Source organism: Triticum urartu, chromosome 5A (assembly GCF_056163025.1).
Source record: "Triticum urartu cultivar PI428250 chromosome 5A, HENAU_Tu73, whole genome shotgun sequence".
NCBI lineage: Eukaryota > Viridiplantae > Streptophyta > Magnoliopsida > Poales > Poaceae > Triticum > Triticum urartu.
Window position 1 is genome coordinate 643,619,586 of NC_141877.1, and position 71,874 is coordinate 643,691,459.

Here is a 71,874-nt window from a genome sequence, read left to right on the forward strand (position 1 = left end):
CTTGTTTTTTTAATTGCTGGTGCAAATAGTTTCTCCCGGACTGCTCATCGGACCTAGTAAGAAACTTAGCTTGTCCTACATAAGACAAAAGTGGTGTTTCCTATCTTTCGGAGTCTTCAATTTATCCATCTACAACATCCATATATGAAAGTTTTGATCGATCCAATATTTTTTACTAAGCAGCCATCAATCAATACCACTACAAAATTGATACTAAGCAATCAATCATACAAAATTTTCACTACATGCCATCGACATTAATTAGTACAGGTTTTGACCATCCAAATCAGCATACAATTCAGCAAACAAGTAAGCATATAGTTTTTTATAGTTCTAAATAGAGAAGAAAAGAGAAACAAAGATATGAGAGGGAGAGAGGATGAGACAAAGAGGTCATAGAGGAGGAGACATACAGGCAGGGGGCGAGAGAAGCACACCAGCAATGGCGAGGCTGGCTTGGGCGAAGACGTCGTCTCCTGCAGGACGGATGGGACGAGGCGGTGGGCATGGAGGTGACGGGGATGGTAGCGGAGGAGACGGGGTGGACAAGCACGGCGGTTACGTGAATAGCGATGGACAGGATGGGGTGGCAGCATTGGGAACCTGCCGCCGGGGGATCTGATGGCGCTGGGTCGGGGCAGACGACTGGTGGCGTGAACCCTAACTTTGTTTGACTACTTGTGGGTGGGGACAAATGAGAGTGGGGAACGAACGTGAGCCTTCTCGCGGCATTCGTTCATTTTGTTCCTTGCTCACTTGGCCCAAGTAGCATTTCAGTCGTAAATACAATGACCAATAGGGGTAGTCATTGAAAACGAGTTATTCTGTTTTGAGGGGCCGACGAGAATCGCCAGAAACGTCAACATTCAATGATTCTAAAATGTACTATGATTCTGGAATTATTCTTGGAGATTTCTGGCGTAGATACGAGTTCTTTTGCTGTTTTGATTCCCTAGACCGTGATATACTAGAATTGCGTTAGAAGAAGTCACCCCTAGTATCTTGAGTAGGCGAGCGACCGTCCAAATTTGGATATTCTGCTAGCTCCGATCAGGATATACAAGTGGAGTCGCGAGTCATCGATGAACTCTGCAGCTATGCTCTTGGTGATGATCTCCAAGTGCTTCTAGCACACGCTCAGATGCATGTTTGGCTACACACAGATGCATGCTCGCCGATTTCCTCCCATCGCATGTCAATCAATATCATGTAATTGTCGAGCGACAAGGTATACGATATTGTCAATTAATATCACGGGGATGGCAGTAGAGGAGACAGGGCGGACAAGCGCGGCGGTTACATGGATGGCGGTGGACAGGATGGGGTGGCGGCATTGGGAACCTACCGCCGGCGGATCTGATGGCACTGGGTCGGGGCAGCCAACTAGTGGCGCGAACCGTAACTTTGTTTGACTGCTTGTGGGTGGGTACAAATGAGAGTGGGGACGAACGCGAACCCTTACTTTGTTTGGCTTCTTGTGGATGGGGACAAATGAGAGTGGGGATGAACGCGAGCCTTCTCGCGGAATTCATTCATTTTGTGCCTTGCTCGCTTGGCCCAAGTAGCATTTCGGTCGTAAAATGATGACCAATAGGGGTAGTCATTGAAAATTAATCATTCTCATTGAGGGGCTGACGAGAATCGCCAGAAACGTCAACTTTCAATGATTCTAAAATGTACTGCGATTCTAGAATGATTCTTGGAGATTTCTGGCGCAGATACGAGTTTTTTTGCAGTTTTTATTCCCTAGACCATGATATACTACAATTTCGTCAGAAGAAGTTGCCCCTAGTTTTTGGGAATCATTGCATGGAAAACATGGAGATGCGTAGCAACAAGGGGGGGAGTGTGTCTACATACCATTGTAGACCGTAAGCAGAAGCGTTTCACAACGCAGTTTATGTAGTCGAAGTTCTTCTCACATGAACCGATCAAGTACTGAACGCACGGCACCTTCGCGTTCTGCACTCGTTCAGCTCGGTGACGTCCCTCGCCTTCTTGATCTAGGAAGTTGTTGAGGCAGTAGATAAGTTTCGTCAGCACGACGGCATGGTGACGGTGATGGTGAAGTGATCGTCGCAGGGCTTCGCCTAAGCACTATGAAAACATGACCGAGGGTGTAAACGGTCGAGGGGGGCACCGCACATGGCTAACAATTGATTTGGTGTGTGCTAGGCGCCCCCCACATATATATAGGTGGGAGGGGGAGGGGAGAGGCCAGGAGACGTCCCAAGTAGGACCAAGTCCTACTTGGGCTCCTCCCAACTCGCGCCCCCTGCCATTTATATTGGAGGGGGAAGGAAAGAGGGGGAGGGGAAGGAAGGGGGAATTCTATTCCCTTTCTTTCCTTTCATCCTTCCCCTTTCCTTCTCCACCTTGGCCGGCCCATATGGGGGGCGCACCAGCCCCTTGTGGCTGGTGTGTTTCCCCTCTGGCCCATAAGGCCCATATCTTTAGCCGGGGGTGCCCGAAACCCCTTCCCGTGATCTGATATGTACCCGGTACCCTTCGGAACATTTCTGTGTCCGAATACCATCGTCCTATATATCAATCTTTACCTCTCGACCATTTCGAGACTCCTCGTCATGTCCGTAGTCTCATCCGGGACTCCGAACAACATTCGATCACCAAATCACATAACTCATATAATACTATATTGTCATCGAATGTTAAGCGTGCGGACCCTACGGGTTCGAGAACTATGTAGACATGACCGAGACACCACTCCGGTCAATAACCAATAGCATAACCTGGATGCCCATATTGGCTCCTACATATTCTACGCAGATCTTTATCGGTCGAACTGATATGACAACATACATAATTCCCTTTTAGGGATGGCAATGGGTAGGGTATGGGCGGGTACAACCTCCTTCTACCCAAACCCATACCCACAGAAATTTTCTATACCCACCCATTTCAATACCCATGGGCATAAATTGGCACCCATGCCCATATCCATCTGGTATCCTATACCCAATGGGTATCCAATGGATATAATATATAGCATTTAAAATTTTAAAATGTATAGAAATGGGTTTAAACTTCTAGTGATCATGGACGAGTAGTATATCACTAACACAGCCTACTATGGTGGGTGGCCTCTTGGAGGCATCAAGGGAGTATGAGCGGCGGTTAGTAGAAACCCGGTATAGTGGGTGGTCGTGCTAGGAATGGGGAATCACTGGATCAAGCGTTGGATAGGAGTCTGGTAACGAAGAGTCAAGATTTCAACTTTTCAACGAGTCACATAGAACGCATGAGGAGTGGCGAGCAGGTGATTACGGGCCTATGAGCTATGGCCAATTTAAGGAATCGAGACTTAGGGTGGGCCATAGGAGCGGATGATGACCCCACATGTCATAGGAGTTATTTTCATTTATTAATTGTTTCTGGGTATCCATTGGGTAACCCATGGGCGCAATGTCATACCCATATCCTACCCATATATTTTGCGGGTATGGATACCCATTACCCATGGGTACAAAATCTCTTCAAGTCTTGCCCATACCCGTTGTTTTCGGGTAGGGTACCCGCGGGTACCCATACCCATGGGCAAAACTGCCATCCCTATTCCCTTTGTCCATCGGTATGTTACTTGCCCGAGATTCGATCGTCGGTATATTTATACCTAGTTCAATCTTGTTACCGGAAAGTCTCTTTACTTGTTCCGTAATACATCACCTCGTGAATAACTCCTTAGTAATTTGCTTGCAAGCTTATGATGTGTATTACCGAGAGGGCCCAGAGATACCTCTCCGATACTCGGAGTGAGAAATCCTAATCTCGATCTATGCCAACTCAACAAACACCTTCGGAGACACCTGTAGAGCATCTTTATGATCACCCAGTTACGTTGTGAAGTCTGATAGCACACAAGGCATTCCTCCGATATCCGGAAGTTGCATAATCTCATAGTCAAAGGAATGTGTATTTGACATGAAGAAAGTGTTGGAAATATGCCCTAGAGGCAATAATAAAATGGTTATTATTATATTTCCTTGTTCATGATAATTGTCTATTGTTCATGCTAAAATTGTGTTATCCGGAAATCATAATACATGTGTGAATACATAGACCACAACACGTCCCTAGTCAGCCTCTAGTTGACTAGCTCGTTGATCAAAAGATAGTCATGGTTTCCTGACTATGGACATTGGATGTCATTGATAACGGGATCACATCATTAGGACAATGATGTGATGGACAAGACCCAATCCTAAGCATAGCTCAAAGATCGTGTAGTTCGATTGCTATAGCTTTTCCGAATGTCAAGTATCATTTCCTTAGACCATGAGATTGTGCAACTCTCGGATACCGTAGGAGTGCTTTGGGTGTGCCAAACGTCACAACGTAACTGGGTGACTATAAAGGTACACTACGGGTACCTCCGAAAGTGTCTGTTGGGTTGGCATGAATCGAGACTGGGATTTGTCACTCCGTATGACAGAGAGGTATCTCTGGGCCCACTCGGTAATGCATCATCATAATGAGCTCAATGTGACCAAGTGGTTGATCACGGGATCATGCATTACGGTACGAGTAAAGTGACTTGCCGGTAACGAGAATGAACGAGGTATTGGGATATCGACGATCGAGTCTCGGGCAAGTAACGTACCGATTGACAAAGGGAATTGTATACGGGATTGATTGAATCCTCGACATCGTGGTTCATCCGATGAGATCATCGAGGAGCATGTGGGAGCCAACATGGGTATCCAGATCCTGCTGTTGGTTATTGACCGGAGAGTCGTCTCGGTCATGTCTGCGTGTCTCCCGAACCCATAGGGTCTACACACTTAAGGTTCGGTGACGCTAGGGTTGTTGAGATATTAGTATACTGTAACCCGAAAGTTGTTCGGAGTCCCTGATGAGATACCGGATGTCATGAGGAGTTCCGGAATGGTCCGGAGGTGAAGATTTATATATAGGAAGTCAAGTTTCGGCCATCGGGAAAGTTTCGGGGGTAATCAGTATTGTACCGGGACCACCGGAAGGGTCCCGGGGGTCCACCGGGTGGGGCCACCTATCCCAGAGGGCCCCATGGGCTGAAGTGGGAGGGGAACCAGCCCCTAGTGGGCTGGTGCGCCCCCCATGGGCCTCCCCCTGCGCCTAGGGTTGGAAACCCTAGGGGTGGGGGCGCCCCACTTGGCTTGGGGGGCACTCCACCCCCCTTGGCCGCCGCCCCCTTGGAGATTGCATCTCCTAGGGCCGGCGCCCCCCTAGGGGTCCTATATATAGTGGGGGGAGGGAGGGAAGCCGCACCCTAGCCCCTGGCGCCTCCCTCTCCCTCCCGTGACACCTCTCCCTGTCCATGAGCTTGGCGAAGCCCTGCCGAGATCACCGTTGCTTCCACCACCACGCCGTCGTGCTGCTGGATCTCCATCAACCTCTCCTTACCCCTTGCTAGATCAAGTTGTAGGAGACGTCTTCCCAACCGTACGTGTGTTGAACGCGGAGGTGTCGTCCGTTCGGCGCTAGGTCATCGGTGATTTGGATCACGTCGAGTACGACTTCATCAACCCCGTTCTCTTGAATGCTTCCGCTCGCGATCTACAAGGGTATGTAGATGCACTCCCCTCTCCCTCGTTTCTAGATGACTCCATAGATTGATCTTGGTGATGCGTAGAAAATTTTAAAATTCTGCTACGTTCCCCAACAGAAAGCCATAGCAATAAAACTTAACGATCGTTATGCTAAGCCAACAGATGGGTCTTTTCCATCACATCATTCTTCTAATGATGTGATCCCGTTATCAAATGACAACTCATGTCCATGGTTAGGAAACCATAATCATCTTTGATTAACGAGCTAGTCTAGTAGAGGCTCACTAGGGACACGTTGTTTATTTATGTATTCACACATGTATTAAGGTTTCCGATCAATACAATTCTAGCATGAATAATAAACCTTTATGATGAATAAGGAAATATAAAATAACAACTTTATTATTGCCTCTAGGGCATATTTCCTTCACTAGTATCTTGAGTTGGTGAGCTACGTCCAAATTTGGCTATTCCTCTGATCGACTAGCTCCGATCATGATATACAAGTGGAGTCGTGAGTCGCCGATGAACTCTGGAGCTATGCTCTTGGTGATGATCTCCAAGTGCTTCTAGCACACGCTTAGATGCATGTTTGGCTACACACAGACGCACGCTCGCCGATTTCCTCCCATCGCATAGCAATCAATATCATGTCATTGTCGAGCGACAAGGTATATGATATTGTCAATTAAGTAATTTATCATCGCATACGATGCATAGCTTGTACTTTTCAACCTTTGCTTTAAGGGAAAGTAGTGGTTGCACCCACTCTCGGTGCACCCACGGTGCACCCACGCAAAAAAACATATCAAAACATTTCGAAAAAATCTGAAACTTCATGGAAATGATCATAAACAAATGTCATGAGGGCTTGCAAAGTTTGGTGGTCAAATAAGATTCGAGAAGCGCTCTACAAAAAAGACAAAATTGCAAAATCTACTCAAACAGTGCACGTACATTTTGACTAATTTTCAGTGATTTTGTCTTTTTGTAGAGGGCTCCTCGAATGTTATTTGACCACCAAATTTTGCAAGCCCCCATAACATTTGTTGATGATCATTTCCACAAAGTTTCAGATTTTTTCGAAATGTTTTGATATGTTTTCTTGCGTGGGTGCACCGAGAGTGGGTGTAGAAGAACCACTCTCTCGCTTTAACTAGATAGGAAATGTGGCTTGCCGCACCCCGGCAGCTTGCTGCCGGGTATATCTATATACAACCACCGAAGCATCCCAAGTATGAAAATCTCACAAACAAAAAAAATTCACATAGAGTGGTACTCCTTCATGAGAAACTTGTAAATAGATGGTCAAAACCAGCATCTAATGCACTCATATAAAAGCTTAAATAAAGGACTGTATGAATAGCCCATAGCTCAGTAATCACACATACTTATGTAGTCAAAATTATGAAAACCTAATAGTAAAGCCAGGCTGCTGATATAAACCTGGAAGCATAAGAATGCAATCAGACGCATGATTTTAACAGACATAGTACGAAGTTCCAGTAGTAGATCCAACATAACCGAGAGTGACATGGTTCGATAGGACATATTACATCATTAGGTTCGTATATACAGACCATTAAGGCCCAGTAGATAGATTCGGAAGAACCGACAGTGTCATGGTTGGATAGGACACATACTACATAGGGCTATAGATAGCTGGGAGAAACGACTGGCTCTAACGATGATAGCGGTGATCTGATGGTCCTTGCAGGGCCATTAGAAGTGATCTTCAGGCAGAACACGGTAGTCATCAGAGCAGTATCCTTCACTGTCAAAGATCTGTTCATCATCAAGGAAGGTCCTCATCTCTGGGTCGTATGGTGGATTTTCATCGCTTTGGGTTGGTAGGTCCTCATCTTCATCAGGTGATTGTTCCTAGCCATAGGGATAGACACCAGTCTCTTGAAGGTTGACCATGGCCTCATTAGTGTACTGTTGAAGGTATTCGCAACTGGCATCTACATTGAGAAGAGCGTTGTTGAGCTCCAGGTCATCTGGAGTAGATCCTGGAGTCAGCCTGCTGTTAACCAGATGCTTAAGGTTGTTGACGATCCTCTGCTCTGTGTCCCGGGATCCATCCCATCCTTTGCTCAGGAGCTTGTTTGTGGTAATGCTCTCTTTCAGCTTCTGTTTCAGAGATGCAACGTTCTTTTCCATCACCTTAAGCTGCTGACCCAACAGTACATTTGCCTTTTCCATAGTCATCAGTTGATCATAATGGTAATCTTTAGGAACCACACCCTCGTAAGCATACATGTACTTAATCGCTGCAGCAGCCACGTAATCCTGAGCTATCTCTAGATCTTGGTGCTCTGAGGTAGACAGGGAAACTTTGTCAGGTGACTTTCCCAGCCTGATCTTGATTGGGTAAAAGGTAACGGTGACCTGCAGATGCGTGTCATCTTTTGGGGATGCTAAGTAGGTGGCCGCTGGAAGGCCAACCTTTTCTAACATAGCGTCAAGCAGGACCTTAGACGAAACTGCAACAGACGCCATTGCTGGGACCTGCTACAGGTGAGAAAAAAATGTCAGTACCAAAAATATTTGACCGCAAGTGTAGTATCATCTGCAGGTCTGTATGGATAAGAAGAAGAAGAAAAAACGTTGGATGACAAATTGGTTCTACAGTTTGGATTTCGCCACGAGAAGAGTGGTTTTAAGTAGATAAGAATATTTAAGACCAACTTTCTATAATGCATAATCTACAGAGGTGAAGGGACGTTGAAATGAAAGGATAGTATTAGGTAGATCTATCACAGCATTGTCTTACAAGAGAGAAGGGAGCTGAAGGCAGGAAAGTAAGTTCAACACGTTTTGGAAAGAAATGTGGTAGGCGAAGCCCCTACAACGGTTTTGTTTTTGAAAGAATTACCAAGAACCAGAATTTGGGTCCATGAGGACTTGAACCCCGGTGGCTGAGTTGTACTTCCACTTCCCTAACCAAGTCAGCTAGACTCACTTCTTTATAGTTGATTTTGTAGATATAATAATTTCTTAAATATACCTGGTTAAAGTTTGTTAAGATTGACTTCACGAAAACTAATAGGAGCAGAGTAAGTACATGTTAAAGCAAGTTTGTTCAGCTCAGAAAGAGAGCATAACTTCCTAAGGAATATGGTTTAAGATCAAATGCTTTCCTGCTTAACTGGAAAATGAAGTCATACAAACTGAATTATTTTGTAAGGCCCCATGAACTTCACAGTTTATGATTTACTTAGACCACCAACCATTGAAATAGCGTGGAATGAATAAAATATCATGTCCTAGGTATACTCCAAAGAGTTGCTGGGCTTTGAAAGAAATGACAATGATTGCTACACACAAATAATACTTGCTTTTATTTTTATGACGCTAAAACGAGCGCGAGCGTAAAACGTTAATCATGCTGTCCGGCCAGGCTAAACGTGCAGGTCGGCTGAACTAACTAATCACGACAATGAATTTCAGGGCAAAGACTTACTTCTCGACCTACTACCGTATTGCAGGCAATGTTTGATCAAGCCAATAGAAATCTGCCTTACAGCAAAAGGATTACAATGTTCCAGAGCAGCTTAAGACAATAATACAGGGGCCAAATGCTTTTGTTTTTGACGGGGTATGAACTGTTGCTGAGAAAAAAAAGGTGCAAGCTAATGTGCAAAATATACTCCTATTTTAAGGCAAGAATCATATTGTGCCACACAGCATGAAAGACAATATCCAGTAGGTAAGTGAATTAATAATGAAGGAAAAAAGCACCACCATAAATCATTGTATCTGAAATTCGGAACCATACATTATGGTAATACAGATTATGTAAAGATAAAGCATACGAAATCGAAAGCATAGGCTCGAGTGCCTCTAGGCGTGTTATGAACTGGTAGCTCAAAGGTAGTCACACGTTGAAGCAAAGTTGAAAGGAACAGGAATTTACCAGGCGAGGAAGACTATGCTGACCGATGGGAGGAGGGGCGCTGGACAGATCTGTAGGAAAAGCGTGGATCTAAAATAAGGATGAGGAAAATGATATGAGAATGGCTCAAGACGGAGTAGAAGAGAATGGTGCGGAAGAAATACCGTGGGGAAGAGTCAATCGACATCGGTCTTCGTGGTTTCCATGGTGAGCTTCTCGTCGGTGCCGCCGCTGGCTGGATCTGAGCGGGCGATGAGAAGGAGTGCGGGGGAGGGACGGGTAAGACGAGAAGAAGAGAGGAGAAGGAGAGGATAAGGGCGCCTGGCCTGGTAGGGTACTCCGCGGTGAGAGTTACCGCATGAACGCGTTACCACCTGTTGATGCGATCGGGCCGTAGCTAGGCCGAGTCTGGGCCGCACAGGGTCATGTGCTCACTAGGCCTGCAAAAAATATAATCTGCGAGATGCTTGGTCATTGAAAATAGTTTCATATTGCAAGGACTATCCGTTAAACGAGGCTACTTTGAAAACATGTTTATTACGATGTGAAATATTAGGTTGGGAAAATAATTATTTGTAAGATGGACATGTTTAGTTTGAATTGAGCAAGCTTGTAGGGGAAAAATACGAGTATCTAAAATCAAATGAATTTTATCAAAATATATTCTATTATGCATTAAAATATACTAACTTCATATTGAACACATAATAACCCCCCATGTAAAATATAGTGAATTGAGTAAGCTCTTTGTTGAAAAAGGAAATTATAGATAATTGAATAAGGCAATCAAGGATATTAGTCTTTGGTAGCCAATAGAGAGATTCAAGGTACAATCTGCCATGAAAAGCATTTTTTCTTGACCACTCCAGGTTGAACAGAACAATTTATCAGCTAATAAAGTTATAAATATTTGTAAGCAAGCTGCAGTTCTGAAAATTGCTTTGTAGGTGAATGTTGGAGGATGTGGTTGTCCATTTAAAACCATTTGGTGTGTCAATGCTCTAACAGAATCCGTGAATGACTCACTGGTAATCAAATTTCATTTGTACATACACAATGAAAGTCCACCAAAGAAAATATGATCATAGAGAACACATAATATGATCCGTCCAGTAGTTAATATCCCAGGCATAAAGTACATTAGAACGCAAGGTGGCTTACAGGTGACGACCCACAGGTTTGCAAAGGGAACTACCATAGTCTGATAGGAAACACACGACCATACATTAGTTCTTACGACAAAGAAACAGGAATTAAGATCTGAAGTCCATGCACGCCTTGGTTCATTTCCCGTTCAGAAGAACATCAAAAGGGTAAAAACGCTGGCTTCGGCGACACAAAACAAAAGGTCGATGCTTCAGTAACTACGTGGACATGCATTGTGCGACGTGCTGACTGGAACTCACCAAATACTATCTGTGGTCTCCAGGCGCTGCTCCGACTTCATGCCAATGTAGCGCAGCCTCTTTGCCAATTTTCCTATGCTTGCAAGTGCTTTTTTCATAACCCCTCTGGTGTTGTCCTACCCTCTGAAACGGCGAGCAGCTGCTGTATTCTGTATCTGAGCAGAATATGAATCCATGTACCTAACAGCGTAGTACCATCCCCTGCGTATCTTCTTTATTGTTGTGTTCTGCAACCAGTAACCTTAGCAGGTGTGTGACTTGATTCTGTAATTTTTTGGCGTGGTTGTAGTTATAGTCCGTTATCTCTTTGCCATATGCATTCTCCATATATCTAATGGCTTCTATAGAAACACTGTCTTCTGCATCTTCATAGTTATTTGAAATCATACCAGATATTGAGGTTGGAACAAGCAGACCGTCAAACAACTCTAACGATGAATTGAAAGTAACCGTCACACAATGCATGTTGCCTGGACATATTTTGTGACGGTAAATTGCAGGGGGCAACTTCAGAGCCTGCAGCACAAGGGCAAAGATGCTGGCTTGGGGAATCAATATTAGATAATCATCTTCCTGCATAGTAAAGTCAAGGATAAATTGGAATTATGAGATAAGTCAGCAACATAAAAACTGTTATTACACTTAATGGATTGGTTCTGTGTTAAACTAAATGAACTCGCGAGCTGGTGATTTGGTGCTGGTGTACTATCTGAGTTTCCAGTGCATGATGCTTTTGTTTTCAATGACTCTTATAGTAGAAAAAAAACAAGGCACAAGAGCAGAGCAAGCACCCCATATATTGGTGATTAAAGTTCTTGACCCTAACATTGACTGTATTTATCTCAAATCAAATACAGGAGGAAAAGTCATAGGAACAAGCAGGAAATTATTCAGAAAAATAAATAAATCACGTTGTGTGGAAAACATACTAAGACCTGCCTTTTGTATCCTATTATCTACCTACTTGAACCATACAGAGAAATTTCTTGTGGCAAATCAGTTGTGAGAGGGGTTTAGGTTGCTACCCTTGGTTCAAAGGTTCCTGTCCTCGATGATACTAAGCTTGGAGATCCCTTGTCACCAACAGCTTCAATATCCATGGCTTCCATGGTTTGCCTGTTAGATCCGGGCTAGAAAAGTGAGATTGGAGTGGGGGAAAGTAGGGAATGAAAGACGGAGGAACAAGTAGTTGAATCACCTTTGTTGCGACAGCTGTCGAGGATCGATCATCGATGCTGAAGGCGCAGCCATTGCCTAGCAGAGAGAGAAGCTAGGTATCGGTTTAATTGGGGATCTAGGTCAAAAGCCAGCCCCCTAGTGTTTATATACTGTGCAGAGCCAGGGTAGGACGTGTGTGGGCTATAATCTTATGGGCCTCTAATATTACCTATCATGGGCCTGTCTCTTGTTTGGTTCTGTGGAAGCAAAAAGCTCACTGATGCCATTGCCTAACTTATATGTGGCTATTCATTTAGATTGTTTTGTAATTACTCTAAAAAAGAAGATCAAATTTCTATGTTTAATTAGTAAAATATATTTATGCCAAGTTACTTTCTGGTGGAACTAAGTGCCAACGCAAACAATCAGTCATCATTCATTTTTTAATAAAGAGCTCCATTCGTTCACAGGAACAAGAAAGTTGATTTCAGCTCTGGGTCAGCCTCATTATATTAATTCAGACTGACAATTTTTATTTACAGGAAGAAACATCGAATTGGAAGTATGAAGTAAATTGAAAAAATGGTTAGACACTGCTTAGACTATTCGAATTTTTTGGAACTGTAGTTGTTTTCTTTGACTTGTAAAAAAAGGTCGTTGGCAGTTGTCTCTTTACAGGTACCTTAAGTTTGCAGATGGAAGAAGGACATAGTATATCTAATATCAAAATACTGACTATTCATGGAGGTGTGGACAGATGACCATAAGTAGATATATCACATATATTGTCGGAAAGGTGTGAAAATATAAATCACAGATTTTAGTTTTACATAAGACATGTGCAAAGCACATGCAACATGCCATTTACATGACCAGTGCAGTGGTCCATGTAGATATGATGCAAAATAACAAACGGTCGTCACACACAGTAACTTCAGAGTGTCTGATACAAACCACACCTAGGAACGCTACATAGCCAACTATAGTCTTACACGCGGCATCAAGCGGCCACTGCATTGTACTGCTTGATCCAATTGAACTTAGCCCCTATAAGTGGCAAAGACAAGTGTTTGATTAGGTCATAGCAAAATACTAAATATACACTATGTTTTTTTAAATACCTTTCTATTCTTCACAACAGCGTTTGCGTTTTCCAAATAGATTCTTGCGAACAGTGGACATGGCATGTTTCCCAGCTTGTTTGCTGTCCAACATTTAAAAGCATGGTTAACTGTCTTGGTATGCGAGACAATTACATAGTAATCTATGTAGAGTTAGTGTAGTGTACCTTGACCCAGGTAGCTTCTGATTAGGTATCATCTGTTGTTCATATGTACTTGGAGGAGGTGTCGCCTACTGCTTGGTTGTACCCTATGCAATATAAAGAGGATAATAACATGAGCAAGAAAGTATCAACGACCGTTGCTTAAGAAAGCGATAAGACGCAAGTCCATGAGTAATAGTCAGGTCACCAACACACGCTATGATATTGAGTCATGTGCAAGGCAGTGACCAGTCAATGCATATGAACTTGTGAGAAGAAGCAAAGATATTACCAAAGGCAGCGGGCATGTACTGTTAGTGTCATCACAGTCACTGGGTACATCGATCTTGTTACTGCCATTCCCAGTTCCTTGGGACATCTTGGACATCTTGCTTTGTAGATCAGGTATGTGATCTTCAAATATCATAGCCCACGAGGAAGTCGCTAGCAACTTGTGCTGACAAGCCTTTAATTCATGATAGTTTGCATCATCAACATATATCATGGACTTATCTTTTAAGAAAGTCAGTGCAACAGAACTGGCTGACTCTATTGCCAGCTCCTCTGTTATAGCATACCCCCCATGGAACACCTCTGGCTCTGCCTTACGCATGTTGCTATGAGCACTCAAATACATAGAAATGGATGCATACAGCTCCCCATCTCCAGCATCGGTCACTTTGGTGCTTTCTATGACAAGCCCAAGTCTCTTTAGAGCCAGACCCAAAATATACTGTCGGCTTATGTTCACACATCATGGAGAAAGCTATTTAAGAAGGCATATCATAAGAAAGATGCATTAGTCATGTTTCATATGTAGAGAAGACCCACATGAAAAAATAAACGGATCATCAACAATTGGGCTAACCTGAGGCAGAAACGGAACGTGTAGCTCATCGTCCGATACATAAAAGGTGTCGTCCATCGCCTCCTCGCTCCGTACTGTTTCAATATATAAAATTTAATTAGCTTCAGACAGTAGAAAATGTAAGGGAAGTTTTAGACGGGGTCTCAAAACAATAACAGATATTGAGGATTCTGCGGCTGCTAACCAAAGCTTGTCTACATCTGCATAAGTATCAATATAGTTGACTGTGGATATATGGTAAATAAGATAAATAAAGTCAGAGCGTTTATCGGAGTGACAGATGCCCTTATAATGTTCACAGTTTGCCTTATGGTAATAATTCGACTTAATGCACTTTTCACTAAAAAACAAAGATTGTGACTCGTGTGGGTAAACCAGTATAAAACATGTGCATGCCAGTGTTGGAGTGCGGTAGCACTGATCACTTACAAACACCCCATGACTTAAGTTCTCACGAAGCCACAGCCGATGAATGTTACGGATTCAGAATTGATGAAATCAGGCTGCGAGCTTTCCCCCAAACTTAGCAGGTCAAGTTACATTTTGGTCAAACCCGGGTTGGTGAATCGAATCATTTTGCGAGTTTTTCCCATGGAGATCGGGAAAGCAGAATTGAAATCGAGCTGCTACACGCCCTGGTCATTCGCGGTATCCACGACCTACGACAACCCAGATGCGCATGCATCCAGACACGAGCAGGGTTCGTGTGGCACCAATGCAATGCCAAAACACACGGCGAACCAACTAAACATATAGCAGGTTCAAGCACTATTAGAATCTGAACATTACAAAGTTTTACACATCTCAGTTAACAGAAAATTCAGAGAGAGAGAGGGGGGGTAGGATATGCTCGTGTGCATTGGTCGCTAACAAATTTCCTAGCTGAAACCTAACACTAGATCAAGCATTAGGTAACACAGATAAGTTCAGAGCAAGATTAGTCTGAACCTCATATGATTTGGACAGAATGGACTACTAATTAGACAGATTATACATCTACGCTATAACTCTCGGACAGTACGAAGACAAGGCAATACACCGCGGTAACCTGAAGAATATTGTACTTCTAGGAGACAAGTAGCAAGGAAGGACAAAGACATACCTCACGTCGAAGGAGCCCGGCACCTGGAATCCGAATCGCGTTGACCGGAGACCGGGGAAAAGCAGGAGAGGGTGGCGGCGGCCAATGAGGTGGAATGGAAAGAACCGTTGCTGGCATCGGGTAAGATTGACTTTAGGGTTACTACATATGCTGCGGAACCTAGTTTGGTGGGCCTCGGCCTAGGTGCCGACAAGTCCAATTGAGAAGCCATGAAGAGAAAATCAGCCCATTTGGAACGTTTGGAACTTGAAAAATAGGTGATAGAATAAAGGAAAGAAAGGCAAATATATATACATATTTACAAACCTGGAGGATACACCCCAGATGCAACCAGATTTAACATAATGGGAAAAACAAATAAAACCCACGCCTAAGATTTTTGGAAAATAAAAAACTGACGATGCATGACAATTTTGGTTTTAATGCTGCGTGGGCAGAACAAAGCTAAAGATATATTATTTGATTATAAGTGGCTAAACAAACATTTCAGAGCACTGTGTTAGTACCGGGTTTTGGATTTAAACTTGTATAACAAATTATCTAGCAAATCATGCCTTACAGGTGCACCAAGGAACCAAACATGCGTAGAGTGAAAATAACCTGAAGATATATATTTTACCATTGGCTGTAACATAAAATGAAATCATTGGTGATGATACAAGAAACAAATACAATGGCCATGCCCATAGCCATTATCGACCACATGAAAGACATGAAGATCCACAACTTATTGGGTGCATGCTTAGGTAAAAAGCAAGCTTAAGAGGGCAGACAGAATGATTCAGTCGAAATTAATGCGTTTGAAAAACAAGGAAAGGACCGTAGTGCATCTTACATAGTTCGTCCTACAGGGCTAAGTACATATTTACAGGAATAGCAATGAACATGCTAGCGCATCAAAAGGCTTAATCATCCGGCTGTGGACCAAGAGTAAACCCTAGAGAATACACATGTCCCTGTGAATGACCCTTGTATCTTTAGAAAGGAAAATGTAAGTCCATCGCGGTGTGATGGGGGCGAATGATTCAATGGAAACGACATGAAATGTTGGCCACCTTCCATGGAAACTGCTAAGCGAGACACGGACAGTAAACCTGCATTTCATGGATAGTAGACAATTGAACTCAACCGGAGTCTTTCTGAGTAGCGATGCGGCCACATAGACATTGGGAATTTCAGCTTCATGTCGTGCGTTCCTTCGAAGGACTTGTATGGCAGATGCGCCAACAATTCGCTCTGCTACTGCACCATACAACGCAAATTCAACCTCTCCTGAACGATCTCTGCCGATGAAAAATAGAGTGTACCTGACCATGACATAGTATGTTAAATAGTAGGAAGACAGAGTGTGATCAAAGAAAAGTGGTCTGTCAATTCATCGTTACCTAAGTGTTGCGTTTGTGCAAAGGCAAGAACGACGCGTACACTTGTAGATATTTGGCTGCCCAGATGCCGAGGTAGCCGGTAAAGACATCGAGTGGCATGCTGTGCAGAAGGTAGTCCACCACATCTTTGCAGGGGATAACCTATGAATCTTAATAGTGCATCGAAAGACACCAGGCTGGGGAGAGAAAACAATGCACAGATTTTACTGAATTGCCTAGGAAATGCAAAAAACAATAAAAAAACACAAGGGTTCTTCAGGATCACCTCTTTCTCATACAAGTTAATGTTCATCAGATGGGCCAATAACTTCCTTGGAGGCAAACCAGTCAGCTGTGTCTGAAGTATAGTCTCAGGTGGGTTGAGAAGATCTTCAATTGCTGGAAAAGGGACTTGTAACCTGACAATCAAGTTGAACACAGGACATAGGGTGAGCCCAGGAGGAAAAGATGGATCTACAAATACTTCAGGGATCTTTACATGCTTCTGAATATGTTTATATCCGGTATGTCAGCATTGATGTACCATTTGCAGGCACAGCCCCCTGCCAGTTCCGTCTCACCTAGTTTATAGAGAGCAACAGGATCAGTAAGCACGCCAAACACGGTGCAAAATAATTGTAGAAGTTTGATTAGTCTACTGGCTAGCTGACCTTCGTAGGTACGAACCGTGGTGCCAACAAATATGGCAACAGCCGGATCTGCTGGCCCATAGAATATATACTTTGGCCATTAAACCGAACAGCCCTTTCACCCCATAGTGTAATGAGAACGTCATGGCCACTAATGTGAGACGACAGAAAAGAATCACGAGTAAGAAGTCTATCTAGTGTTTAATTTTCCAGAACATGACACAGGAGAGTAAATACATATGATACTGTATTGCATACTTGTTATCAGATAGAAGCACACATCTCTTCATGACGTGGATAACGGTGTTAGGCACCACAAAGCTACAAACAGGGGAAATCGCCGTGATAACTCCCATCACATCTACATTAGCACATGTCAAGTAAGTTTTAACATACAAAGAAGTATTCAGACAGTAAAGGATTAGAGGCTGCATCACCTATGTAGTTTTCAGGAGTATCGTCGGGCAGGGGCAATGCATCAATCGGAGTCAGCCTGTGCGTCCACTCTGGGAATGTTTCATTCAAGTGGAACTGGTGTGTAACAATCGTGGAGGGTGTGAACACTATCATGAAATTGCATCAGTGGGATTTTATGATTCGTTGGCAACGGACCACCGAAAAATTGGTGAACTTGTACACCACCCCTTCATGCACCTTGTCAATATAATAGTTAAGGATGCCGGTGGGCACAACTGCATAACCAGAGTCACCCTGCAACAGACACAAGAGCATCAGAGACCAAGTAACCAACAGTCAAACGAAGCATACTCTACACTCGTATGTACATGACCTTAGCATCTACAAGAACCACGTGCAGAAGCTTGGTAGGGCCATCCTCAAGACCACCGTGATAATGCCAGAGACGAGACACGCGAACATGGATAGACTGCTCGCTAAACCCATGATGCAGATCAGAAAGATCAGTGTGAGGCATCTGAGAAGGAAAAAGTCAGAAGATATTACTATGAAGCCTCTTTAAAGGACAGATGAAGAATCTAAAATCAAGCGACAACTTTGAACGACGGTACATCGATCCGAAATCGCCCTCACAGAGCTACGAGATGTCGAACACGACGATGAGAACCTCATGGAATGCAGATAAAAGAGGGAGAACCAGGTTCCAAGCCTAGGGACCAGGATCGAAGACTACATTAATCAAAAGAAGCAGAGGAAGCAGAATGTACGCACCTAAAGAGAGAGGAAAGTGAGGAAGGAGAGCCGACGGACTTTGAGAAGGCTAACGACCTGAAGATTCAAGCGGAGACCCAGCTGCATAAATACTGGCGGACACGTAGCCCTAATCTTAAATGGGCTGGCCCATTCAGTGAGCCCACGCACCGCAGCTTGAATGCCCCAGATAAAATGAACCGTGGGCCGCAATGCAGCCTGCATGGAACAATAATCTGGGAAAGAACAATAATCAGTTATAAAATATGACAACAAATATTCCTTCAAAAAACGACGACAAGTCAGTAAAAAAGGATCAAAATAGCAATCTTACAGGGAACAATACTGCAAAAAACAATTACCCTACTCTTTTAGTTATTGTGAGGAAATCAGGCAGATACAGGGAACAAAAATATGCCATCCACATGTGCTAACAAAAGGAACACACCGGGCGTTCAAATGAATAAGACGTCAAAATTTCCACACGCAACAAGTAGTATCAACCATACATGTATAAGGATGAATTAAAGCATCAACACCGCCAACAGAACAGAAATGTAACAAAAGCGATGCAAAATAATGGACAATAGGCAGACATAGACATATTTAAGTCATTTGCCAACAACAGCCATAAGCACCACAAGTTCGCGTCTGCTCATACTCCACTACATCGTCCGCGACACACATTCAAGCAAACAGGTAATAATAAGGCAGGTTCTGTTCAAATTTAAAAGTACTTGCAATACATCCCCCCTACAGGAAATAAAGCATCAGATTATATACTAAGAGACAGATCTTCATGTAGACAGGTCCGTACGACGAAGCGGCTTCATCGTTGAGCATGTAATGAAGCACCACGGATATCAGCAAATCCAGGTATCGTTGTACATCCATAGCCAATTGTCATGGACCTGAGACATGAAAAGCCGAAATCAAAATAAGAATAGCACACACACAATGCCAATGAAAAGTCACCAAAGATAAGGACAGGGCATATATACCAAAAGAGTAGATCAATCGGCGTCAGCTGCTCTAGAGCTTAAGCCTTTTACTGGCGCTGGGATCCTCGCCTCCCTCCTCTGCATCAACAACCCTTCAAAAACAAACAATGGTTGATCACAACAGAATAGAATCGTATCACTAAACATAACAACCGATTCAAAATATCCGGAAAAGGGCAAGCACCTTGAAGTAGTCCCATCAACATCCCGTGTTTTAGGATCAACAACTGGATCGGTGACCTTAAGAAGGAAACACAAGCAAGCGTCAGTGATAAATCAAGAATCATCTTGTCAGCCATAAGATAATATAGTGTAAGCACCTCATTAGTAGCAGGAGGAAGCAGATGCACATGCACAACATTCTTTGACGCCTTGTTCTTTTCCATCTGCTTTACACTGGTACTGCAATCCAGAAATATAACACAGATTATCCTGACAAGTTGGAATGCAGTATTTCCAAGGAAGTAGGAAATGCTAATTTTCAGAGCGCTTGCATCACTTACACTTTGTTGACAGATGCCGGAGAAGCCCGACCACGGCCAGGTTGAGCTTTAGGAGTTGTAGCCTCCTGTCAAGAGCAGAAACAGAGGAAAAAGCCATTCTGTCAGATGTAGTGGAAAAAAAGAACAAACAGACAACAATCCATTGCAAGATGAATTTACATTTGACTGGACAAGCGAATGGAGATCCGTGGTGGTTAAGGATGGGATGGACTCAGTGGGAAGCACGGTAGAGTCAGCAACACCAGCAAGGGCCAGTGAACCTGTATCACTTTCAGACTGTTCAGACGAATCAGCCTTGCGATACTCAACCGTGGAACAGGACCCCTTTTCCACTGGAACATCAATACGGTTGACCTGGTATGAGGTCTCTTCTGCCTCTGGTTGGAAACTCTTTGACGATATAGACACCACAAATCGATACTTTCGGCCAATCAATGCAGAAAGCTCACGGGGAAGGGCATCAGTCCCACGGGCCATTTGAACAACCTCGTTAAGAGGCATCCGGTTAGAATGCCCCTCACGTAGCAGGGTGATCATAGATTTACCAACAGCATCCCTGCCGGCTCTATCAAATAAGACGAACTCAGCCTCACCCGTATCATCAGCCCCCACGAAACAGATCCGATACCTATAACAAAGCACATACATGTGTTAAGGGCAATGGAAATAAGATTATGAAGAGTGCAATGGACATCCAGAGGTAACAGCACCTTGGCAGTGCATCGGTGCATGAACATTTGGTATCATTGCACCTGTAGACAGACCCATATGGCTGGGAAGTTTTATGACATTTCTCACGGGACATGAACCACCAGCGCTGCCCAGGACTGAGCCTAGCCAATGTAATCGAGGTGAAGAAACTGGCTTCCTACAAACAGATCACACGACAAAAGTAGCAAGGTAAACCACCAAAACAATGGAACGTTCGCCCCCTCTTCAAATGAAAAAAGCCTGTCGAGCAACCTACCTTATGCTTGTATATATCTAAAGCCAGCAGCTCTGCCACCGTCTTAGTTTCCATTTCAACATGTGCAGCCACTTGAGCCATCGTCTGTCCTGGTAAAAGTATCTTTTCTACAGGAGAGAACTTGCCCTGTAACCTGTAATTAAGAAGCAAAAGAAAGAAAATCATGAGACCACACATGAAGCCATCTCGAAAGAATGCAGGGTGATGCCTGTGTAAGCAAAAGTGACGAACCTCTCATGAAAATCTGATATTTCAGTAATGTCATCATTAATGTACCACCGACACGCTGCACTTCCACTAACCCCCCTTCGACCTACATGTAGGATAGGAACACATGTTACAACTGGCATGGAATGTCAAACACACATGACATCTCTTATCAAAGTTGCTAAAGAACAAACCTTCATAGTTTTTGACCAGAGTGCCAACAAACAGAACGAAGACTGGTCCGGTCAGACCAATTGCGATGACCTCCTCCGCATCAAACGCCGTTGCATGCTCGCCCCAAAGCACAACATTTATCTGATACCCACTGCATGGAGCATAGTACAGAGTACAGACTTTATCAAACGCCATAGCAAACTAAGCAAGGAGAATACAAAGAAGATGCCTAAAAGAGCACGACAGCAGACCTGAGATCCCGAATGGTGACAATTCGTTTCACAGAAGGTTGGGCCCTACTTGAACTGTGATACTGCATGGCGTCTGACACGGCAATGATAAGGCCAAGCACATCTACAATCCACAGGAAGAGGCATCAGCCAAAGTTCATACAAAGAACAAATAAACGAAAACAAAAAGAACAAACCTATAAAGAAAGGAGGCCTCTCAAGGGGCGCAGGCAGGTGGGCCAGTTCAATGAGCGAATAAGTGCAGAATGGGAATTCAAGGTCCGTCTCAACGGTTGGTTCAACAGTGGTGAACCTATTAAATCTGATCATGTTCGTCGAATCGACGGGCTTGAAGTATTTTTTATTTGGAAACACCAAGAACTGGCATACATCATACGCACAGCCTTCGACGATTTTACCCATGAACTTTGACACCTGCTTCTTAGAGATTTCAGCATATATGTGGCTACCCTGGCAAGACCAAACGGCAGACTATGAGCAAATAACATTAACACACCCAGAAACACAACCACATCCATTGATCATTATCAAACAAAACGAAAGGATCAAAACGACAAACAACACGAGTCATAAGGACAGATCAACTACCTCAGCATCCAGGAAGACTAAGTCGGTGTGCTTTATGGGCCCAACGTCTGTGGCCCCACGATGGTGCCACATCCGCGAGACAAAAACACGAATCATGACAGTGCTAATTCCTGGGACAAGTTCATCCAAAGCAGTGATCGACATCTGCAGCAAAGCCGTAGCAAAAGCACAGCAAAACAGAAGGCAAAATGTCCAAAAGGCATAAATCATGGTACGTGCGGATAACAGATAGATCATCGTAATGTAAAAGAAGACAATAATAAAGTGCAATTCAAGAAAACCCTAGATCTAAGAGATCTTATATCTGTACACAAGTACCAAAGCAAAGCACGATCACAATAGGCCTGTAGAGTACCAAAAGAACAACCATACACAACACAAAATACAAATCACCGCGCAGTAGCACTACGCCATCCCAGCAGATCGAAAGATCTCCGGGAAGACAACATTTTTCGTCTCGGAGCCACAGGTGCCATCATCATTAACTATAAGGATCTTCAAGGAATCTCTCGAAGTAACACGAGACACGGCTACATACAGCTGGCCATGGGTGAAGACGGGTTTTTTAAGATATACACCAACCGAAGATAACGTCTGGCCCTGGCTTTTATTGATTGTCATAGCAGAGCACACACGCACTAGAAACTGGCGGCGTCGAAGTACAAACGATGCTTTTGACTGCTTTGACAACAATTCAATTCTAGGGATGTAGACGGTATCACCTATGTGGGACCCTGTTATTATAACAGCCTCAATGACACGATCGCCCATATCTTTTACAATAAGGCGTGTGCCATTACAAAGACCATTCGCCTGGCTCAAATTTCTTAACAGCATAATCGGAACCCCTTTTTTAAGAGTAAGCTTGTGGCAGGGAAAATTAATGATTTTTATAGTATTCAAATACTCCATAGGATAAAACAGGTTTTCCTCTTGAACACAATCTCCAGTGCTATCTATGGAATCGACGCTCAAATACTCTCTGCTAACGGTTGGAACCAAACTCATAACATGAACATTTATGTCCTTGGCAAAGTGATTGGTCGTTGCTAGAATGGCTCGCTCTCGCAAATAGTCAGGTCTTAGATAATTATCCAGAAATTCAATGTAAATGGAAGAGACGATGGCAGATATTGGATTCCCATCGGCCTGAACCAACAGATCATCTGGTATTTCTATCCAAGAAGCCCCTGACTCATCACCTCGCTTCGTAACAGGCAGTCTCCCCTCACCAAGATCTAACACCCACCTACTGAACAAAGCAGCAGCTTCTTGTACCCTAGCATTTGCATTTGGCACAGCCAATCGCATGTTAATTGTAAGGGGCAGGGTCTGAACATTGCGCCATAGTGGAGAATTTGTGATGGCTGCATCAATAATCTGAGGCCTGGTACCCCCTTCAATAACTGGCAATATTTGTCTAAGATCCCCCCTACAACCATGACCAGTCCACCAAACGGGAGGTCTGCACGCGATGCATCATGTGCGGAAAGAATATCACGCAACGTCCTATCCACAGCTTCAAAACACTTCCTATGTGTCATAAGCGCCTCATCCCAAATAACCAAAGAAGTTGCCTCAAATAGTTTACAAAGGCGAGAACCTCTCTTAATATCACATAACATATCATCATCGATGTTAATAGGTATTTTAAAACGAGAATGTGCAGTTCTCCCACCAGACAATAGTAGGGACGCAATCCCCGACGTCGCAACAGTAAGTACTATCTTTCTCTCACCTCTAAGTAAAGCACAAATTGAACTCCAAAGATAGGTTTTCCCAGTACCTCCATACCCAGAAAAAAATAAGAAACCTGGTTTGCCCGATCGAACACAATCAACAATCATATTATAGGCGGCTACCTGATCAGTATTTAAACTATGGAACATAACAGGTGCCTCTCTAGCCAATGAAACAGCATCATACGACATCTCCTCATGAATTAACCTGTTATCAATGAAGGTATGACCATCATCAATTGTACGAGACGGCAAGTTAAAATTTTGTATATCAGAACCATGCTTTAAAAATATACCCATGAGTTCATCAAGAAGCATGTTTCTAAGCCTATTGACGGGGACCTCATAATTTTCATTATCCAACACAGAGCACACTGTGTGCTGGATATCATCCGCCATACTGAACCAATAGCGTTCAAAGAAATCCCTCTCGTCCCAAACATGACAATTTATAAGCATAGTGACAAACAACTGTCTAAGACGGTTTCCAAACCCCCAGATCACAGCCTCATCAAATGCCATGTACCATTCACTGTCATCTCCTAATAAACCCCTAGCAGCACAAGCATCTTTAAAATTATCGTACACACGCCCATCATATGTCCTAAGATCTATAAAAGATCTAGCCCCCTTAACAATCATCAGGAGCATGCGCAAGTAGTATAATTCACCTTTTGTAGGACAAACATATATATGCGACCAATTTTGTCACCACCGCCTCTCTCGTGCCATGATCTATTCACAGGGTCCCAGGTCCATTTAATTGGGAAATCACAATATGTTGATGATCGAGCATGCTCATACAATTCATTGGCAACAAACCATTCAGTCAGCATAGTTTTTTTCAATTTGTCAGAATTAGCAACTTTGGTAAGATCAACACCAGGAAAATAACGGATAACATTCATGCCAGGAAGGTGAACGGCCAATCTATCCACAGATGGCACCCTACAGTGTATCTGGAAACCAAATATACGCCATAACGCATCATACTCACAGATGTAACGACATAGCAAATATTCCAGGACCTCATCCACGGGACCAGCACCATAGACATCTGCTTTCTTAAAACGTTCTAACATTACTTTAGCATAATCAGCACCCTTTGTGACATATTTAAACAAGTACTTTATCACCTGAGTCTTATTACACCACTCTACGTTAATGTGGGCCTGAAATTTCTTAAGCAAAGCCATGTTATAAGGAACCACATGCCTATTATCAAGATAGTGGCCATTTTTAAAGATGGTTCGGCCGTCGTTACGACGTCGATACAGGGCAAACCCCTTGTCATCTACGATTGTTTCCTCTCTAAACTCTTTTGGGAAATGCTTAGAACAAGAACCCTTTTTCATGCAGACACATTTACCATTAATTTTCCCGCACGGGCCATGCATCATAAACTCAGTAACTAACACATAACCCAGAGGATCTGCTAATGGATCAGGTATTTCAGCAGAAATAAAGGAATCTATATTTTCAACGCCAATCTCACCTGGGCTTCCTATCCGCCAAATCAATATGTGAGCATGTGGCAGACCCCTCTTCTGGAACTCAACAGTATGCAGCACTGAAAAGAGACACATAAAAGACTTGTGAGAAGCCAAGCATATCATACAACACAGCAGAGGGAAAAAATACATCACTAACGACAACACACGCATCAAAATCATACAGAAAGACAAAACAAGTACCAGCCTTGATAGAACCATAAGCTTTTCCACATTTGATCTCTTCCAAGTACTCAACAAGCTTCATACGGTACACCCTAACAATAACATCCGCCCTATCAGAGGGATGCTGCCCTGTCTCCAACGCCGCAGTGATCTCAGGCCACTTGGGGTTACAGGTGAAAGTAGTAAATACATCAGGAGCACCGTGCACCCGACATATAGCAAGTCCGTCTTGGAAATTTTCCTTGTGATAACGGGGACCGGCAGTGTGGCTGGACGGCAGTATGGTTCTTTTTCCAATAAGAGTACTATCAACACATCCATCATTGATGGCATCAGTGATACCTTGCAAATGCTCAGCCCTAAGCATGTCTTGGTTTCTCAGTATGTACCAAAGCCTGTTCTCATCGATACATGCACGTGCATCCACAACAGACTGAGAAGACAGCAGGCCATAACACAAGTATGGATTAGGCTGATCACCCTTATAATGGCACATAAAATGATAGTAATCTTGCATAGTCATCTTATTCTTCCTACTACCGCTAGGAGACTGATCAACCGGGGCATCAGCAGACCCCGCATCCGACACAGGAGGCTCACCATCTGGGATCCCAGAAGTAGACCCTATATCGGACGGAAGAGGCGGACCGCCCGGGATCCCAGAAGTAGACCCTATATTGGACGGAACAGGCGGACTACTTGGGACCCAAGAAGTAGATCCTACATCTGATTGAAGAGACGGACCACTCGGGATACCAGAATTAGACCCTAGGTCTAATGTATTATCATGGACAGGATCAATCAAAACATCACCTCCACCATTGTCACCTACAGGGACAATCAAATGAGGAACATCTATCTGGAACCCCCTCTCTCCGTAAGGAAAAAGCAACGGGTATTGCAAAGGCATGAAAGCAGTGTTCAAGGAGGAGATCCTCTGAAGACCTTCCGACCGGCTAGAAATAACTATATCCCTGGATGACCTCTCTCCTGTAAAGTCGCCAACGACTAAAGCAGCAAGCCCAGCAGTAGTAGGGAGACTATATTGTGGACCGTCACCCTCCGAAGGACCAATTATGCGAATCGAAACTTCCTCAACAGGCCCATCACCAGGATTATCTATAATACTGCTGGCCTCTCTAAAGGTCTTAACCAATGGATTGGAATCGTTAAGCATGTCTCTTAGACCAACAACTATACTCCTATCAATACCCCCATCAGGCTTATCCTCCGGATTCAAAGCACGTATTCTATGGTCAATCTCGTTAGACGGGTCATGTATATACATCTCAGCAAATTTAGGGTCATCGTCGCCTTTTGGCAGGAGCGAACCTATACGATGGGTTACCTGGCCACTTATCTTGAAGATCTTAGGCCCGCGAGTACCATCAAGCGAACGGTCAATAGTAGCACCCATGGAAGTGAAAGCGAACACACAATTGTACTGGCGGATATTTTGTAGGAATTTCTTTGCACGAGCAGTTCCATCAAATCGAAGAAGCTCCCGGAGATAAGCCGGGGGATCCTTGAAAGGAGGAATATAAACCTTAACACCTTTACAGCAGAGATAGTGAACCATCTCGCGCTTCGCCCAAGAAGACTTTGATTTCACCTGTTCGTTATACCAGAAAGAGGCACCACAATACCGACACAAGAAATCTGGAGGGCCATAGTATGATTTATCTGGATAGGAAGCTAACAGCCCCATAGAGGCATGAAATGAAAAACAATCCATAGAACAGAGGACAATAGACACACATATATGAAAACACCAATCGTGCTAGACCCAAGAATCGACAGCTAATACCTTTAATCGACTCAGCAAACACAACAGAGTAACCTCGCCAATCTTCTGGCAATGGACCATAAACAGTGTGCTCTATAACGGAATAGCCAAAATAAGATGAGGTAACAAAGAGCACAAACAAGCAACCAACAATAGATCTATAACAACACAAGCACCTTCATAGCCAGAACGAAGCAAGTCAAGGTTCACCCTATGTTTCCTGTGGTTTGAGGTTGTTTCAGCTGAACTTAAATAGGGAAGCTAACTATCACCTAGGAGGGGCAGAGAACACCAAAAACATGAAAAGATCAGCACATGAAAACAATAACCCGGGAAACACATAACCTCCACAATAAGGAAACGGAACACACGTTTACGCTTTCGAGGAGGAAACCCAGGAGGCACGCGTGGCGTGTACAACTTAGCAACCGCATAACGTCCTTGCACGGGAGCAGCAGCAGCAGGCACCCTAGCAGAACCACGGCCACGTGAAGCAGCACGCCCAGCCCCGCGGCCTCGGGCAGCAGGGGCACGCCCAGACCCGCGGCCTCGGGCAGCAGCGGCGGCAGGGGCACGCCCAGACCCGCGTCCTCGGGCAGCAGCAGCGGCAGGGGCACGCCCAGAACCACGGCCTCGGGAAGGAGCAGCCACAGGGGCACGCCCAGACCCACGGCCTCGGGCAGCAGCAGCCACAGGGGCACGACCAGCTCGACGGCCTTAGACAGCAGCAACAACATTTTGTCCACCCTCCCTTGGACAATCAACATCACCTTGACCAATAACTACGCCACCTTGTCCGCGTCCACCAACAATGCCTATAACCGGCATCACAAGGCCCGGGGTAGGCATATGTCCACAGACACAACCACGACCAATCACAGGGATACGTGCAGAGGACCCCTCCCGTGCAGAGACACCCCCCTTCCCGAGCCATAACCACCACCACCCGGGCTCCCACAGCCCTCGCCTCGTCCATGACCAACCCCCCCTCTATGACCATCCGCAACTTCATCCACCATACAAACACCTCCTCAGACAATAGCACACCCACGGACAAGAATTCCACCACACGATAACATGGCAAACCAACACTGGACAACACGAGACAGAAAAATCAAGAACATCATCATGCAGATAGACCGCAGGAAAAAAATCCCCAGTCAGTAGTGAGATCATCATATACACCAAGACAGAGTACATACATAAGGAAAATACTGGACCAGAGCTATAAAATATGTAATAGCGGAAGGCAACAACAACTTTATTGAATGCCGGTGAGCACAAATGAGCATTATATTTAAATAGTACAACATTTCAGCTGCACGTATAGCACGACTCAAATACATAACACCCGGGACAAGGAAAAAACAAACCACTGAAAAACAAAACCAAATAAGCCGTACACCAGCACTATAAAGCACATGCCATTGCGACCAAGGCAGTATGCAGCATCTGCCGCTGCGCAGCAACATCGACGTCACCCACAACGGCAGACACATCAGCATGGGCATCAGTGTGCATGGTCCGGACCAATGACGCAGCCAAAACCACTGCAGAGCGAGCAAGCTCTCGATAAGTAGACATACTCTTATAGTTGTAATCCATCACAACGAACCCATACACACCCTGCAAAAAACAAATCGCCTGGAAAGCAGCATTTTCATAAATGGACAGTCCCACACTGGAATGGGACCAGAAAAATCTCCTGTCCGTTGGTCCACCACTCCCAGGAATAGAAACCTCGATCTCAACTCCACCAAGCAAATCACCATATTCCATAACCTCTCGCAGGTATGAGTGAAACGGCAAACGACATCGAGAGGTGACGACATCCAACAGGTGCATGTACGAACAACTCACAGCAAACATCCTGCCACATATAATACCCATAAAAAAACAAACCACCCACAAAAAAAGATAAAAAGGAAACAGAAGCAGACGTTAGATCCTCCAATTTAGAAAACAAACGCAAAGCACCTAGCCAGGAACAACGCATACAAAATACGGCAGCACACAAACAGAAAGCCCTGTAATCAGGAACCAACACAACAACAAACAGAACGCACGATTCGATATCTCCAGCACGCTACACCTTAGAGACCTGACAAGCAATCATCATATCTAAACGGCCAGCTCACATGATTTACAAGCCATCAATTGGTGGGTTCAGTATACCAGAAAGCCCTGTAATCAGTAATCATGACTCTAATGAACAGACACTGGGTTCAGTATATCCTAGAACAAAACATCCGCCCATAACCAGAGACTGTGCACAAGCATCAAGCAACAGCAGCAAGCATCACCACGTAGCGGCAGAAGCGGTACATAACCTAGAGCAACTTTGGCAGCAACAACAACTCTGAAATAGGAGCAGCAGCAGCCGCAATGCCAGGGCGGGCGGCGGGCGGAGGCCGACGGCCGAGACCAAGCCCGAGGCACCTAACCCTAGGGACGGGAGAGAGGGGCGGAGAGAGCACCAGGAAATATCCAATCTCACATCGACATACACCCTAGACTGAACAAACACTATATCCAAACGCAACTGCTACACAAATCCGTAGAAGAAAGATAGCCTAAAACGAAACAGAAACCTGAATCACTCTCGCTTCTGAACCACAGCCATCCATATCCGAGTAACCTATGGCCTAAACAGAGCCCCACCCCTTGTGTCAATGGCACAAAACATCACGACAAGTAAATAACAGGGCCGCCAAAATACCCATACAAAATCCATCTACTCATACAGATCCAACACGATAAACAGGGAAGCAAGTAGGCAACATAAAGGAAAAAATTCAGCAACGAACCTGCTCCAGGACCGTCGACAGGCACACTCGCATGAATCAACCACAGCAGACCCAATCACTTGTAAGCAGAAGACAAGGACGACGCCGCAAACGAAGACCAAGGGCCAACCCTAAACCTAATCCTGCGCATCGGTCAGAAACAAATCAAAAAAAGAAACAAGGGAGCACGAATCGAACGTAAAGTAGAGCAGAGCATCATAGATTACCTCATCCATCACAATCAACCAGGCGAAGAACCGAGATGCATCGTCCACACCAAAGATCGAACCCTAGAAGCCGACTGGATCTACAACAAACATACCGCATCAGATGACAGGCACACAGATCTTAGCCACGAAATAACAGCCGAAAACGCGGACCAGACCTGAGGTTCGACGGCGGGAGAGGCAGCAAGAAGTCGGTGACGGGTGAAGGAGAGGAAGACGAGGAGAAAGATGGGGACGGCGAAACAGAGAGGAAGGCTAGGGTTGGTTATGCCCCAGCCAGTCGGGTCCGCGGCTTTACCCATGCGCCATCCATAGGCGAAGCGCCACGCAAGGGGGACGGCGTGCAATGTCGAATACACCCTCGGCGGGCGATGCAATTATCAGGCGGTGGCACCGCGCCCCGCCCAGAACGGGCTCGCACCGGCATCAGCACCCGCCACAGACACTGACGACCGTGACCCACAGAGCCCGGCCCCCCTTGTCAACGCGTCACACCAGGGAAGCGGGAGTGTAAAACGCGTGGTGGAATTCCATCCCAGCAACGCCAGACGAGATCGAACGGCGATGAGCGAACGCCGGTTTGATCGGACGTTCAGTACCAGTCCGCCAAGAGATCCGACGGCCATTACGCATCAGGAACGTCGATCGAACAGTCCAAAATCGTAACGAACGTGGGAGCTTCATTTTGCTTCGGTCTCTAACAAGGGGATTCTATGGGTATGGCTGGTTGCCTTGTTTTTTGGCATCTATTAATTTTTCTGTTGGCGTCTTCCTCATCCCCACCGGTTGGCCATCGACCCTCCACCATCGACTGAAATGTCTTCCGTCGCCACCCGCGATATATGACGCGCAGGCATGCGACCTTGCTCGACCTTCGCCGCCCTGGCCATCATTCTTGTGCCCCATTTTTTGGACCGGCGCCTCCCCGCACGCACCAACTCTTCAACTCCCTATCACTAGTGACGTTGTGGCTACACCTGGGTGCCACGGTCGACTGCATTGTTTCGTCTCCCGCCCCTCCTTATTCTCAAGGAAAATTGATTGACGTTGTTGCCATTTTCAGGCAACTAATGTTTAGCAACCACACACTATTATTGTTATGATGTTTATATTAAGGGGCCCGGCCCTGAGTTTGATTTCTGCCCTAGACCACCGAAATCTCAGGGTTGACCCTGGCATCAACTGACCCTCTACATTTCTACCCGAAACTTAACACACACGAACTTATCTAGCCAACAAGCCAACTCCTAAAGCATAGACGAACAGATCTAGCCACTTGTACCCAAAAACATAAGCAAAAATAGAGAATTAAATCTCTCATACTAAATTGGGGAACAACCCATCGAAATCGCCGCCTAAGGCACTAACTACACATAGAAATAATAAATCCAAACCAGTAAAAAATTGTAACAAAAAACATAGAGTAGTCAAATCAAACCTCGATGCCTCTGTGTGCAAGCCTTCACATCGTCAACAACAAGCGGGAGAATACCAGCAGATGAACCCTAAATTCCCCATTGTTGAACCGCCTCGACGAGCTTGGCGGGCGGTACCTCTCCCTCCTCTCTCTCTCTCTCTCTCTCTCTCTCTCTTGATCTGGATCAAAGTGAGCGGGCGGAAATTAAAATGAAAAAATAATTAGAAAAGCATAGGTGGGACCGACCACGCCACAATAAGAGGCGACCCACGCTTGACACAAAGTCGAGCACACATCTCAACACAAATGGACGGACAAGAAAGCAACCTAAACCTATAAAGCGTACTTTTGGAGCATGGGTGCATTGGATTACGTTTTTTAAAGCCCTAAAAAATGGTGCTTACAAGTTTTGAAAAGAAATGATTTTTTTTAAAATGAATATGCATGCATGTGGTCTCAGTACATGTTAAATTTTGTTCAATAATATGTTGTATTGTACGCCGCACAAAAAAGACAAAATTTCCGCCACAAAATCAACAATAAACAAGCCCATTTAATTTTTTTTTTCTTTTTGTCTCTCACATGCAAGCACGTATCATGAAAATTTGCACAGTTATAGTGCACTACTATACCCGCATATACACAATTTTTTTGGAATATTTCAGGCGCTAAAAATCCTATTTTTTTAGTTAAAAAGGGGGCTCAATGTGCCTGTGCTCCAAAGACATTATTCGACTGAAATATTTTTTGTAAATGGCATTAATATTTTTTTAAAATCGTGAGGACAATTGTTAAATGTTAAAACACTTTCCTAGAAAATGTCACAGACATTTTTTTTCAATCGTACAACATTTAAGAAAACCATGATCATTTATATTGCATGAACATTTGCTAAAAGTGTCACAAACATATTTTTGTAACACATGAACATTTTTTACATGTGATGAAGAAATTTTAATGATATGAATAATTTCACAAACTGCGCGAACAATGTTTTACATTTTATGTTTTTTTTTAATTTTCACAAACAATGTGTTTGAACCCGTGACAATTTTTTAAATGCCATGAACATTGTTTTGAATGGTAAGAACATTTTTGAAAAGTTGCATGAAGAAAGATTTTACAGTCTATGAGCATTTAATTATTTTTTTCATTTTTGTGCGATAAGCTTTTCATAATTTGTCCTAGTGCGCCCTCTGATTCCATGTCTGTTCCACAACACTTAGGTGTTGGTAAGATCTACTGGTCATAATCACCGAGCCGAGCATTACCGATCGTAATGGTAGGGGAACAACAGAGTTGAACGAGAGTTTAACTATCCATGTGTGACTCGCCTACCAAGTGTCCAAGATGAAGACTGGCATTGTGCTACCTGGAGATGCCATTGCCCCTGTCTTATCGCATGTGCCTAACGGTGTTCAAATTGGTAACACTTGGTTATTTCAGACAACTTTGTGTCTAATATGAACACGAAAGCAAGTTGCAAATCTCATAAAGTGTTTAATATCACAATTTAAATGGTATGAGCCGCACAATCCCACTTGTTTTTTAATTGCTGGTGCGAATAGTTTCTCCCAGAGCGCTCATTGAACTTAGTAAGAAAATTAGTTTGTCCTACATTGGACAAAGTGGTGTTTCTTGTGGAGCTGTTATTTGCTCACACCTCCTCTAATTCACATCCATATAAATGGTATGATCCGCAGTATCCCAAATTTTTCTCGGAGGCTTCACTATCTCCATCTACAACATCCATATGTGCAATTTTTAATCTATACAATCTTTTTTACTAAGCAGGCAAGCAGCCATCAAACCATACCACTGAAAAAATCATAATAAGCAATCAATCATACAAAAATTTCACTACATGCCATCAACATCAATCACTACATGTTTGCACCATCCAAATCAGCGTACAATTTAGCAAACAAGTAAGCATACAATTTTTTGACAGTGCTAAACGGAGAAGAAAAGCGAAGCAAAGATATGAGAGGGAGAGACGATGAGACAGAGAGGGGCATAGAGGAGGAGACATAGAGGCATGGGACGAGAGGACCTCACCAGCAACCGCGAGGCTAAAATGCACTAACATTCTTTTGCGGTTTAAGAAACACCAACATTCGATGATACTAAAATGCACTGCTATTCTTGAATGATTCTAGCCGATTTCTTGCACAGAAATGACTTCTTTTGCGGTTTTGATTCCCCAGACCGTGATTCTCTAGAGTCGAGTCAAATGAACTCGCCCCTAGTATCTTGAGTCAAAAGAACACACAGACGCATGCTGGCCGATTTCCTCCCACTGTATTTTTTTTTGTGTCTCTCACATGCAAGCATGTATATTCATGAAAATTTACATAGTTATAGTACACTAGTATGCCCGCTTGTACACGATTTTTTGCAATTTTTCAGGCCATAAAATCCTTTTTTTAAGTTAAAAAAAGGGATCAGTGTACGGGGCCTGCTTGTGCACCAAAGGCGTTATTCGACTGAAACTACATGTTTTTACCGATTATTACTTGCGGCATAGCAAATTCGGGATGGTAGCAATATAACAGTAACACAGAAGTTACAAGACAATGCTTTTTTGGAACTCATAGAAAATGCTACAGTTTGCTTGTGGTCAGCTTAGGCAGGATTCCCATGGCCCTGGCCTTGTCACGGAGCAGATACTTCTGCGTCTTGCCCGTCGAAGTCTTGGGCAGCTCGGCGAAGATCACCGTCTTGGGCGCCATGTAGCGCGGCAGCCGTGCCCGGCAGAATTCGATGATGTCAGCCTCCGTGGCGCTCGCTCCGTCCTTGAGGGTGACGAACGCGCACGGCGTCTCACCCCAGTGCTCGTCCAGCCTGGCCACCACCGCCGCGTCGAGCACGGCGGGGTGGCCGAACAGCGCCGACTCCACCTCGATGGAGCTGATGTTCTCGCCGCCCGATATGATGATGTCCTTGGACCGGTCCTTGAGCTGGATGTATCCGTCGGGGTGCCGCACGCCGAGGTCCCCTGAACGCAGCCACCCGCCGCTCATGGCCTCCGCCGTGGCCGCCGGGTCCTTGTAGTACCCGCTCATCACCGTGTTCCCTCGCAGCATGACTTCGCCCACGGTGCGCCCGTCGGAGGGCACGCTCACCATGGTCGCCGGGTCCTTGATTTCCAGGCCCTCCAGCATCACGTGCGGCACGCCTTGCCGCGCCCTGATCTGCGCGCGCTCGGCGGCCGGCAGCGCGTCCCACTCTGGCTTCCACACGCACAGCGTCGCCGGTCCGTACGTCTCGGTGAGGCCGTACCCATGGACGACGTTGAACCCGAGCTCATCCATCTTGGCCAGTATGTGCGGCGGCGGAGGCGCGCCGCCTGTGGAGATGCGCACCTTGACCGGCAGCGGCCTCTGCTCCGAAGCCGGCGCGTTCACGAGCATGCTGAGCACCGTGGGCGCGCCGCCCATGTTAGTAACCCTGTGCCGCACGATCTGCTCGAAGACGGCCTTCGGAGCCAAGCTCCCGGCCATGCAGACGCTGGTGCCGCCCTGCGCCGCCGTGGCCCACACCATGCACCAGCCGTTGCAGTGGAACATGGGCACGGCCCAGAGGTACACCGGCATGGTCGGCATCTCGTTGGCGAGCGCCGTGGCCAGCGTGTTGAGGTAGGCGCCGCGGTGGCTGTAGATGACGCCCTTGGGCCGCGACGTCGTCCCCGACGTGTAGTTGAGGGATATCGGGTCGCACTCGTCGGCGGGCCACCTGATCTCGAAGCCGCGCGGCGCGCTCCTCAGCAGGGCCTCGTACTCCGGCACGCCATCGCTACTGATGCCGTCGCCGTCGGCGATCGTGACGAGGAGAGGCAGGCTGCCTCCGGCGTCAGCGCGGAGCGCCAGGGCGTCGCGTGCGACGCCGAGGAACTGCGACTCGACGAGGAAGACTCTGGCCTCCGAGTGGTTCAGGAGGACGGACACCATGGCCGCGTCGTGCCGGGTGTTGAGCGTGCACAGCACACCGCCAGTCATCGGCACGCTGAAGTGCAGCTCGTACATGGCCGGCGTGTTCGCGGCCAGCACCGCCACCACATCCCGGCGGCCGACGCCGAGGCGCGCGAGCGCGGACGCCCCGGCGAGGCACCGCTCCCTCGTGTCGCGCCACGAGTACTCCTTCTCGCCGAATACGACGGCCGTGCGCGCCCCGTACACGAGCGCGGCGCGCTCCAGGAAGCTCAGCGGCGTGAGGGGCGTGTAGTTGGCGTCGCACTTCACCGACCCCTCCATGGCGATGCCTTCGAGAATGGGATCCCCGGAGCAATCCAGGCTAGGTACGGTTGATGCAATGCGTATAGAGGTAACATGCGGATTAATCTAATCAAGTCCATGTGTGTTCACTTGGTATTAGTGATATGATAGCGTTGCGTGATTAAAACAAGGAACTTCAACAAACGCACGCGGCATCAGACAAATGGAATCTCCTTTTCAGATGAACAATGTACTACTTGCAGCTGGCTCTGGCTTTGTGCCAAGCGGCAAAAACCACTGATTAAGACCGAATCATATACTATTATTTGCTTATAAGAAAACCACTCTATGGAAAGTTTAATAGGAAATGATATTTTATCTTCAAAACTAGGAAAACTCAGCCCCTTGATTGTTAGAACCAGGCAAACTGGTAACTTTTAGTGAGACTTTGAGGAGGTAATAACACTGGTGGTGCATAAATTTGCCATCGATGTTTATTTTGGTGCCTGAACTTGAAAAATACATCGAACTGCTTCTATAACTTGGTAGTATGGTTCAAATCATGTTTAGATATGTATGTATTGTTGACTAGACATGCCAGCGTGGCGTGAGGCCCACTTACAGTGTCGGGACAGACTAGCAAGAAGAGTGTGCGTCTCAATGACCATCGGGTCCCACCTGTCAGTGCACAACTGGAAAAAACAAAAAATTTGCACGAGTGAGTTTCGAACCGGCAACATGTGCGCCACAAAGGACATGCGCCAACCTATTGCCCCATGTAAATTTGTTGTCTTTTACGTACTGCAACGTTGTACATATCCGACACAATCGTGGAGTTAAATGGGCTGCAGTTAGTGCACCCATTTTTCACATGTTAGTTGTTTTTATTATTTTAGAAATTACAAAATATTCATGTAGTATATGAAGTGTTCATGCCTTTAGGAAATGTATTTCTAGTTGTAAAAAGAGGTACTAAAAGTTGCATATGATGTTCAGTTTGGTGCTAAAAGTTGTAAAATACATCATTGCGGTCACATAACTTGCCTATGCGTGCAGATACGGTCACTTCTTTCGTATCCAGCCGTATCTTGTGCTCACGTGTTGTGTCAGCATGAATACGGCCCACATGTCGGGGGCTGTGAGTGGTGAGGTGTTGGGTCAGCCATGCATTATCTTTCTTTTGCAAAAAGCATCTTTGATTTTTATTTAATTACGCACATCAAGGCACACAGTTTCTTTCAAGAAAGACGAATAAAATAGCGCCAGGGGACTAGAACGGACGTCCTCCAAACTAAGAGATAACTACACTAGCCACTCGACCAAGAATAAATTGACATCAAACTCAGAAACAAAATTTTCTTTAATACTATGTTCGCTCAGCCCAATAAAACAATAAACGAAAACTAAAAACATGTTCGTGTAATTCCCGCAGGAATAAAATGATGTAAGAAAACAACTTATATTTTGTTGTTTGTGACGTTTCAAAAATGTTCTACGTTGTAAAAAAAGTATGTGATATTTTAAAAAAATTAAAAATTTAAAAATATTTGTGTAATTAAAGCAAGTATGTTGCATTTTAAAAATGTTCACGCATTTCAAAAAAATATTCATGCATGGAAATGTTCGTGTGTATGTTGTTATTAATCCTGCTCTATTTAAGAAAACTACGCGGGTAATAGAAATTTATGCACATTATCACGCGGAGAGTGGAATCATTCTGTTTGAGCGATCAATTTTTTTCAAATATAAAATTGTTCAAATTTTAAAATTCTTTTGGACAATTCAGCTGAACTATATTTCATTTATCTAGATTTTCAACTTTAAAATTATTCGTATTCGAAAAAAACCCCGCTAATTTGCCTGAAAGAAATTTGTGTACATTTATTCTGCAATATATCTTCTTTTATCTAGATTTTTAAAATTTTAATTATTCGAATTCAGAAGAAATAGTTTATTTGTCCGAAGAATTTACGTACAAGCATTCTGACCTATATTTTCCTTTATCTAGATTTAAAAAATTAAATTTATTTGAATTCAAACACAATTTCTGTCTATTTGTCCAAAAATACGTGCATTCATTCTGCACTAGATTGTTTAAGTTAAAAATTATTCGAATTTAAACAAAAATGTAGTTTATTTGTCTAAAAAAATCATGTACATTCATTCTGCACTATATTTCTTCTATCTAGATTTTTCAAATTTAATATTATACGAATTCAAACAAAATTTTAATGATTTTTTTGCGGGGAAAAGTTGAATGATTTGTCCGAAAAGTTTATCTAGAGTATAAGTTATTTTCTTACATAGAAAAAAGAAAAAATGCAAAAGATAAATTGTGTATATCTCTATAATTGCACATGCGGCGAGCTAGCCAGGAGGTCATAGGTTTGAACCGGGGCTATCCCTTTTTTGCACAGCTTTTCCTGTTTAAATTTCTACTTTCTTCGTACTATCCATATAATATGGAGCTAACTGTGCGTACTAATCACCAAACATAAGGTTTGTCGAGTAGTTCGAAGCCCAGCATGTACCCGCCTTTTCAATTTCATTTGAGAATTGTTCGCGTAGATAAAATGCAAGGGATCAGAAAAGTTTGGTTTTAATTTTATTTGAGAATTTTCTGCATAAATAAATAAAATGCAAGGATTAAAAAAACAGTGAAAATGAGCCCCCACAACGTTGGCACGCCACGTGTGCCTGGGATACGGCCGGATACGATAGAAAGCACCGTATATGAACGAGAGGACAAGTTAGATGACCAAAAACATGTATTTTACGAGTTTATGCACCAAACTGAACGTCCCGTGCAAGTTCTATGACTCCCGGTGTATTTACCTCTTGTAAAAAGTGTTCACGTGCTTTGAACCGTACTACCAAGTTATAGAAACAGTTTGGTGTATTTTTCAAGTTTAGGCACCAAAGTGAACATCAATGACAAGTTTAGGCACCATTGGTGTTATTACCTCGACTTTGAGATGGCCCGGGAGTAGGAAGAGCTGGGGTGGTGCACCTGCAAACCTCTTTTTACCGGTGCCGGGATCTACCGAAGGTTCTCTGACTAATAGAATCTTGGCACCTTAAAAGTTGTCATAAATTGTATCTCTGTATTCCACACACTTCTTCTGTCATGGCCCTCTCCTTATCCAATATATCCCATCATTCAAGTATTCTCTTATCAACTCGTGATCTCTTCGTTCACATGTATCTAAATGCCCTCAAATATCATCTTTCGTTTTCCAATTCTCCCCGGTGAATTGTGCCTTTGCTACTTTTATTTTCAATTCTTACGGTGGTTCGTTCAAGATTTATCTTCCTTCGTTATCACATTAATTCATTCGTTGTTTCCAAATCCCATCGGTAGTTCCATCAATACCTTCTCAAGTTTACGCTATATCTATCTTAATCCCTTCTACGAGATTAAGTAGTATGCCAAATCCGTTGCTGGTCATCAATTTAAATTGATGAAGGATATGCATAACGTAATTCTTATTCTTGTTTCATCCAAATGTTTAATCCCTTCTTCTGGAGTTTGTTCACGATGAGTAAATTCTCGGTTCAAGTGCTTCATACTTTCCCGGAGTTCCAAGCTTTCTCAATTACATCATTTCAAAGCTTCATCTAATCATTGCAAGGCTTCTCCCAGAGTTCTTTTCAACTTTCCCTTTCGTTTGATCATTCTTTTATTACCGGAGTTCTTCATGGAGGCTCTACATGATGGTTCATCAAGGATTTAATTCCTTCTCGAAGTGTTCGTCGAGATTCTTTTCAGAGGAGTTCAAGTATTCTTCATCTTGCATTTCAAAGTTCAATCCCTTCTCCCTTATCTTTTGAGGTGGTGTTATGTCATTCTTGACAATTTCCCTTCGTGTTTCATGATTCACAAGTTGTTCGGAATGACATATTTTGAACCCATCATTTTCAATTCGTTCATGAGATACTTTGCAACCCATCAATCTCTTCATTGGAGTTATCTTGTGTCATATTTCACCTTAAGCCTTCCCTAAGGATTGTTGCTATTTATGGTGCTTATAAATGACCCAAGTTCTTCATTTATCCTCCCAGTGAAATAAGTTTCTCGTCTCCTTGTTGATATCAATCCAATCTATTGTTTCCGTTAGTGGCAGAATTTCGCCTCAAGTTTTGGGATGTTTTCAATAAGCCCACAACAAGTTTATTCTTTTCATTGTTCATTTCCCAACAACTCCGTCCAATCCTCTATGGAAGGATGCTTTCAAATTCATTTGAGGTAGAAGATGTTGTTTTCTTCTTCGTTACTTTCAGTCTGTTCTATCTTTTGTTCCGGAGGCATTGTGATGTTGCACGCTTCGACCCATCATCCCATTTTTGTCAAAGATCATGTTCTTTCCTTTGCTTATCCATTCAACCGGAGTGTCGTGCCCTCTTTTCAAGTTCTTCCCATTCTGTCAAGTGTTGCCTCCCTTCTCAACAGGAGTGATGTCGGTGTCAAAACCGGTGGATCTCGGGTAGGGGGTCCCGAACTCTGCGTCTAAGGCGGATGGTAACAGGAGGCAGGGAACACGATGTTTTACCCAGGTTCGGGCCCTCTTGATGGAGGTAAAACCCTACGTCCTGCTTAATTTATTCTTGATGATATGGGTATTACAAGAGTTGATCTACCACAAGATCGGAGAGGCTAAACCCTAGAAGCTAGCCTATGGTATGATTGTATGTTGTCCTACGGACTAAAACCCTCCGGTTTATATAGACACCGGAGGGGGCTAGGGTTACACATGGTCGGTTACAAAGGAGGAGATATACATATCCGTATTGCCTAGCTTGCCTTCCATGCCAAGTAGAGTCCCACCCGGACACGGGACGAAGTCTTCAATCTCGTATCTTCATAATCCAACAGTCCGGCCGAAGGATATAATCCGGCTATCCGGATGCCCCCTAATCCAGGACTCCCTCAGTAGCCCCCGAAGCAGGCTTCAATGACGATGAGTCCGGCACGCAGTATTGTCTTCGGCATTGCAAGGCGGGTTCTTCTCCAGTTTTCAAGTGTTCGTAAGCAGTGTCCAGCCCCATAAATGTCGAACCTCTTGGCTTCTGTGCCCAATAAGGGCTATCTCCCACGCGTCAAATGAATATGAGGCGCCAGAGCATTTTTACATTCGCCCCCCTAGCCAGATAAATAAATTGTCTATTAAAGGGATGGGGATTCTTAGATCCGACCCATATCATCCTCCCCCCAGCGAGAATCCATCAGAGCGCGTTTCGGAAAGATCCATTCCAGCATGGCCGACCTCCGCAGCTCCTCCTCCCGCCCCCGTAGCCCTAAGCCCAGTGATTGGGAGAGGTGTTCAGTCCCACACAGTCGTTTGGTCGAACTGCAGACCAAGGGATTTCTATCTCCGGCGTATATGGTGCCCGTCCGAGCCGGGCTCGCCACCTACAATGGCGGGGAGCAAGCGGAGAGCTTCCCCAGCCCCTCTACGGGGGAGCGGGTATGCTTTGTCCCCTATCCATTGAGGGGACTCGAATTTCCGATTCATCCGTTCCTCCGCAGGCCCCTGGAGTTCTACGGCCTCCAATTACACAATTTCACCCTTGCCTCCATTCTACATATCGCCGGCTATGTTGCTCTCTGCGAGTTGTTCCTGGGCTGCGAGGCTCACTTCGAGCTGTGGAAAAGGCTATTTTGCCTCGTCTCCCGCGCATAGAGGGGGTCACTTTATCAAGTGGGCGGAGCCGAAATATGGCGCATCGTCGATACCGGATACCTGTCCGGTACCCCAAAGAAGTCGTCTGAAGACTGGCCTTCAGAATGGTTTTATATGGAGGACGTTCCCCTTCCGGACCCTGTTCGGCGGGGTCTTCCTGAGTTCAGCAATGCTCCTCTGAAGAAACGCCGAAGTTGGCGCCCACGGAGCCCCCAGGTGGAAGACAACGGAGAAGTCCTCTATCTGATGAACCGGATCAAAGCACTGGCTCTATCAGGATTGACATTAATCGAAGTTATGTCAATTTGCATAATGCGGGGAGTGCAGCCACTTCAATATCGTGGGCACCCCTTGTGGTGTTTTAATGGGGCGGATGATGCCACCCGCTACGGGCGTAAGGGTCCGGATAATGCTGCTGCTTTAGCAAAAATTCTGTCCGAACTGTTCAAGGGAGAGGAAGAGGAGTTCACCCGCATTAAGCCACGGGATGGATTCTCCATGTACAATCCTCCAAGCTGGGTAAGTTATATCCCCTTACTCCCATTTTCACGCATTTTTTGCTGTAAGTATTCACCTTGCCACTTTGCGGCAGAAACTGCGAAAAGCCATAAAGGAAGTCAGCAGCCCCTCTCCACAACCAGAGGACCCTGACCAGGCCCTCGACTCCGGACTTGAAGAAGATCCGGTTATCTTTGTGGAGCTGATAGACCGGCGGTTCTATCAGTTAAGCTGCGATGACGCCATGGTGTCCATTACGGCCGACTATCCCGGGCTGCTCCCTGCGTCGCATGTAAGAAAAACCAAAATATCCCAACTCCAAAAACTAGGATCCCCTTTTTTAGACACTTCACCCACCATATACACATGGCATTTTTTACAGGGAAGGCATTCGGGATGCCCTGCCGAACCCGCAGCAACTCGCCAACAAGAGGCACCGAGGCCGGGTAGGCCAAAAAGGAAGGTGGTCAGGACGGAGACGCCGACGCAAAGGTATAACAAAAAACCCCGCTCCATGGTTGTCGTCTTTCTCAAAATGTAATGACGCCCGTGTTTCTTTAACAGAAAAAACGCTCACCGGAATATGTCCGGCGATGTTGCCAATCACGCTTCCACCAGTCGGGCGCCAGGACCGGACATAGAGGCAGAAGCCGATATGGGGCAGGCGCCGGATAATCCCCCTACAGAGGATGCGGATAGATTATCCGTTACAAACCCAGAAGTGGAAAGCGCCATGAATCATAGGCGCCGCCAGGCCGTACTCCATGACGCTTGTTTCTCACCAGAGGCATTTGATGCCTTCAATTCTGGAGAGGCGTACCTCCGTGCTGCTCAAGATGGTCTAGCCAGAGCCATGGATCAGTATGTAAAGGATGCACGGGTGAGTAAATCTGACGATTTATATGTATCAGTAGCCCCTGAGACTTGAAACAGTTAGCAGAACTGATTTAAGAATCATCTTTATTGTGCAGGTTCTTACAGAGAAGAATAATAGGCTGTCACAGGAGCTGGAGGAATGCAAGACCCAACTGCGGGCCACTGTTGCCGCATTGCAGGAACCGAAAAAGTCTCCCGCTGGTAATATTCACTTTAAAGAATGACGGTTACCATATAGTGTGTGGCGTGGCTGCAGATCTAACAATAGATGTTGCAGATGAATCCGGAGGAAATCCGGAGAACCAGCATGTTGTGCGACAGCTACAGGCTAGCGAGCGCGTGCTGACTCAGGTGAGGCGGCAGAAAAACTGTAACACCCCGGATATGATTTACCTAATATGTAATCCAACTCTTGTTGTTTCCGGCGTTAAGTTATTTTTTTCCTCGGGTTCGGGTTTTTGTCTCAGTGTTTTCTCCGCGTCTCTCCAATGAAAGGTACTCGTCGCTTCGGTATCAAAGGGAAGCTTGCCCCTAGATACGTGGGACCTTTCAAGATCGTCAGCAAGAGAGGCGATCTCGCCTATCAACTCGAGCTTCCTTCAAACTTTGCAAATGTGCACGACGTGTTTCATGTCTCTCAGCTCCACAAGTGCTTCAAGACTCCTGAACGCACTGTCAACTTCGAAGACATTGATCTCCAAGAAGATCTCTCTTATCGTGAGCACCCCGTGGCTATTCTTGAAGAGACTGAACGCAAGACTTGCAATAAGTCAATCAAATTCCTCAAAGTCAAGTGGTCACACCATTCCGACCGTGAAGCCACCTGGGAACGCGAGGATCACCTCCGTTCTGAGTACCCGGCGTTCTTCCAGTCCTAGATCTCGGGACGAGATCCTTTCGTAGTGGTGGAGTGTTGTAACACCCCGGATATGATTTACCTAATATGTAATCCAACTCTTGTCGTTTCCGGCGTTAAGTTATTTTTTCCTCGGATTCGGGTTTTTGTCTCAGTGTGTTGTTGTTGTTGTTGTTGTCATGCATCTCATATCATGTCATCATGTGCATTGCATTTGCATACGTGTTCGTCTCATGCATCCGAGCATTTTCCCCGTTGTCCGTTTTGCATTCCGGCGCTCCGTTCTCCTCCAGTGGTCATTTCTACCTTTCTTTCATGTGTGGGGATTAAACATTTCCGGATTGGACCGAGACTTGCCAAGCGGCCTTGGTTTACTACCGGTAGACCGCCTATCAAGTTTCGTACCATTTGGACTTCGTTTGATGCTCCACTGGTTAACCGAGGGACCGAAAAGGCCTCGTGTGTGTTGCAGCCCAACACCCTTCCAATTTGGCCCAAAACCCACCAAAACCCTCTCCATCATCTAGAGCGATCGATCATGATCGCGTGGCCGCAAACCGCACCTCATTTGGACTCTCCTAGCTTCCCCTATGCCTATAAATATACCCCCCTCCGAAATTCTCGTTTCCCCTCTCCTGAAAACCCTAGATCCACTCCATCCGCCGCCGCCGGACGAATTTCCGCAGGTCGGACGTGTCCGGTCCGCCCGCCGCCGCCACATGTCATCGCCCGGTTGGCCCGCCGCCCGCGCACCCACATCGCCGCGCCGGCCCGCCGGGGCCCAGGCGGGGCCCTCCCGGCCCGGTGCCGCGCCACCCGCGCCCGCCTTCGTCTCCACCGCCTCCGACGACGCGCCGCCGCCATCCTCCACTCCGGCGCCACGCTGTCGCGGTCCGCCTCGCCGCCTGCCGTCACCTCGTCGCCTCGGCCTCCACGCGCCACCGCCGCCTCGTCCTCGCGCCGCCACGCCGCCCGGAGGCCCGGCGCACGTCTCCGCCGCTCCGACAAGCCCCGAGCCGGCCAGCCTCCTCTTCCTCCCTCCACTCCGGCCGCCGCACACCCATCGACGCCGGAAAGACTCCGGCGAGCTCGGAGCCGACCTCGGGGCACGTGCGAACCCTAGATCTGGGTTGACCTCCTCCCCTCTCTTCGTATTATTTTACATACTTTGACCGGCTATATCTCCGCATCCGTAGCTCTGTTTTGGGCGTGTAGCATATCAAAATGTTCGTCCCAGAGAGTACATCATTTCATCTCATTACATCATTTTCATTTGAGTTCATCTTGATGCCCGAAATGCTGTTGGAAGAGTGCTATTTGAGATAATTGTTAGATCTGCTGCTCCAAATAGCTATTTGTTATTTTTGCCATGATTATTGTGTGCATGATATGCCCATGAGCTCTACATGTGTTTTGTCATATGTTTTGCCATCTTTCCAGAGGTGTCATCCGTGTATTTTTGTGATGTGTGTGGTAACTAGCACAATCTTGCAAAGTGATGCATTCGCTAATGCTGATTTCAGGGACTTAGCCATTCCACTAAGTCCTTGATCTGTTTTTATCAATATGCCATATGTTCAAGTTGTTTCCTAGTGATCCGTGCCTCTTTTGAGGATGATCAGTAAGGATGTTTTGTCAATCTTGTAGTGCTCTATCCATCCATGCCTTTGTTTGCAATTATGGAGCACCCTAGCTTGAGTCAATCGAGCTCTACTTTTTCTATTTCGTGAATCTGGGCAGATTGTCTACTTGTTAGCGATTTTGCCGAGGATGTTGTAGTTGATCCGTGCATGCTATGTTGTTGTTCTTACCATGTCTAGCTTGTATAATGTGTATTCTTGATGGGTGTATGCTTAGTTTGTCATGCCTTGCTCTGTAGTGAGTGCATCGAGCTCGTAAACATGCCTACTTGATATCTGATTTGCATGCTCCAGTTTTTCACTAAGTCTGTGATCTGATTATGTTTTTGCCATGTTCACATGCTTCAATTATATTTTCTGATTCCTTTTGGCTCAAGGTCACTAAGGGACTTTTGTTAAGCTCTTTGAGTAGCTCCATGCCATGCCTTGCTTTGCCATGTTAAGTTCCTGTAGCATCTAGTTTTCATGCTCCAAAGTGTGCTACCTGATCTGAATTCCAGACAAGTGTTAATTTCACCAAGTCTGAAACCTGTTTACCAATTGCACTTTTGCCATGCTTGTTTGAACCTGTTAATGGATGAATTGGCCGTAGCTCAGTGTTCATCTTTTGTTAAGCATTATAAATGGATCCCTGTCATGTATTTTGTTGTCATGTTTGGGTGCTGTAGCATGTTCATCTTGTTGCATTTAGATGGCTACTTGCTGTTTATCACAGACCGTTGCCATATTTGAGTTGCTTGCCATTTCCAAACCGTGTCTCCGATTCCGGTGATCTTTATATCGATTTCAACCGAAATCACCTCACCTTTCCAGTGGCACACTTGGATTTCCAAGTTCAGGCCAGTTTCATTCATTCCTTGTCAAATCTTGCATATGCATCACATATCGCATCCCGCATAGCATACCATGTTTGCATCATGTTGTTTGAGCTTTGCACGTGGTTGATTGTGTCCTTTTTTGCATGTTTGTCTTGTTTGGGTAGAGCCGGGAGACGAGTTCGTTAACGAGGAGCCCATTGAGTTTGCTTTCGAGGATCCAGTCAACTCTGACAACTTTGCAGGCAAGATGATCATACCCTCGAAATCACTTCTATCTTTGCTTTGCTAGATGCGCTCTTTTGCTATGCCTATGCTACGATGCCTACCACTTGCTTATCATGCCTCCCAAATTGCCATGTCAAACCTCTAACCCACCATGTCCTAGCAAACCGTTGATTGGCTAAGTTACCGCTTTGCTCAGCCCCTCTTATAGCGTTGCTAGTTGCAGGTGAAGATTGGACACTGTTCCTTGTTGGAACATTATTTACTTGTTGGGATATCATTATATTATCTTGTTATCTTAATGCATCTATATACTTGGTAAAGGGTGGAAGGCTCGGCCTCCCGCCTAGTGTTTTGTTCCACTCTTGCCGCCCTAGTTTCCGTCATATCGGTGTTACGTTCCCGGATTTGGCGTTCCTTACGCGGTTGGGTGATAATGGGAACCCCTTGACAGTTCGCCTTGAATAAAGCTCTTCCAGCAATGCCCAACATTGGTTTTACCATTTGCCACCTAGCCTTTTCCCTTGGGTTTCGCGGACTCAAGGGTCATCTTATTTTACCCCCCCCCCCCCCCCCCGGGTGAGTGCTCCTCTGAGTGTTGGTCCAACCGAGCGATGTCCGGGGCTACCAGGGGCAACTCTGGGCTGGCCTACCCGACGTCTTGCTCATCCGGTGTGCCCTGAGAACGAGATATGTGCAGCTCCTATCGGGATTTGTCGGTACATCTGGGTGGTGTTGCTGGATTTGTTTTAACTTGTTGAAATGTCTTGTAGAACCGGGATGCCGAGTCTGATCGGAATGTCCCTGGAGAAGGTATATCCTTCGTTGACCGTGAGAGCTTGTCATGGGCTAAGTTGGGACTCCCCTGCAGGGATTTGAACTTCCGAAAGCCGTGCCCGCGGTTATGGGCAGATGGGAATTTGCTAATGTCCGGTTGTAGATATCTTGAACCTTAACTTAATTAAAATGAATCAACCGTGTGTGTTACCGTGATGGTCTCTTCTCGGCGGAGTCCGGGAAGCGAACACGGTGTTGGAGTAATGCTTGCCGCAGGTTGTTCTCTAGTTATTCGTTCGTGCTTTGCCTTCTCTTCTCGCTCTCTTTTGCGAACAGGTTAGCCACCATATATGCTAGTCGCTTGCTGCAGCTCCACATAATTACCTTGCCTTACCTATAAGCTTAAATAGTCTTGATCGCGAGGGTGCGAGATTGTTGAGTCCCTGTGGCTCACAGATTACTTCCAAACCAGATGCAGGGCCAGACGACTCCGTTCCAGATGATGCGCTTGAGCTCAAGTGGGAGTTCGACGAAGCTTCCCGTCGTTACTATGTGTCTTTCCCTAATGATCAGTAGTGGTGCCCAGTTGGGGCGATCGGGACCGTGTCGCATGTTGGGTTGATCTTTTATTTTGGCACCGTAGTCGGGCCATGAGTGATTGAATGATGAAATGCTATTTATGTACTTTGTTTGACGTGGCGAGTGTAAGCCAACTATGTACCTTCCCTTTTATTATCTATATTACATGGGATGTTGTGAAGATTGCCTTACTTGCCACATTGCTTTCAATGCGGTTATGCCTCTAAGTCGTTCTTCGACACGTAGGAGATATAGCCGCATCGAGGGCGTTACAAGTTGGTAATCAGAGCCTTCCCCGACCTTAGGAGCCCCCACTGCTTGATCATTTTTAGCAGCCGTTGTTGAGTCTAGAAAAATGTTTTGAGTCATTTAGAAATTATATATCGGAGAGTTTAGGAATTCTTTTTACTCCCCAGTCCCCTCATCGCTCTGGTAAGGCATCTTGACGTAGAGTTTTGACTCTTCTCTTCTCAAATTTCACAAAAAAAAATTAGGATCACGCGGGTATCTTGGAATCGTTCCGATGGTTTTGTGACGAGAACATTGTTCTTGGTGCCTCCTATCATTTAGGGGTTGTGGCAGTGTCCCGGGGAGTTGAGCTCCGAGGTGTTGTCGTCACAATTTTATCGTTGCAGTTCTGGAATACCTGAGTTTACTACGTCGACATCGAAAATCTCTTTTATGCAGTTGTTGGTGAGATAACCTCGACGCCACCCAGTACTGGGGCGGGAGTTCGGGAGTATTGCCATAACTTGTATAACGGATGCTTTTTGAAGGTTGAGGTAGATGGTTTCCGAAGTTTTTCTCGGTTATGTGTTGAAGGATGGATACAGCTGGATGTAGGATTTGCTAGATTTGGGTGAGATATTATGCTTCCCCTGTATCCCCAACACCTGATTGCATAACCAGAAAGGTTCGGGAGTTTCATAGGTGGGAATTTTTGTAGCTCTAGTTCTTCTTCCACGGAGATTTGGTTTGAGATTGGGATTTCTTACCGAGTATTCGTTCTTGTTCCGTACCTTGTTGATTTATTCATGTACCTAATTTCTAAGTGGCTTCTCAATTTATGGATATGTGACCATTTCAAGTGGAATACATTCGTTCTTATGTTCGGATGTGAAGACTATATGTTGCAATTTCAACCCGCTTGATTCAACTTCAATTTTATCTGTCAATGTGCTAACGGATGTCACCCTCTTCAGGATGGCTCCCGCTAAGAGCAGCAATCAGAATCAGAATCAGGATCCGCCACCACCTGCCCCTCCTCCGGAGGCATGGCAAGCTGTGATGGCCGCTACCAATGCAAACACGCAGTTGATCATGCAAATTCTTCAAGAGCACAATCAAGCGAACCAAGGCAACCAAGGCAACAATCAGAATCACTTTGCTACACTCAACCAGTTCCTTGCTAACCAGCCAAAGACCTTCAGCAATTGTGTTGAGGCAACTGATGCTGACTATTGGCTCGTGGACTTATGCAAGCATTTCGAGTGCAGTAACGTCAGGCCTGAGGACTTTGTCAAGTTCGCTTCCTTCCAACTCAAAGACCAAGCTGCAGAATGGTTCCAGCAGTACAAGGATTCCAGAGGAGGCCGTGTGATTACCTAGGATGAATTCCGTCAAGACTTCAAAGCTCATCATATTCCTTAAAGCGTGGTTGAAAGCAAGCGTGAGGAATTCCGCAACCTGAAGCAAGGCTCTTTGTCTGTCTATGACTACAACAAGTTGTTTCAGAAGCTCGCCCGCTTTGCTAAGCAGGACGTCCCTAACGAGAAGAGCATGATATACCAGTTCAGGGGTGGTCTCAGAGAGGAAATCCAGCTAGCTCTTGTTCTCTTTGAGCCCTTGAGGTACTGTTGGGGATATTACTACTGGGCGTAAACCGGCCTATCTGGGCCGGGTTAACTTCATCAATAGTTAATTATGTTAAAGCCCAAGAAGGCAGATGAGAGCTCAAGGCCCATGGTCGGTTTAAGGCCTGTAGCCGTAAACCGGTGTTGGTATGTAACTTGTATTGTAAGTTAGGAATAAGTAGAGACCAAACCGGACACATCTATGAGCCGGTATTGGGAATCTATGAACCGACGGGCGTCACCCGTGTATATAAGGGGACGACCCGGCAGCGGTTCAGAGAACAGACAACAACTCAAGACATAGCTGAAGCTTGTTTGCTCCCTAGTCATCGAAACCCATCAATTCCATCACAACTAGACGTAGGCTTTTACCTTCATCGAAGGGGCCGAACTAGTATAAACTCTCTTGCGTCCTTGTGTCCGCTTTAACCCCTTCAAGCTAACCCATCACGATGGCTCCACGACTAAGTCCTTTCTCTAGGACATCTGCCATGACAAAACCATGACAGTTGGCGCCCACCGTGGGGCTATCGCACGATGGTTTCCGGTTCTTGGAGGGCCGCTTTGAAGGACTCGAGGGCTACGCTGTAGGCCGGATGACTAAGAGTCGTCGCGGCAAGCTCTACATCGACGATGCAGGCTGGGGTCCTGAGGCCGGCTCAATTGAGTACGGGTACCGGGTCCCCTTTGGTAGCATTCATGTTTTCATTGGCAAGATCGGTGAACCGGGCCCTGAGCCGGACATCTGCACCGACCTCGTCGAGACGGCTCAGCGTGCGCAATCCGCCCGGGTTAAACCGGCCATGAAGCGTGCCTTCGTGGGAGTCATCCATGGAGGAAGTTATGAGGACGGATCAGAGTTTCGCGAGGCGACTGTCGTTTGTTCCGGTGACGAATCTTCGATCGGAGAAACCGAATCTCTTTATCAGCTACAAGATGGCCGGATTGGGAGCTGTTCCGATGGCGACAGTATTCCGGACCCCTCTGATCTGCCCAACCGGGTTGGAATATTCATGACCGGAACACAAGCAGCGCTTCATTCTTCGACAGCCGCGGCAACGATCTCCGGTTCAGCAGCGGCGACGGCTGCCGGGGCAGGAGGCCCTGTGCGCCCGCCGGCTCAGGTTCTATCAGAACTATTTGATGCGTTGGTTGTGCTTATGGCGGAAGTTAATCCGCCAGATCAGGACGTTCACAACACAGAGATTGCAAAGGTAAAGGAACAGATCACCCATGCCAAGGCGGATCTGGCGGCTGAGGACACCAGGATGGCCGCAGAGCGGGCCGCTTTAGACGCACAGGCCTACAGGCTTATGTTGGACCAGAGCGCGTCGCATGAAGTCATGAGGAGGAAGCACCGATCCCGCTTACCTCTGGTTTTCGAGGCCAGAGACCTTTTCAACACTCCAGGACCAAGAGCCGGCAACCCGCTGGAGGGGAACCGCGCAGAAGCCCCTGGGACCGGTGCACCGGTTCAGCCTCGTCAGATGGACCCGCCTCGTCAAAACACCGTTATACCTCAGGATGCTTTAACACCTCCGAGTCACTACTCCAACCCAATGGACAATCTTGTTGCCGTTGTTGCACGGCTGGAGGCCATTCCAATTGAAGGTGACTCGCCGCAGGCAGTAGAGACGCGACGGGTCAAGGAACTTCTGAGGACAGCTTTGGCCCAACAGGAAGCGTACTCGTACAGCCGCGACCGGATCCACTCGACCCCCCATCCAAGCCGGAGCTATAGCAGACATATGGATGAACCAACAGTGTCGAGTAATGAACGTGGAGCACCCCGTGGCAACAACCCGACGGGTGGTGCTGATGACGCTCAGGAAGTGGTGAACCGGGCCCGAGCGCGTAGGGAGGCCGAGTTAGCCGCACAGCGTCAGGCTCGGCAGCTCACACCGGTTCGTCCAACCATCTCGATCGAACCTGGTGTTACTTCTAGTTCTTTGGGGGTGCCTTGCCTTATCCCCGCTTTACGCAACGTGCGCCTGCCCAAGGATTTCAAAGGCCCGCGCAAGGTACCAAATTACACGGCAGATCAACCTCCAGAGACATGGGTGGAGAGCTATGAGATGGCCATGGAGATGCTTGATGTGGATGACACGGCGTGTGCGAAATACTTCACCATGATGCTTGAAGGAACGGCCCGTACTTGGTTAAAAAGCTTGCCAGCTAATTCTATCAGTTCATGGGCCCAATTACGAGCCCGGTTTATCAGCAATTTCAAGGTTACCTGTAAACAGCCTATGTCGATAGTGGACTTAGCTGCATGTCTCCAGGAGGAAGGAGAATCAACGAATCATTGGGTGCACCGGGTTTCACAAGTGTTGCACTCCTCAGACCGCATCAACGCTGACACCGCAGTATTAACCCTAGAAGGCAACTGCCGGTTTGGGCCCCTGAAGTTGAAATTGGGACGGATGAAGCATCATTGCACCGACATGGGGACCCTCATGGCCGCTTTGGTGAAATATGCTGATTCTGATAGTACCAAGGATCCCGAATCTGATGATGACAAGACAGGGAAAGGGAAGAAGAACAGCAGCTCCAAAGGTCAGCAGCATCACTGGGTAGGCAATGGCGGAGGAGGCAAGCGTAAAGCGGATGGTAACATGGACTTCGTGGCTAATACCAACGCATAGGACAATGGCCAGCAACGCAAGGGTAGGCCGAAAAATCGTAATGGAGCACCCAACCCTAACCCAAACCGCCTAAACTATTTGCTAAGCCAGCCCTGTCCAAGACATGGGACGAAGGAGGAGCCAGCAAACCACCTTTGGAAGGATTGCTTTATTATACAGGAGTTCAAGAATTCTAATAATTTCCGGTATGATCACGAATCTGGCGGTGGCTCAGGGTCCAGGCCGGGTTACGGTGGAGGAAGTTCCGGTTCAGGATTTAATGGTAATCCGGGCGGGCATAATGGTCAAAATAGTCAGAACAACCAGGGTGGTTACAACCAACAGCAGCAACAGTCAGGTTACCAGAGCAACCCAAAGCAGTTGAGTAGTGGGCAGTACCATGTCTTTACCACTAGCTTGGACAAGCGAGACCGGAAGGTTCAGAGGCGGGCAGTCAACTCTGTTGAACCGGCCATACCCCATTATCTACGTTGGTCTGAACAACCAATCATATGGAGCAGAGAGGATCACCCAGCCCAGGTCGATAATCCGGGTCAGTTGGCTCTGGTGGTGGCGCCTCAGGTGGGAGGTTATAAGTTCACCAAGGTGCTCATGGATGGAGGGAGCAGCATTAACATCCTGTACTATGAGACCTTCCGTCGTATGGGACTAACAGATAAGAATCTCAAACCGTCTAATACAGTATTCCACGGTGTAGTACCTGGTAGATCAGCATATCCCGTTGGTAAGATAGCTCTAGAAGTGGCCTTTGGGGATGATCATGATTCCAGGTCGGAGACATTGACGTTTGAAGTGGTGAAAATCCAAAGTCCATATCATGCCCTGTTTGGGCGACCGGCATACGCCAAGTTTATGGCTCGGCCCTGTTATGTGTATTTGCAGCTCAAGATGCCGGGTCACAAGGGGACAATAACGGTTCACGGAAGCCGCAAAATCGCTTTGGAATGCGAGGAAGGAGATGCGGCTTATGCAGAGTCGGTTTGTACCACCGAGGAGTTGAAGTACTATAAAGACAATGTTGATCCGGCGGACATGACTCCGTTGAAGAAGCCAACTACGGAGCATGATCCGGCCCTGAAGTTCAAATCGGCAGCAGAAACTAAGCTTGTTGACTTCGTACCTGGCGATTCATCCAAGCAGTTCAGCATCAGTGCCAACTTGGATTCGAAATAGGAAAGCGCGCTCATCGAGTTCATCCGTGAGAATCGGGACATTTTTGCATGGAAGCCCTCCGACATACCAGGTGTACCGAGGCAACTCGCTGAGCACACACTTAATGTGGATCCTAAATATAAACCGGTGAAACAGTTCCTCCGCCGGTTTAACGAAGAAAGACGCAAGGCGATTGGAGAAGAGGTAGCCAGGCCCTTAGCAGCTGGCTTTATTGTTGAAGTTTTTCACCCCGAGTGGCTTGCCAATCCGGTGCTGGTCCTCAAGAAAAACGGCACCTGGCGCATGTGTGTGGATTACACAGATCTTAATAAAGCTTGTCCAGCAGATCCTTTTGCCCTCCCCCGTATTGATCAAATTATTGATGCTACGGCGGGTTGTGAGCGTTTAAGTTTTTTGGATGCGTATTCTGGCTATCATCAGATCAAAATGGCAGTTAAGGACCAGGAGAAGACAACATTTATAACTCCCTTTGGAGCCTTCTGCTATGTGTCTATGCCCTTTGGGCTCAAGAGTGCCCAGGCAACTTACCAATGGTGTGTACAAAATTGTCTTCACAAGCAGATTGGCCGTAATGTACATGCTTACGTGGATGATATCGTGGTTAAATCCAGGGAGAAGGAGACTCTGATTGATGATTTGAAGGAAACCTTTGATAACCTTAGAACATACAAGATGATGCTTAATCCGGACAAGTGTGTCTTTGGTGTACCGGCGGGTAAGCTATTGGGTTTTCTAGTGTCCAACAGGGGAATTGAGGCTAATCCAGAGAAGATCACGGCTATCACCTCCCTGGCTAAACCGAAGTGTATCAACGATGTTTAACGCCTGGCAGGCCGGATTGCTGCGCTAAGCCGGTTTATCAGTCGCCTGGGTGAGAAGGCAATCCCTTTGTATCAGATGTTGAAAAAGACGGATCAGTTTGTCTGGAGTTCTGCTGCTGATGAAGCATCTGAGGACTTAAAGCGACAATTGGCCAATCCTCCTGTGCTCACCGCTCCCGTTGACAAGGAGCCGTTACTGCTATATGTTGCTGCTAATGTTTGGGCGGTCAGCGTAGCTATTGTGGTGGAGCGGAAGGAGGCAGGTAAGGAGCATCCGGTTCAACGTCCGGTCTATTATATCAGCGAGGTGCTCATTGAGTCCAAGCAAAGGTATCCGCATTGGCAGAAGCTGGTGTATGGAGTTTTTATGGCAAGCCGGAAGCTTAAACAATATTTCCAAGGGCACTCCATTACGGTGGTCAGTTCTGCTCCTTTGGGAGATATCATCCAGAACCGGGAAGCAACTGGCCGGATTGCAAAGTGGGCCATAGAGCTAGGGCCGTACGGTTTGAAGTATGTGCCTCGGACAGCGGTTAAGTCTGAAGCACTTGTTGATTTCATCAATGATTGGACGGAAATGCAAGCACCTGAAGAAAAGCCGGATCATACGTATTGGACCATCCATTTTGACGGATCCAAGCAGTTGGAAGGCTCGGGGGCTGGAGTCGTATTAACTTCCCCACAAGGTGATAAGTTTTGTTATGTTCTCCGTTTAATGTTCTCGTGTACTAACAATGCAGCTGAATATGAAGCCTTGCTCCATGGTCTCCGGATGGCTAAGGAGATGAATCTAAGTCGAGTTAAGTGCTTCGGTGACTCGGACCTTGTGGCTCAGCAAGTGTCTGGCACTTGGGACTCCAAGCACCCACTCATGGCAGCATATCGTCGTGAGGTGGATACTGTCGCAGGTTATTTCAAAGGCTATCAGGTGGACCACGTGGACCGGCGGAAAAATGAAGCGACAGACACTTTAAGCCGGCTGGGCTCTCAGCGCAAACCGCTCCCACCCAATGTTTTTATGGATGTGCTGCACAACCCGTCGGTCAAGATCCCTGGTGAAGAGGATTTGGCTATTCCTGATCCGGAGGCTCAATTGGTGGCGGCTCTTCATGTTATTCCAGATTGGACGCTTCCTTACCTGGCGTACAAGAACCGGGGTGAGTTGCCAGAGGATGAGATTCTAGCCCGGCAGATAATCCGGCGATCCAAGTCCATGGCTATCATCAACGGCGAGTTGCATCATTGCAGTATATCAGGAGCTTTTCAACGTTGCGTGTCTCCTGAAGAAGGCCGTGAAATTTTGCGTGAGATCCACGAAGGAGATTGTGGTCACCACGCCGGTTCAAAGTCTCTGGTGGCTAAAGCGTTTCGCCATGGTTCTTATTGGTTAACTGCTCATGCTGATGCGAAGGATCTGGTCAGACGATGTGATGGTTGCCAAAGGTTTTCAAGGCGTGCTCATGTACCGGCTCAAGAATTGAGAATGATTCCAATTACTTGGTCGTTTGCGACTTGGGGGCTGGATATGGTTGGGCCTTTCAAAAGATCCAAAGATAAGAAGACCCACCTCCTGGTGGCGGTTGACAAGTTTACAAAGTGGGTGGAGGCAGAACTTGTTAGCAAGTGTGATGCGGCCACGGCGGTTCGGTTCATCAAAAAGGTGATTTTCCGGTTTGGCTTTCCGCACAGTATTATCACAGATAATGGTACCAATTTGTCCAAAGGTGCTATGAAGGAGTTCTGCGAACGGGAGCACATCCGGCTCGACGTTTCATCAGTGGCACATCCACAGTCCAATGGTCAAGCAGAAAGAGCTAATCAAGAGATCTTGAGAGGCATCAAGCCCCGGCTCATGGTTCCTTTGCAGAGAAGGCCGGGTTGTTGGGTAGAAGAATTATCATCTGTGTTATGGAGCATCAATACAACACCCAACAGATCAACAGGATACACACCGTTCTTCATGGTTTATGGAGCGGAGGCAGTTCTCCCCAGTGATATCCGTCATGATTCACCTCGTGTCACGGCTTATATTGAAGTGGACAACGAGACAGCACGGCAAGATGCTTTGGACCGGTTGGATGAAGAGCGTGACATCGCAGCCGCCCGATCGGCGATTTACCACCAGGATCTTCATCGTTATCACAGTCGCCGGGTCAGAACCAGAACCTTTCAGGAAGGAGATTTGGTGCTTTGGCTCATCCAAGATCAGACTGATATGCATAAGCTATCCCCACCTTGGGAGGGGCCTTTCGTGGTCAGCAAGAATCTGCACAACGGGTCGTACTATCTGATCGATATTCGAGAGCATAAGGACTCACGTGCATCAGAGGAGGAGACTAATAGGCCGTGGAATATAGCTCATCTTCGGCCTTACTATACCTGAGCCATTGGCTATACTTATGTACATATTACGACAATGTATATATTATGATTAAATATAGTAAACCGGAACCTCAGCTAAAGCGGGGTATCTGTTCTTTTACATCATGTGAGGTTACACGGAGTTGCTCTAAAGCGGCCTCCGGTTTACCCCTTGAGTTCGCTTTGCTAAAAGCATCGTGTTATATCACTTGGAGGATTGGTCGTGTCCGAACCAATACCATGCCTCTTGATAGGCGAGAGCCACCAGATCACTTGGGGACTTGGTCATGTCTAAACCAGTCATGCCTCTTGATCGGCCTAAGGCCACAGAATCACTTGGGGGCTTGGTCGAACCCGAACCATGACCATGCCATTTGGTCGGCATAAATGCCACGGTTTCATTTGGGGACCTGGCTGACTAGAACCATAGTTACACCTAACGGGAGCTTGGTCGTGTTTGGCCATGGTAACGCCATTTGATCAGCTTAAATAAACCTTTTTTAGCAAACGGTTTTGTCGTTGCTTTTGCTTCACACTTTTCTTTGAAGGGGGGTTTTTGCTTTTCATTGTGTTTTTTAAACCAACAAAGCTTTTTAAACCAATCAATTGACGGAACACAGTTCACGTCAATCTGGAGACTATTTGTCCGGTTTGATCTTTGTTGTTAACATCCTCTTATGGAGTAACACGGTGTTTATTATAACCCGGCACGGTTTACATGGTAAACCAGCGTCATGTATATATACAGGAGCTGTTATCTCCTCCAACAGTGTGGGTTTGCAAAACTCCGCTTCAAGGTTGGCCAAGCCAACTTCACACTCAACGATGGTAGGTATTATGTATCTCAAAAATTTAATCATATACTTGAAATTTTGTTTTGGATGTTTTGTTTTCATATATATAGACATCATATTCCGCCTGACGGTATAACCGCGGTGGCACTTGACGAATTTCTTATTTCAGAAAGTGTTTTAGAAAGTTCATTACCACAGGAAGAACAAGTTATGCACGAAGGCATATCAACATCAAAGGTATCAGCTAGCCTATTACAAGGCAACATGGTGCCCATAATAATATAATTGTTTTTCACAAAGGAGAGGCAGTTTTAAAACCGGCTTCTGATTCAAGCTTGGCCACCATCTTGGCCTGATGGTTGTGGGTCATCCTGCGCCGCTTCAGCTTCCGTTTCTCTACCCAGTGGCTGGAAATCCACAGTTGTCCAGTCGATTCCCATTAATGCTTGAAAAACAGCTTCATCATGGATCAGCAATGACGGGTCAATATCGGGAGCGTAAGTATGCTTACGGATTAGAGGGATCAGATTTTCCGATTCATGGATTGGTACAGCTACTCGCTTGTTTTGACTGTCATATTGCGCTTGATAATGAGACAAGTCTGCTTCCTCAGCCAACTGACAAGCTAGTGGACGTACCTCCCGGTTTATTGCTTGCAGATCCGCTTCACCAAATTCTAACTCGTCTTCCTTCAAACTGGGATAGCCCTGAGCAACTTCAATAGGATCAAAATCCGGCACCCAGGCTTTTGCCCAGATTAAGGCATTGATTGCACCTGTTCGAGCAGCAGATTTCTTCAGCTCTTCAACCTGGGCAGGAAGCACTGACAGTTTCATCAGAGTATCTTGAATCAAAGTGGGCGCCGGTTTATTATGAGACGCGGTACAGATGATCCGCTGGGCACCAGTATATAATTGTTCAACCAATGTATAGGCGGCTTTCAATTTCTTCCGCACATCTGACCCCAAGTGACCAATGCGTGTCCCTGAAATTACCATAAAGGGTTAATAAACCGGCAACTCTGTAAGAAGGCAGAGCCAATTCAGAAGGCAAGCTGGCTTACCAAAGATAGCAGTGGTCATGGCATGAACGTGCCGCTTTATGCTGGTCAGTTCATCCGTCACTGGTTTTAGTGCAGCCTCGGCATCCTCCGCTCGTTTGATCAAAGCGGACTTTTCAGTGGCCCAATCCGCCCGTTTCTTCTTGAAGTTCTCCTTAAGTTGTTCCATGGCGCTTAAAGCACTGGCCAATTCATCTTTTGCTTTGGAGGTTTCAGCCTGTTGGGTTTTCAGCTTTTCTTGAAGATCGATGACTTGGTTTTCTTTCGTCTTCAGCTCCGCCTGCATGCATACAGATATATGTTTCAACAAATCGGTAGAAGGATTCAAGTACCAACCACATAACAAGTTATGCGCTTAGCACTTGGGGGCTAATGCATATTCGATCTTCATCTTTCAATTGCTTACAAAGTCCCAAGATCAATACAAGTATTCAACTTGGCACTTGGGGGCTAATGGCTATTTGATCATATATATTCTGATGCGGCAGTTTTCAATTACTTAAAGTACCGGTTTAACTACGGTAAGTTGAACCGGCCCTTGGGGGCTACATCAGCAAATTTCAAAGCATCAAGATTTATATTATTAAGTCCCGGTTTGAAAGAATATTTCAAAACGGCCCTTGGGGGCTAGGAGAGTCAGCAAGAATGGAAGCATACAAGCAGGAAGGAGCATATGGAAGTTACCTTATATTTATCTTTCATCATATTAACCAGACCGGCTTCATAGTCACGGCTGGTATACAGCCGGTTCAGATAGCCGGAATGGATATCTTGAGCGTTCAGAGCAGCGTAAGTCGTCAGATCAGCGTTCCACGTGCCTTTGCCAAAGGCAGCAAATTCTTCCTTGGCAGAATGTTTGGATAAAGCGACAGGATTGCTTGGCTCAGTGTGGCCAGCGCCAGTAATGACAACCTCATCATCCTTGGTACCGCCGGTTTGCACTGGAGCTGTTGGCTTGTTAGTAGGTTTTTCTGGACCGGTGGAGCTTTCAATCCGGATGGAGCCTGTGGGCTGATGGATAGGACCTGAGGTATCAGTAGGTCTCTCTTCAGCAATAAGATCATCATCTTGCTGCGGTGGATCGTTGGGAATATCCTCAGGAATAGCCGCTTCAGCATTGGGTGTCTTGTCTGCTTCAAGAATGACATCTTCTTCGGCCGCTTTGTCCAGGCGGGCCTTCTTGCTTGGCCTAGGTTTGGCCCTGAGAAGAATAACAAAATCAAATACATCATATGTTCTAAGGCAATGTACTGCAAACATCACAATAAGTATAGCTTACCCAAGCACCGTTTTGAGCGGTGGGAGCTGAGTAGCCGATGACTCGCCAGAAGATGAGTGGGAAGTAACCTGGTAATCGGAGTCAGACGGATTAAGAGGTTGACGAAAGCAGCCCGCTTTAGGACAAACACTAACAAGCAAATTAGAGACCTCCGAATGGCGTTTCCGAACCGTACTGTTCAGTAAACCGGCGGAGGTAACTACCTGGCCGCTATGCCGGGTGGTGCAACGAGCTTTGTGTTGTTGGGTCTTCATAAGAAGTTTAGGATCCAAATAAGCAAGAGGATGAGAAAATTTAACTTTCCGGTTTTCCTGACAGATTTTTTGTGAAGGCAAAGTTTCTGAATCGGAAGAGAGAATAATTACCTCTGCAACATCCGCGTGGCTGGCTTCAGCATCATCCTGACAAATATCATCATCAATAAGACGCATGAAAAATAAACCAAGTGAGTCAAGCTCTACCTCAAAGTCCGGATTATCCACCTCATCATCAGGAGCCGGATTAGAAGATGCAGTGGTTCTTTTCCTGTGGGCAGTCTTCTTCACAGCCTTAGTCTTTTGCCGGGTTGCTCTTTCTGGTTTGTCTGGTTTTTCTGGTTTCTCCTGCGGCAATTTTTTGCTCCAAAACGGATCATCTCCCTGATTATGCAGACACTGATATTAAAAACAATGACCAGACATATCAATAACAGATTCAGCAAAGAGAAAAATCAAAGTCTTACAGCTGGCGGTTTGTTGGTGGCATAGAAGGGAAGCAGGCCGGTTCTAGCGTAGACGTGTTCCGGTTCATTCAGTATCTTATGCACAGCCTCTGTGATTTCTTCACCAGAGAGCTGGAGTTTTGAATGTCGCAGTGGGTCATCAACACTGTCAGTATACTCGCACATCAAACCGGAGCGCTGACTAAGGGGCAGTATGCTCCATGATATCCAACAGCGAGCGAGATCAACCCCTGTTAAACCGTTGGCCATAAAGGCTCTGAGCTTTGACAGCTGGGGAGCATATTTGCTTCTCTCCTGGGCAGTCAATCTTTGAGGAAAAGGGTGTGTATTGCTGAGCCGCTCCGGACGAAAGCCAGGCAAGGGATTCTCACCAGCAGGGGAGGTGTCTTTGCAGTAGAACCATGTCTGATTCCATTCTTTGGGGTGGCTATGCAGTTTGGCGTGAGGGTATGTGACCTCTTTCCTTTTCTGAATCGCCATGCCACCCAACTCCGTATTGGAGCCGTCAGTAAACTCAGTACGACGGTTTAGATGGAAAAGATCTCTGAACAATTCCACTGTGGGCTCCTCTTGAAAGAACGCTTCACAGAGCACTTGGAAGTGACACATATTTGTAATAGAGTTGGGGCCAGTATCTTGTGGATGGAGCTGGAAATCGGCTAAAACATCCCGGTAAAATTTAGAACCGGGCGGCTTAAAGCCTCGGGCTAAGTGATCTACGAAAACAACCTCTCCTTCTTGAGGTGTGGGAGGGCATTCTTTGCCAGGAGCCCTCCAATGGATGGTATCTTTGCTGCCTAAAGTGCCAATCAGGACTAAATCGTCCAGTTCAGCCTCTGTGACGCGAGAAGGAACCCAATTGCACTCATACACTTGCTTGGCCATGATGGAATCTACAAGGTAGAAGATCCCGGTTCAAAAATGCATTGATTAAACTGCACTGGTATGTACAATGTTAAACCGGAGACAACTCTATCTAAACCAGAGTTTTATGAAGCAACAGCAGTAGGTAGTTCAACAAGGGGACTAATGGTATATACCGGTTTGGCAATTTTTCTATAAAGTTAAACCGCCGGATCTAAGCATTGAAACAATTAAGATTGCAGATAGTTAAGTGTACAGAAACAGATTTCACAAGATTTCTCTACAGCAACGGATCTGAAGCAAGTTCAGAAAAGAAGGAAAGTATTCAAGGTTCAAAAAAGAACAGTACCAAATCAATGGGCAGAGATACAGGTAGAGCTACGGTCTTGAGGCATATGAGTAAAGGCGGATGCTAAGAACTACCGCTACATAGAGCACAGGTTCACAGGTTCATCTAGGATCTATCATGTGAGTACGAAGCAGACGATGAAATCTGAATAACTTGGAAACCCTAGAACGGATCTTCGGAGGAAAAGGTGAAGAACTCACCGGAGCCGAGGAAGAAACAGAAGGTCGCCGCGATGCTCTGGTACAGTCAGGGTGATGCAGCGGCCAAGGTTGGAGCAGAGGTCATCGACGGCGGTGGAGCTCCGAAGCTGGACGACGCGAGGAAGATGAAGCAGAAGGGCACGAAGGGGAAAAAGAAATGACCCTTCGGTCCTATTTATAAGGCAAGGGACAGGAGTCAGGCGTGAAAATCAAGGGACCGTGGGTTTGGAAATGAAGTTGTCGCCTAAATTGTCGGAGACCTATTAAACAAAAAACAAAAAGGGGGTATCATGGATAAGGTTCTTTACAACAGGTGATGTCACGCCGGTTTACAACAACCAGAGAAGATGACATCACGGCGGTTCAACAAATTACAAGAAGATGTTGAAGGTGAAGATTTTTTGCTAAGGATTGACATGAACCTGTTCAAATCAATCTGGGGCCTAATGTTGGGGATATTACTACTGGGCGTAAACCGGCCTATCTGGGCCGGTTTAACTTCATCAATAGTTAATTATGTTAAAGCCCAAGAAGGTAGATGAGAGCTCAAGGCCCATGGTCGGTTTAAGGCCTGTAGCCGTAAACCGGCGTTGGTATGTAACTTGTATTGTAAGTTAGGAATAAGTAGAGACCAAACTGGACACATCTATGAGCCGGTATTGGGAATCTGTGAACCGACGGGTGTCACCCGTGTATATAAGGGGACGACCCGGCAGCGGTTCAGAGAATAGACAACAACCCGAGACATAGGCGAAGCTTGATTGCTCCCTAGTCATCGAAACCCCATCAATTCCATCACAACTAGACGTAGGATTTTACCTTCATCGAAGGGGCCGAACTAGTATAAACTCTCTTGCGTCCTTGTGTCCGCTTTAACCCCTTCAAGCTAACCCGTCGCGATGGCTCCACGACTAAGTCCTTTCTCTAGGACATCTGCCGTGACAAAACCACGACAGGTACGATGAGTTCTACAACATGGCATTGAAGCAAGAGGCTGCTCAACTGAAGTGTGATGCTTCCAAGAAGCGAGTCAGAGATGCTACTCCTTCTTCCTCTACTCAAGTGGACAAGCAGCAGAAGTATTGTCTTCCTCCTCCTCCGTTCCGTCAGCCGTATCAGAAGAGCAAAGGTGGCAGTGGATCTTCCCACCCACCCAACCCTGGCTTTTAGAACAAGACTTCGTCTCAAGCTCCAAGATCGAGTGCTCTGTATCACCGTCCGCTTTCAGAGGTCACGTGCAACAAGTGCCAACAGAAGGGTCACTATGCCAACAAATGCTTCAACCAGAGGCGTCTCCCTCCTCCTCCTCCTGTGAGATTGGCAAGTACAGCTATGGTCAAGCATAACCCCAAGTCTACTAAGGTCAACTTGCTGAACGCAGCTCAGGCAGAGGACTCGCCAGATGTGATTATGGGTAACCTTCCTGTTAATGACATTCCCGCAAGAGTTCTTTTTGATATTGGTGCATCTTTATCATTTTTATCGAAGCCTTTTGCATCCATGCATGATGTGCATACTATTGATTTGCCTAAGCCGATAGCGGTTTCTTCTCCGGGTTTGTTCATGAACACCAAAATGTTGGCTCCGGATGTTACTATCACGCTGGGCGATTACAAGTTTCTGGCTTCTCCAATGGTCCTTGGTAACTCGGATATTGATCTTATTCGATTGGCTTTCTAAGCACAAGGCGCATCTTGATTGTGCAGCCAGGCAGATTCAATTGACGCAATCGTCTGAGGATGTAATTGTCTTTGCCGCTCTGATGATACAATCCGTCTGTTTTCTCTCAATGAGAAGGGTGAACTGGATGCCATCTCGCAAATTCCAGTCGTTTGCGAATATCAAGACGTCTTTCCAGAAGAGCTTCCAGGAATGCCTCCGCACCGGCCAGTTGAATTCGTCATCGATCTTGAGCCTGGCACGGAACCTGTTTGTAAGCGTCCTTACAAGCTCGGAGCTGAAGAGTTGAAGGAGCTGAAGAAGCAACTCGATATTCAAGAGCGAATGGGTCTCATTCGACCTAGTTCCTCTTCGTGGGGTTGTGGAGTACTCTTTGTGAAGAAGAAGGATGGAACGGACCGACTTTGTGTTGACTACCGTCCATTGAACAAGAAGACTATCAAGAACAAATACCCACTTCCCAACATCAACGAGCTGTTCGAACAACTCAAAGGTGCCCAAGTATTCTCCAAGATTGATCTCCGTATGGGTTATCACCAGATTCGAATCCGTGAGCAAGATATTCCCAAGACGGCTTTCAGGACAAGCTATGGTTCATATGAATACACTGTCATGTCTTTTGGCCTCGTCAACGCTCCTCCGACTTTCTCTCGCATGATGAACTTCATCTTCAACGCCTACACCAATGAATTTGTTTTGGTCTATCTCGACGACATTCTGGTCTTTTCGAAGAACAAGGAAGATCATGCCAAGCACTTGCGTTTGGTGCTTGATAAGCTCAGGGAACACCAGTTCTACGCCAAGTTCTCAAAGTGCGAATTTTGGCTCGATGAGGTTCTATATCTTGGGCATATCATCTCTGCCAAGGGCATTGCGGTGAATCCTGAGAAGGTGTCTGCAATTGTGAATTGGGAACCACCTCAGAACATGAAGCAACTCCGTAGCTTCCTCGGTCTCGCAAGCTACTGTCGAAGGTTTGTTGAGAACTTTTCTAAGATCGCGAAGCCTCTCTCAAATATTCTCCAGAAGCACGTCAAGTACGTTTGGTCTCCGGAGTGTGTCATTGCTTTCAACACTTTGAAAGAGAAATTGATCACTGCTCCAGTTCTGACTCCTGCTGATGAATCCAAACCGTTCGAGGTCTTCTGCGATGCCTCTCTTCAAGGTCTTGGTGCAGTGTTGATGCAAGAGAAGAAAGTTGTGGCTTATACCTCTCGCCAGTTGAAGCCCAATGAGAAGAACTACCCCACTCATGACCTCAAGTTGGCGGCAGTTGTGCATGCTCTTTTGACTTGGAGACATCTCTTATTGGGAAGAAAAGTGGACATCTTCACTGACCACAAGAGTCTCAAGTACATCTTCACTCAGCCTAATCTCAATCTCAGGAAGACTCGATGGGTCGAAATGATTCAAGAGTATAATCCGAGTATCGAGTATACTCCGGGCAAGGCCAATGTGATTCCTGACGCTTTGAGCAGGAAAGCGTACTGCAATAGTCTGATTCTCAAGCCTTATCAACCCGAGCTTTGTGAAGCTTTCCTCAAACTTAATCTGCAAGTTGTTCCTCAAGGTTTCCTCGCCAACCTTCAAGTCTCTCCTACCTTGGAAGACCAGATTCGCGAGGCTCAACTTCTTGATGCTATGGTGAAGAAGGTGAAGATTGGGATTGCCAAGAGCCAACCCAAGTACAAGTGTTACCGCCTTGATGACAAGGATACTCTCTTCTTCGAGGATCGTATTGCTGTGCCCAAGGGTGATCTTCGTAAGGTTATCATGAACGAGGCTCACAATTTACTCCTCTCCATCCACCCTAGGAGCACGAAGATGTATCAGGACCTCAAGCAGGCTTATTGGTGGACTCGAATGAAGCGCGAGATTGCTCAGTTCGTGAATGAGTGTGATGTCTGTAGAAGAGTGAAGGCAGAACACCAAAGGCCAGCTGGTCTCCTCCAACCTCTTGCCATTCCAGAATGGAAGTTTGACCACATTGAGATGGACTTCGTGACTGGGTTTCAAAAGTCCAAGCATGGCAATGATGCTATATTCGTTGTCATCGACAAACTGACTAAAGTGGCTCACTTTCTGCCTATCAAAGAGTCTATCACTGCAGCTCAATTGGCGGAGCGGTATACCTCTCGAATTGTCTCTCTGGACGGTATTCCACAGATGATCTCTTCAGACCGTGGCAGCATCTTTACCTCCAAGTTTTGGGATTCTTTTCAGAAGGCCATGGGCACCAACATCCGCTTCAGCATAGCTTTCCATCCTCAAACTAGCGGTCCAGTCGAGCGTGTCAACCAGATTCTTGAAGATATGCTCAGGGCTTGTGTGATCTCCTTCGGCATGAAGTGGGAGGATTGTCTTCCATATGCTGAATTCTCCTACAACAACAGTTTTCAAGCAAGTTCGGGCAAGGCCCCATTCAAAATTCTGTATGGCAGGAAGTGCCGTACCCCTCTCAACTGGTCTGAAACCGGTGAACGTCAACTTCTAGGAAATGACTTAATCACAGAGGCAGAGGAAATGTGCAAAGTCATTCGAGATAACCTCAAAGCAGCGCAATCGCACCAGAAGAGTTACTATGATAGTAAGCACCGTGATTTGGCTTTCGAGATCGGAGATCATGTTTACCTCCGCGTCTCTCCAATGAAAGGTACTCGTCGCTTCGGTATCAAAGGGAAGCTTGCCCCTAGATACGTGGGACCTTTCAAGATCGTCAGCAAGAGAGGCGATCTCGCCTATCAACTCGAGCTTCCTTCAAACTTTGCAAATGTGCACGACGTGTTTCATGTCTCTCAGCTCCGCACGTGCTTCAAGACTCCTGAACGCACTGTCAACTTCGAAGACATTGATCTCCAAGAAGATCTCTCTTATCGTGAGCACCCCGTGGCTATTCTTGAAGAGACTGAACGCAAGACTCGCAATAAGTCAATCAAATTCCTCAAAGTCAAGTGGTCACACCATTCCGACCGTGAAGCCACCTGGGAATGCGAGGATCACCTCCGTTTTGAGTACCCCGAGTTCTTCCAGTCCTAGATCTCGGGACGAGATCCTTTCGTAGTGGTGGAGTGTTGTAACACCCCGGATATGATTTACCTAATATGTAGTCCAACTCTTGTCGTTTCCGGCGTTAAGTTATTTTTTTCCTTGGGTTCGGGTTTTTGTCTCAGTGTGTTGTTGTTGTTGTTGTCATGCATCTCATATCATGTCATCATGTGCATTGCATTTGCATACGTGTTCGTCTCATGCATCCGAGCATTTTCCCCGTTGCCCGTTTTGCATTCCGGCGCTCCGTTCTCCTCCGGTGGTCATTTCTACCTTTCTTTCGTGTGTGGGGATTAAACATTTCCAGATTGGACCGAGACTTGCCAAGCGGCCTTGGTTTACTACTGGTAGACCGCCTGTCAAGTTTCATACCATTTGGACTTCGTTTGATGCTCCAACGGTTAACCGAGGGACCGAAAAGGCCTCGTGTGTGTTGCAGCCCAACACCCTTCCAATTTGGCCCAAAACCCACCAAAACCCTGTCCATCATCTAGAGCGTTCGATCACGATCGCGTGGCCGCAAACCGCACCTCATTTGGACTCTCCTAGCTTCCCCTATGCCTATAAATATACCCCCCTCCGAAATTCTCGTTTCCCCTCTCCTGAAAACCCTAGATCCACTCCATCCGCCGCCGCCGGACGAATTTCCGCAGGTCGGACGTGTCCGGTCCGCCCGCCGCCGCCACGTGTCATCGCCCGGTTCGCCCGCCGCCCGCGTGCCCACATCGCCGCGCCGGCCCGCCGGGGCCCAGGCGGGGCCCTCCCGGCCCGGTGCCGCGCCGCCCGCGCCCGCCTTTGTCTCCACCGCCTCCGACGACGCGCCGCCGCCATCCTCCACTCCGGCGCCACGCCATCGCGGTCCGCCTCACCGCCCGCCGCCACCTCATCGCCTCGGCCTCCATGCGCCACCGCCGCCTCGTCCTCGCGCCGCCACGCCGCCCGGAGGCCCGGCGCCCGTCTCCGCCGCTCCGGCAAGCCCCGAGCCGGCCAGCCTCCTCTTCCTCCCTCTACTCCGGCCGCCGCACGCCCATCGACGCCGGCAAGACTCCGGCGAGCTCGGAGCCGACCTCGGGGCACGTGCGAACCCTAGATCTGGGTTGACCTCCTCCCCTCTCTTCGTATTATTTTGCATACTTTGACCGGCTATATCTCCGCATCCGTAGCTCCGTTTTGGGCGTGTAGCATATCAAAATGTTCGTCCCAGAGAGTACATCATTTCATCTCATTGCATCATTTTCATTTGAGTTCATCTTGATGCCCGAAATGCTGTTGGAAGAGTGCTATTTGAGATAATTGCCAGATCTGCTGCTCCAAATAGCTATTTGTTATTTTTGCCATGATTATTGTGTGCATGATATGCCCATGAGCTCTACATGTGTTTTGTCATATGCTTTGCCATCTTTCCAGAGGTGCCATCCGTGTATTTTTGTGATGTGTGTGGTGACTAGCACAAGCTTGCAAAGTGGTGCATTCGCTAATGCTGATTTCAGGGACTTAGCCATTCCACTAAGTCCTTGATCTGTTTTTATCAATATGCCATATGTTCATGTTGTTTCCTAGTGATCCGTGCCTCTTTTGAGGATGATCAGTAAGGATGTTTTGTCAATCTTGTAGTGCTCTATCCATCCATGCCTTTGTTTGAAATTATGGAGCACCCTAGCTTGAGTCAATCGAGCTCTACTTTTGCTATTTCGTGAATCTGGGCAGATTGTCTACTTGTTAGCGATTTTGCCGAGGATGTTGTAGTTGATCCGTGCATGCTATGTTGTTGTTCTTACCATTTCTAGCTTGTATAATGTGTATTCTTGATGGGTGTATGCTTAGTTTGTCATGCCTTCCTCTGTAGTGAGTGCATCGAGCTCGTAAACATGCCTACTTGATATCTGATTTGCATGCTCCATTTTTTCACTAAGTCTGTGATCTGATTATGTTTTTGCCATGTTCACATGCTTCAATTGTATTTTCTGATTCCTTTTGGCTCAAGGTCACTAAGGGACTTTTGTTAAGCTCTTTGAGTAGCTCCATGCCATGCCTTGCTTTGCCATGTTAAGTTCCTGTAGCATCTAGTTTTCATGCTCCAAAGTGTGCTACCTGATCTGAAATTCCAGACAAGTGTTAATTTCACTAAGTCTGAAACCTGTTTACCAATTGCACTTTTGCCATGCTTGTTTGAACCTGTTAATGGATGAATTGGCCGTAGCTTAGTGTTCATCTCTTGTTAAGCATTATAAATGGATCCCTGCCATGTATTTTGTTGTCATGTTTAGGTGCTGTAGCATGTTCACCTTGTTGCATTTAGATGGCTACTTGTTGTTTATCGCAGACCGTTGCCATATTTGAGTTGCTTGCCATTTCCAAGCTGTGTCTCCGATTCCGGTGATCTTTATATCGATTTCAACTGAAATCACCTCACCTTTCCAGTGGCACACTTGGATTTCCAAGTTCAGGCCAGGTTCATTCATTCCTTGTCAAATCTTGCATATGCATCACATATCGCATCCCGCATAGCATACCATGTTTGCATCATGTTGTTTGAGCTTTGCACGTGGTTGATTGTGTCCTTTTTTGCATGTTTGTCTTGTTTGGGTAGAGCCGGGAGACGAGTTCGTTAACGAGGAGCCCATTGAGTTTGCTTTCGAGGATCCAGTCAACTCTGACAACTTTGCAGGCAAGATGATCATACCCTCGAAATCACTTCTATCTTTGCTTTGCTAGATGCGCTCTTTTGCTATGCCTATGCTACGATGCCTACCACTTGCTTATCATGCCTCCCAAATTGCCATGTCAAACCTCTAACCCACCATGTCCTAGCAAACCGTTGATTGGCTAAGTTACCGCTTTGCTCAGCCCCTCTTATAGCGTTGCTAGTTGCAGGTGAAGATTGGACACTGTTCCTTGTTGGAACATTATTTACTTGTTGGGATATCATTATATTATCTTGTTATCTTAATGCATCTATATACTTGGTAAAGGGTGGAAGGCTCGGCCTCTCACCTAGTGTTTTGTTCCACTCTTGCCGCCCTAGTTTCTGTCATATCGGTGTTATGTTCCCGGATTTTGCGTTCCTTACGCGGTTGGGTGATAATGGGAACCCCTTGACAGTTCGCCTTGAATAAAGCTCTTCCAACAATGCCCAACATTGGTTTTACCATTTTCCACCTAGCTTTTTCCCTTGGGTTTCGCGGACTCAAGGGTCATCTTATTTTACCCCCCCCCCCCCCGGGCCAGTGCTCCTCTGAGTGTTGGTCCAACCGAGCGATGTCCGGGGCTACCAGGGGCAACTCTGGGCTGGCCTACCCGATGTCTTGCTCATCCGGTGTGCCCTGAGAACGAGATATGTGCAGCTCCTATTGGGATTTGTCGGCACATCTGGGTGGTGTTGCTGGATTTGTTTTAACTTGTCGAAATGTCTTGTAGAACCGGGATGCCGAGTCTGATCGGAATGTCTCGGGAGAAGGTATATCCTTCGTTGACCGTGAGAGCTTGTCATGGGCTAAGTTGGGACTCCCCTGCAGGGATTTGAACTTTCGAAAGCCGTGCCCGCGGTTATGGGCAGATGGGAATTTGCTAATGTCCGGTTGTAGATATCTTGAACCTTAACTTAATTAAAATGAATCAACCGTGTGTGTTACCGTGATGGTCTCTTCTCGGCGGAGTCTGGGAAGCGAACACGATGTTGGAGTAATGCTTGCCGCAGGTTGTTCTCTAGTTATTCATTCGCGCTTTGCCTTCTCTTCTCGCTCTCTTTTGCGAACAGGTTAGCCACCATATATGCTAGTCGCTTGCTGCAGCTCCACATAATTACCTTGCCTTACCTATAAGCTTAAATAGTCTTGATCGCGAGGGTGCGAGATTGCTGAGTCCCTGTGGCTCACAGATTACTTCCAAACCAGATGTAGGGCCAGACGACTCCGTTCCAGATGATGCGCTTGAGCTCAAGTGGGAGTTCGATGAAGCTTCCCGTCATTACTATGTGTCTTTCCCTGATGATCAGTAGTGGTGCCCAGTTGGGGCGATCGGGACCATGTCGCATGTTGGGTTGATCTTTTATTTTGGCACCGTAGTCGGGCCATGAGTGATTGAATGATGAAATGCTATTTATGTACTTTGTTTGACGTGGCGAGTGTAAGCCAACTATGTACCTTCCCTTTTATTATCTATATTACATGGGATGTTGTGAAGATTGCCTTACTTGCGACATTGCTTTCAATGTGGTTATGCCTCTAAGTCGTGCTTCGACACGTAGGAGATATAGCCGCATTGAGGGCGTTACAAAAACGATCTCCAAGACGCCAATACCAAGCTGAGCATGGAAATAAAAGACATTCGAGCCCAGCTTGCCGACTCCGAGAAGGAGAATAAGCGGCTTCGACGCGGCATTTTCAGTAAGTGCTTGAACGAATCCTTTGGAAGGAGTTCGGCGAAGAAGTCGACTAACAGCGTTATGTCTGTAGGTATGCTAACGGGTTGTCCCGCGGAGGAAATGCCCGGGTCTGCGGGTGATCTTCTATCCGAGCTCTCACAACTGCACGAACAAGTTCGGCAGGTGATGCAAGGTATTGCCCAGGCCTTATGGCCCTCCGTCACCTTGCCGAAAGGCGTTGCAGAGCTTAAAGAGAAGCTCAAAGGAGCACGACGGCGCTTCCGATTATGGAAGATATCGGCCTGCCGTAAAAGTGCCAGGGAGGCCTGGGCCATGGTGAAGACGCGGTATACCAAGGATGACCCAAATCACATGGCCGAGGTCGGACCTGTGGGGCCCGACGGGAAAGAGATCCCTGTTAGCTTAGTTTATAGGCAAGTAGAATTAGCCGCAAAGTATTCCCAATAGGATTGTAAGCTAGACCACCTGTTGGATGGTATAGAAGAGGAATTTAGTCAGTCTGCATGACTATGTAATTAAAGTGACATGTATAATGCCTTCTAGCCGGATTGTAGATCATTTGTCATGGCGGACCTTTTCGCTTCAACCTCGGGACCCGATAGTCCAGAGTGTATCCGAATACCCGCCCAGTTATATAAGAACTGGGGTATGCATGGAGACCAGGCGTAGGGGTCATTAGTGCTTGAACAGACAAGTGCCCAACTAGTTATGTTATATTACATGGGTAGTAAGAAACATC

The 71,874-nt window shown here is 46.3% G+C and overlaps 4 protein-coding genes and 1 pseudogene across 4 annotated transcripts; all 5 read right to left on the reverse strand.

Moving 5' to 3' along the window:
* Positions 1-6,891: 6,891 nt before the first annotated feature.
* LOC147973693 (uncharacterized) lies at positions 6,892-9,650 on the reverse strand. Its single transcript, XM_087524762.1, has 3 exons — positions 9,630-9,650; positions 9,466-9,534; positions 6,892-8,057 (listed from the first exon to the last, which is right to left on the reverse strand). Exons 1-3 carry the CDS (start codon positions 9,648-9,650, stop codon positions 7,428-7,430), a joined length of 720 nt encoding a protein of 239 aa, XP_087380888.1. The 3' UTR covers positions 6,892-7,427.
* A 928-nt stretch (positions 9,651-10,578) lies between these two features.
* LOC147973694 (uncharacterized) lies at positions 10,579-18,190 on the reverse strand (annotated as a pseudogene).
* Positions 18,191-19,455: 1,265 nt separating this feature from the next.
* On the reverse strand, positions 19,456-27,388 carry LOC147973695 (uncharacterized). The gene is made up of 16 exons (XM_087525073.1): positions 27,337-27,388; positions 26,349-27,224; positions 25,548-26,132; positions 25,338-25,423; positions 22,115-22,258; positions 21,703-21,976; positions 21,527-21,629; positions 21,296-21,426; positions 21,126-21,207; positions 20,895-21,027; positions 20,638-20,795; positions 20,087-20,555; positions 19,928-19,992; positions 19,745-19,826; positions 19,609-19,664; positions 19,456-19,516 (listed from the first exon to the last, which is right to left on the reverse strand). The coding sequence occupies exons 2-16, from the start codon at positions 27,106-27,108 to the stop codon at positions 19,456-19,458; spliced, it is 3,189 nt and encodes a 1,062-aa protein (XP_087381199.1). The 5' UTR covers positions 27,109-27,224; positions 27,337-27,388.
* On the reverse strand, positions 23,353-25,073 carry LOC147973696 (uncharacterized). The gene has a single exon (XM_087522423.1). The coding sequence runs from the start codon at positions 24,502-24,504 to the stop codon at positions 23,353-23,355; it is 1,152 nt and encodes a 383-aa protein (XP_087378549.1). The 5' UTR covers positions 24,505-25,073.
* Positions 27,389-34,207: 6,819 nt separating the features above from the next.
* On the reverse strand, positions 34,208-36,142 carry LOC125507562 (butanoate--CoA ligase AAE1-like). Its single transcript, XM_048672104.2, has one exon. The coding sequence runs from the start codon at positions 35,996-35,998 to the stop codon at positions 34,349-34,351; it is 1,650 nt and encodes a 549-aa protein (XP_048528061.2). The 5' UTR covers positions 35,999-36,142; the 3' UTR covers positions 34,208-34,348.
* Between the last annotated feature and the right edge of the window lie 35,732 nt (positions 36,143-71,874).

Excerpts from the sequence above, each read along its gene's own strand:
- LOC147973693 (XM_087524762.1), bottom strand. The coding sequence starts at position 9,650 with ATGGAAACCACGAAGACCGAT. Across the intron at positions 9,535-9,629 it reads TGGAAACCACGAAGACCGAT|ATCCACGCTTTTCCTACAGA; the intron begins GTCGATTGACTC and ends TCCTTATTTTAG. Across the intron at positions 8,058-9,465 it reads AGCATAGTCTTCCTCGCCTG|GTCCCAGCAATGGCGTCTGT; the intron begins GTAAATTCCTGT and ends CACCTGTAGCAG.
- LOC147973696 (XM_087522423.1), bottom strand. The coding sequence starts at position 24,504 with ATGCTCCTGATGATTGTTAAGGGGGCTAGATCTTTTATAGATCTTAGG.
- LOC147973695 (XM_087525073.1), bottom strand. The coding sequence starts at position 27,108 with ATGGTTCACTATCTCTGCTGTAAAGGTGTTAAGGTTTATATTCCTCCT. Across the intron at positions 26,133-26,348 it reads TGTCCCTGTAGGTGACAATG|ATGGTGAGCCTCCTGTGTCG; the intron begins GTGGAGGTGATG and ends CTGGGATCCCAG. Across the intron at positions 21,977-22,114 it reads TAGTCTTCCTGGATGCTGAG|GGTAGCCACATATATGCTGA; the intron begins GTAGTTGATCTG and ends TGGTCTTGCCAG.
- LOC125507562 (XM_048672104.2), bottom strand. The coding sequence starts at position 35,998 with ATGGAGGGGTCGGTGAAGTGCGACGCCAACTACACGCCCCTCACGCCG.